The following is a 72089-nucleotide window of genomic DNA, read 5'->3' as shown; positions in this document are numbered from 1 at the left end:
TGATGGGGAATGTACCAAGCAGGGTTTTTGTCTGTTTCTTCAGCTGGAACCTTCTCAGCATCTCCTCGAGCAATTGTCTCATTCATAAAGTCTACATAGTTTCTATAGTATTTCTCGTCTCTTTTAAGCCTTTTTTTCTAAGCTTTTGAGGCGATGAATAGCACATCCTTTATTATTGGGCAAATTTGGTCTGTCTTCTTTGAAAGGCAAAGACATTCAATAATGACCATCTTCTTTGTGTCTGATGCCTGCTTCCATTTTTGACAGAAAACGTAGATCTTCTTGAGAAATACATCTATCCTCTGCTGCTTTCTCATTGAAGTCAGACTCAAGAGCTTTGATGACATTTGGTGGAGTGATTACTTCCTTGATCTGTGTTCTACATATGTACTGAACTTCACTTGTAAGATTGAGAGAAGACTGTAGACTTGGCAGCACTTGTTTCACTATAATGCGATGACTCACTCCAATGGGATCCCCGTAGTCTACAAAGGAATTGCCACAGCCAACAATGCTCCAGCCCAGATCCGTTCTTTGAGCAAATGGCTGATTTTCTTTACCAGACACAATTTCTCTAGGAAGAAGAGCATGAGGGCAGTTGTAGCCAATCAGAAGGCCAATATCACAAACTTGTTTAGGAGCAATCTTCTCAGCTACTGTATATGCATTAGATGAGGCCACACTCTTGCAGTTTTGGGTGTAGTAATGTGAGTTCTGTTTGCAGGAATGAACTCCTTTAAACCAATTATCTTCTGGCATGGAACAACTGTACTCTTGGATACTATAGTTGAGAGCTTCAGTTGCACAGATTCCTTCTTTGTGTCAAGAGCTTGAGCCATCTCTTCCAGGATGAAGGTAGTATTAATTAATTCCAGTAATTCAACTCAAATTGTGAAACTCGTGTATTAAATAAATTCAATGGACACAGACTGCAGTAGTTTGTCTTTGGTTTTTTTAATTGTGATGCTTTTGGCTCACATGTAACAAACCCACCAATTCACTATCTCAGTACTTTGGGTGTCAAGAAGTGCATATACCAGAACTTCATAAGTTGGTTCATTGGTAGCTGATACCCATCCCGGAACAATTGTAGAGGTGTGAGTATTATTTACATCCTGTATTACTCTGTTAGATGTTGCTTAACTTGCTGTATCTTTATTCTGTACAAACTCTGGGTTTCTTTCCTTCAACTTCTCCTTTGACTAGCCTGACTACTGTGGAGTCCTCTTTGCTTCCTTGATACGATCCTCATGTAAACATGATGGGTTCTTCTTCTGACATTTCTCACAGACACTCCTGTCTTCACAGTTCTTTGAATGATGACCAGGATTCAAACATCCAAAGCATAACTTATTCATTTGGACAAATTTGACTCGCTCTGCAACATTCTTCTCCATAAACTTACGACATTTGTGAATACCATGTCCTAGTCTCTCACAGAAGGTACATTTTACAGCATCTACTTTTTCTCTGGACTGTACCGTTAACACTTTTGCTCGAGGGTCCTGATTTCTTGAGATCTTTCCCTTTCCGATCTCATTCGACTTCAGTGCATGAAGCGATGTCACTGGATTACAAGCTATTTTAGCTTCTTGCATTATAATCTTTACAAACCGACTGAAGGTAGGAAATGTCTTAGTTTCTTCTTCAATTTCTATGACCTGACGATTCCATGCTGACATAGCTGCTTCACAGCCTCTGAGGAAGTCAGTAAATTCTCTCAGCTCAACACTGTCCTTGAAACCAATCTTTGGCCATGAATTAAGTGTGTCTCGAAAGGCTTTAGCAATGACGAATGGGTTTCCATACCTTTCTTCTAGTACGCCCCATGCTGCTTAATATGTGGACTCCGTGGCTAGGAGGAAGTAACTTTCAATGGCCTTCTTAGCTGGTCCTTCCACATACTTGCATAAGTAGTAAAGCTTCTCATTCACTGGTATGTTTTTCTGTCGACCAAAATTTCAAACAAGATTTTCCAATCACTAAATCTGAGAGAGTCTCCATAGAATGTTGCTGATATATTTTGCTAACACCTTAACAAGGTCTGCAGTGCTGGCTTCTTGACATGATTTTGTTGCACCTTCCTGTAGAGGCATGCTCTGTAACACTGAGCTGCTTAACTTTGGTACATGCTTCTTTCTTACAGATGCACAGTCATGAAGTAGCTCTTTTGTTTCTTCCTTTGAGTCTTCATTCCGCTCGTAGACTTGCATTCGTGCCCTTGCAGCATTTAACTTTTTTTGTGTCTCCAGGCGCTCAAGCTTTCTGCGCTTGTCTTATGCCTTCTGTCTAGCAGCATTTTCAGCGTCAATCTTAACACGTAACCTAGCTTCTTCTTCTCTTTCTAGTTGTCGCTTCAATTCTTCAGCTTCTTGTTCTAATATTCTCCTTTTGTCTTCAGCCTCAAGTCTTTGTAGTTCTTCCAGTTCATGCTCTTGTTGCTGTAATATTTCTAATGTTGCTTCAGTTGCAGGCAATTTCTGCAGCAGCCTCTTGCTTCTTAGCGGAGGAAAAACTTGAACCTCTGGAGCTCAAAATTGAATTTTTCATAGACTGAGAAGACCTGGAATGTCCATAACTTGATTTGGAGGATATGGATGAGAACACCGAACCTGTATCAATACAGCATGCTTCTGGTCTAAGAGGATCTTGACTCTCAACTCCCTCAACTAGACGACTCCATGCAGACTCAACTATCATTTTTGTGACTGCTCCACAAGTGTCTACTCTACGGCGATTATCACCGTCTGGATTCACATTTTGTCGCAACTCTTCATAAACAACATTTACATCCTTTGAAGAATCACTGATTGCATCTATGAGGCTGTTCAACATGTCACTGGAGAGATACCCCATTAGTCTTTGTCTACCATCTCTAGCAAGAGACTTCCATTTCTCATAAGAGCGATGAAAGCTATTTTTTAAGTTTAGTCAGCCTTTCATCATGCAACTCTTTACCTTTCTCTGTACATTTCGTGGTTCTTGCTCTGTTGTGTCATCAACAGCTACTAATGCTTGTGTGTCTACACATTCTTGGGATTCTAGCTGCTGTGGTGATTGCACAGTATCTGTTATATTTTCTTTGCCACACTTAGCAGACTGACCACCTTCTGCCATTTTTTTGTATCTCTTATTTACACTGACTACTCTAATTTAATAATTATACATGTAATGTGAACTGTACTGAACTTAGGTAAAAATATGTTTCTCTCTTAGATTATTAACTCTGCTTAAAGTAGTATTTTAACAGTTCAATCACCTGTAAAATTAAACTTGTAATCGAAATTCAGTTATTTTTAGGCATTGCACTTTGCTATTCTCCACAATTATTATCTTACTTGCAGCTTTAAACCTGATCAGAAAATGACTTAAACTTGAAAAGGTAAGTACATAACACCAACACTTCTTCAAATACTGTACTGAACAGTTAAAGAGTCATTTTTTTAGCAAATGGCAAGAATAAGTCCACTTCAAGCACCTTAACTTGAACTTATTTGTGCTTATCTTCTTGTCGACCTTAACTTGAGGATGCCTTTAAACTCTGTGCATATGCGTGTCACTAGCTTCTTGGTTACCAGTGTATACAATCAATGCTTGTAGAATCCAGAATGATGGAACTTAGAGTTAACTTGATGCTCACTTAACTGCTGTTTGGAAACGTTCCTTCTCCTACCCGTGAAGAGCAGATGAATTCTCACTGTAGCTCCCCCCCAGTAATTTCACGAGCACAAGGATTGTCTGATGACAGGCGATTTATTGACTGGTTCACCATGAGGATAACCATCCAACTCAAGATGCCGTGAGAACTAAATATTCAAAAATAAAGTTACAATAAATAATATAAAAAGACATAAATCAAATAAATAAATATTTTCTTTGTAAACTTTCCAAACAGAGTTAAATTCACTTTAACATCAAACTGCAGTCTTTGTATATCACTTTTCACACACAGCAACACAATTCACATTAATCACATACAATATAAATTACAAACTTACTTCATTGGCTGCTTATTACCAAAGGAGAACTTACGTTCTCCAAAGGAGATCTTACATCTGGTAATATCTTCTGTAACTTCAGTTGAGTAAATGAACTTAAATGCACTTTAGAAATGTGTAATACAGCTTCAACTTGCCATGCGGTGTAGACAACAACTTCCTGAGTTACACGGTGCCTTTCAAAATAAAGGTCTCCATTCAAGCAGCTCTAATTAAAAGCAGTTTCAAATTAAAGGTCTTTAACAAAATAATAAAATAAACATAAAATATTAACTGACTTCTCTGTCAGTTACAGTGCTTATATCTCCACTTTGAAAATGCCAACTTTTCATCGGATTGAATCTCTGTTTAGCTGTTGCGTGTGTGTGTGTGTGTGTGTGTGTGTGTGTGTGGCGCCGCTGACGCGTATGCTGGCATGTGTGTAAAAACACTGGCTCTGATTGGCTACCATGAAACAAATGACTCTGCCTTAGCCAATCATAATCGCTTATCTCGTTATTAACCCACCTCCTCACTTGCTGTGTGAGCCAGGGGTGCGTTCGGATAACATAGTTTATTAAATCAATGCATAGTAACGTACCGCATTTAACGTCCAGTAATGTTAACTGCGTTGTAACGACGGGAAAAGTAGTCAGATTACCCTGTTACTGAAAAAATAACGTTGTTACCTAAAGCCGTTCTTTTAAACTGCATTATTCCGAACACTGTGTAGGGCCATAGAATATACAGTTTGTACAGTATAAAAACCATTACGCCTATGGGATATCCCCACTTTTCACAAAAACAAAAGTGTGTGTGTGTGTGTGTGTGTGTGTGTGTGTGTGTGTGTGTGTGTGTGTGTGTGTAACAAATTGTCACCAGTCTCTGAACGCCACCAATAAAATACTGAACATTTCCTTAGCCCCTTCGAAAATGTACCATGGTTTTGCTACAAAAACTAAAGATATCTATGGTGTTTTTATGGTTACAACACATGGAAATTAATATGCCAACAAATATTTTTACTAAAATAAATCCATGGTTACTTTTTTCAAGGAAGGAACTGTACAGGTTCTAAAGAACTTTTCTGTAATTTGTTATCTGAACTGCACTACTGAAAACCTCATTAATCCTGAATTTATGTAGTTACTCGCTTCTATATAAAAAACATAATACACTTAATCACCCCTTTAAACACTTTCTAAAATCATTGGTAATTGAAATATTATACAGAATTTTCACAACTAAATTAAGAATACATTAATTAGATTGACTTTATGCCTGCTTTAAGCAATACATAGCAAATGATGTTACCATAAAATGAGAAACCTTAAAGAACGATAGACTGATGTAAATAACTGAAACCTGTTGTCATGCACATGTTTGCCATAGCTTTTTTATCCAAACACTATACACTGCAAAGTTTAACTTTAAATGACATCAATTAATACATCAAAACCAGTTGATCTCAGTTCATTCTCTCTTTCCCTTCTATGAACTTAACACACAATGTGTTACCTGACAAAAAAAAAAAAAAAAAAAACAGTCCTTGGAACAATATACTATCCAAACACCGGAGGAAAAGCCCCGTTCACCCCGCCGACCTCTTCCCTGTACCCTGGTGGGTTGGACTTGAAAGGGGCTGTCAAGTCACCTTTATTTATATAGCGCTTTAAACAAAATACATTGCGTCAAAGCAACTGAACAACATTCATTAGGAAAACAGTGTGTCAATAATGCAAAATGACAGTTAAAGGTAGTTCATCATTGAATTCAGTGATGTCATCTCTGTTCAGTTTAAATAGTGTCTGTGCATTTATTTGCAATCAAGTCAACGATATCACTGTAGACGAAGTAACCCCAACTAAGCAAGCCAGAGGCAACAGCGGCAAGGAACCGAAACTTTATTGGTGACAGAATGGAGAAAAAAACCTTGGGAGAAACCAGGCTCAGTTGGGGGGGCAGTTCTCCTCTGACCAGATGAAACCAGCAGTCCAGGCTGCAGCAAAGTCAGATTGTGCAGAAGAATCATCTGTTTCCTGTGGTCTTGTAAAGGTCTTTACAGGGGATCTGTATATGGGGCTCTAGTTGTCCTGGTCTCCACTGTCTTTCAGGGATGTAGAGGTCCTTTCTAGGTGCAGATGCACCATCTGGTCTGGATACGTACTGGATCCGGGTGACTGCAGTGACCCTCTGATCTGGATACAGACTGGATCTGGTGGCTACAGTGACCTCGGAATGAGAGAGAAACAGACTAATATTAGCGTAGATGCCATTCTTCTAATGATGTAGCAAGTACATTGGGTGTTATGGGAAGTGTTCCCGGTTCCGGTTTACCTAATTAATGTTGCCTAAAAATCCTTTAACAGATTTGGATATTAAAAGCATATTAGCGAGGTAAAAGAGATGGGTCTTTAATCTAGATTTAAACTGCAAGAGTGTGTCTGCCTCCCGAACAATGTTAGGTAAGTTATTCCAGAGTTTAGGCGCCAAATAGGAAAAGGATCTGCCGCCCGCAGTTGAAATTGCCTGAGTTTTTAGAACGTAGCGGACGTAGAGGATTATAATGTAAAAGGAGCTCACTCAAATACTGAGGTGCTAAACCATTCAGGGCTTTATAGGTAATAAGCAATATTTTAAAATCTATACGATGCTTGATAGGGAGCCAGTGCAGTGTTGACAGGACCGGGCTAATATGGTCATACTTCCTGGTTCTAGTAAGAACTCTTGCTGCTGCATTATGGAGTAGCTGTATTTTGTTTACAAATCGTGCAGAACAACCACCCAATAAAGCATTACAATAATCTAACCATGAGGTCATAAATGCATGGATTAACATTTCTGCATTTGACATTGAGAGCATAGGCCGTAATTTAGATATATTTTTGAGATGGAAAAATGCAGTTTTACAAATGCTAGAAACATGGCTTTCTAAGGAAAGATTGCGATCAAATAGCACACCTAGGTTCCTAACTGATGACGAAGAATTGACAGAGCAGCCATCAAGTCTTAGACAGTGTTCTAGGTTATTACATGCAGAGTTTTTAGGTCCTATAATTAACACTGTTTTTTCTGAATGTACCAGTAAGAAATTACTCGTCATCCAGTTTTTTATATCGACTATGCATTCCATTAGTTTTTCAAATTGGTGTGTTTTACCTGGCCGCGAAGAAATATAGAGCTGAGTATCATCAGCATAACAGTGAAAGCTAACACCATGTTTCCTGATGATATCTCCCAAGGGTAACATATAGATTGTGAAGAGTAGCAGCCCTAGTACTGAGCCTTGAGGTACTCCATACTGCACTTGTGATCAATATGATACCTCTTCATTCACTGCTACGAATTGATGGCGGTCACATAAGTACGATTTAAACCATGCTAATGCACTTCCATTAATGCCAACAAAGTGTTCAAGTCTATGCAAAAGAATGTTTTTAAACAAAAAAGTTTAACAGCCTTGTACTACAAAATTCAATTGGAGAATGTGCATTAAACAGGGGAAACAATTTCTACTGTCTAGCCAGACAAAGTGTGCCGCTTTCCGAAAAACTTCTTGAGTGACCACATCTCTAAACCATCTGCATACCAGAGAAAGTGTCAAATATGCCAGTCACCTGTTGACAAAATAACTTCACTGAGGATTTCCAGGGGAAGCTGTTGAAACAAAAACACACATAGGTTTATTTATACATGTATATATAAAATATATTAAACATTATATAAACACTGACTACAGACATCCTTGCTTTAGACAACTTTATAGATTGTTGTCACAACTGCATACTCATTCTTTTATAATACTACTAATAAAATATTAATATATACAGTACTGTGCAGATGTATTAGGCATGTTAGTATTTTCACATTGAAAAAAAAATGTTTTAAGTTTATGTTTATTTAAATATATTTATATAAATATATATTTATATTTATTTATATATTTATATTATTTATATATTTTGCTGTAGTGTGTCAGTAGGATATATCAGTTTACATTTCCACACATTAATTTTGCCATTAGGCCTACTTGTAATAATCAAGTGAAATATTTGTATATATTTGTATTCATGATCCACATGGAGATCTTTTACATTGAATATAAATATCTCTGTCTTATATGGTGAACAAAATCCACACTAGATCGCAAACAGAAGTTATTTCAAACACTTGCTGCTGTCTGAAAGTGATTTAAGCTGAACTGTTTTTAAATGTCTTTGATGCTGATGTTAACACACACTACCATTCTAGCCTGGAAGAGTATTTTTAAGTTAATTTGGGGAGTGCATGTACAGTTCTCTCTCCACCTTCAATACCACGACTTAGGTGCCCTTGAGCAAGGCATCGAACCCCCAACTGCTCCCCGGGCGCCGCAGCATAAATGGCTGCCCACTGCTCCGGGTGTGTGTTCACAGTGTGTGTGTGTGTTCACTGCTCTGTGTGTGTGCACTTCGGATGGGTTACATGCAGAGCACAAATTCTGAGTATGGGTCACCATACTTGGCTGAATGTCACTTCACTTATCACTCAACACTTCATTTTTTTTATTGAATCTGTGCAATATATCTAAAATATATTAACAAAATATAAAAACTCATCTCCTGACACTGACAACTTTCCCTAATTATTCATTTTTAAGCAAAAAATAATTTAGATATTTATTCATAATTCAGCAGCAAAATATACTCTAGAAAAGAATTTGTGTGTACAGTATCGGATTTGGATCGATCTCGTCCCGATCCACAGAAAATGGCAGGATCATTGCCGATACCGATCCAGAGTATTGCATCGATGCATCTCTAAGCAAAATGTCTGTCTTTGTCATTTATTGTTCTTATTTATATGTAACTTAGTGTACTATTCAGCAACAATTTCCATACCATGTGGACCAGCTCGACTGGAGATTGTTGGTGATGGCTCAGGCTCTCTCCTTTTGCCTTTCACTGTCTGAGCCCTGCACATTATCTTGTCTCTCGCTTTCTCCCTCCTCAACTTGCTGATGCTCTCCCTCCATATCTTCACAGCTATGGTGTTCTCCCATCTCCTCCTGTCCCTGGTCGCCTTGGCCTTGTATTCTATTTGTGTCACGTTTCTGTTGCGCTTTTCTCTCCACCTCATCTTTGTCTTCTCTCTCTCCTTCCCCCTCTTTTCTTTCTCCTTTCATCTCATCTTCTCCATCTACCTTGCTCATTTGTTCATTTTCTATTTCTCTCGCCATTCTCTTTGGTGAGAAAAAACTACATATACTACCTTTCCTCTTCATTTCTGTAAGATTCAAAATAACTTTACAATGTTTTCTTGACAAACGTTGAATCAAAATAAGGTTTAGGAGCCTACTTTACACAGAACAAACGTCAGACCTAACTAACATTATAGGCTATACAGTGGTGTAGTCTAGTTTTTTGTAGTGAGTATACGGTGATCCCCCCACCTCATTCTCACCTGTCCCAGAGCATTACCCCGGAAGCACATCCACACTAAAGCATACAGTATGCATCGGTTCACAAAGCGCTCCGGTTCTGCAGCGAGCCGTGCTAGACCGGCCCCACAAAGCTCTCAGTCACGCCCACCGCCTCCAGCTGCTTCATCGCGACAGCGTCAGCAACGCAGCTTGGGACCCCGTTCTCGCTCTTCCAGCCGTCGCCCCGCGCCGCGGGAGTCACGGCAGAGGATTACGGTGAAGCCGGAAGCCCCGAAGTCATCCTAGCACTGCTAGGAAAGCGCCGGTGTACGAGTTCCGCTGTGGCCGAGCTCTCACCCAAGCGTGCCGCTGTTGCAGTTCCAAGAAATGTGAAATGTGAAATGTGTCTCAGTGTTTTCTGCAATGCGCAAGCCTGCACGAGTGCCCACTTGCCTGCACACAAAAGCCGTTATCACGGCTACCCAGATATTTCCCGAAAAGAGTGTTATTTCTGGTGTTCCGGCCACAGCCGATGGTGCTATAAATGTAGTGACGATGCCCACTCCTCAGTGCCCATCTCCACATGTAAGCACAGCCCTGCACACAGGGCTCGCGCCCATAAGATCGACTCAGGTCGATCGCGCGCGCTACATAATAAACGTGCCCACTCCTCAGTGCCCACAAACACTATGTCACACACGGCGCGTGGTTTCTGTAAAAACGAAACCCGTGCACGTACGCTCTGCCCAGGCAGTCAGCGAGTCGAAAGCGGTAAATGTGCATCCTTGCAGCCCACAGTTACTCGCAGACATCACGAGTCCCACGGGACCCGCTCAACCCTCCCTCAATCGGTTAAGCACCAGAACGGGGTCGAGGAGGATCGATCTGCCCGCTGTGATCAGCGCGCTCCCTGCCTCAAATGCCATAGGCGTAACGCCCATGGTGCAGCGCACCGAAGCTCCGCCGTTGCCCGGGCAACAGAGCGCGCTTCACATCCAGCCCTTAGCCATTCATGCAGATGCACGGTCAGCGCTTCCAGGGGTTTCGGATTGGGTGCTAGGCATTATAAAGAGAGGCTACTCGCTACAGTTTTTTCGACGCCCTCCGCGCTTTTTAGCGCGCGTCGAAACTGCGGTCAAAACAGAAGTAGCACACATACTTCGGGCCGAAATATCAAAACTGTTGAGCAAAGGGGCTGTAGAGCATGTGTCTCAAGCTCAAAGCGAGGGGGGGCTGTACAGCAGATACTTTCTAGTGCCCAAGAAAGACGGGGTCTCAGGCCCATACTGGATCTAAGACAGCTGAACAAGGCATTGGTGAAACACAGTTTCAGAATGCTTACGACCAGAAAACTCCTCGCGCATATTCGCAGAGGAGACTGGTTCATGTCAATAGATCTGAAGGACGCGTATTTTCAAATACAGATAGCGTCAAGTCACAGGCGATATTTGAGATACACAGGCGATATTTGAAACGGGGCCATTTTACTCGATCAAGAATGGGAAAAGCTCCAACATATCAACTGTCTGGAAATGCTGGCAGTGGAGAACGCGCTGACGCGCTTTTGTCCCCGAATCAAGGGCCACCACGTCTTAGTCCGTTCGGACAACATGTCTGTGGTGTCCTACATAAATCGCCAGGGCGGTCTCGGGTCCCGAAACCTGTTCAGGTTGGCGGAACACCTCCTGGTTCGGGCTCAGCACAACTTGCGCTCGCTGAGGGCAGTTCATGTGCCTGGGCTACAGAATCTGGGTCCAGACAGGCTGTCCAGAAACAACATTCCCACGGGCGAATGGTCTCTACACCCGCAAACAGTCCGGCTGTTGTGGGAGAGATTTGGCAGGGCGGAGGTGGACCTCTTCGCGTCCCATGAAAATGCTCACTGCCCCGCGTTCTTTTCCAAGAACGAAAGCGCGCTGTCACGGAGATGGCCGTGCTGCCCGCTTTATGCTTTCCCCCCCGTCTCCCTCCTTCCGCAGGTGATAGAACGGGTGAGAGAAATGAGATGTTCAATACTACTTGTAGCACCATTTTGGAAGAACCAACCATGGTTCCCAGATTTGATGCAGTTAGCAGACACCGCCCCGTGGCCAGTGCCGTTGAGGAGGGACCTCCTCTCGCAGGCCAGGAGCTCGATCTGGCACCCTCAACCGGAGTTGTGGTCCCTCCATGTGTGGGTGCTCAACGGTTACCCGCTGATCTCTCAGTGGGAGTGCTAAATACCATCACTCAGGCTAGAGCCCCGTCGACACGACGGCTGTATGCCTCGAAGTGGTCGGTGTTCTCCAGCTGGTGCACAGCTCAGGGATGTTCACCCCTTAGTTGTGAGGTGACGGAGGTTCTCTCCTTCCTACAGGAGCTGTTGGATGAGGGCAGAGCCCCATCCACGCTCAAAGTTTATGTGGCGGCCATCGCAGCGTTTTCTGAGACAGCGCTCGGTCAGTCAAAAGGAAGGAACGATTTGGTCATCCGCTTCCTTAGAGGAACTAGGAGGCTGAATCCTCCCAGACCCCCGTCAGTCCCTATATGGGACATCGCGACGGTTTTGGAGGCCATGAAGGGTCCCCCTTTTGAGCCTATCCAAACGATTAGCCTCCAGCATCTGTCGTTCAAGACAGTATTCTTGTTGGCTCTCGTTTCAGTGAAGCGTGTGGGTGACCTGCACGCGCTCTCGGTGAGCCAGTCGTGCTTGGAGTTTGGGCCTAATGACTAAAGGGTCATACTCAAACCTAGGCACGGTTATGTGCCGAAATCCCTCAACATGCCGTTTCGGGCTCAGGTTATTGCCCTGTCTGCCCTGTCGGTGTCAGGAGAGGATGGAGACTCGAGTTTTCTTTGCCCTGTTAGGGCTTTAAGAGCTTATGTGTCTCGCTCCGTTGTCTTTAGACAGACTGACCAGCTGTTTGTCTCGTTCAGTGGACGTTCCAAGGGAATGGCTGTTTCGAGACAGACTCTATCCAGATGGATAGTTGACGCCATAGTGTTAGCTTACGCTTCCAGGGGCCTTCAGTGCCCACTGGGCGTCAGAGCACACTCCACAAGGGGCGTCGCCTCGTTGTGGGCGTGGTCTATGGGGATCTCCTTGCAGGATATATGTATGGCGGCAGGTTGGACCTCGCCGTCTACATTTATCAGGTTCTATAACCTGGAGGTTCCCGCCTTGCCAGCAAGGCTGCTGTCGGTATAGTCGAATCAGGGCCCTGATTGGAACTCTGAGATCGCGAGCGTTATGCACTGCCGACTGTTATATGGGCAGTATTGTGTAAGACCCGCATTGCCACATTGGTCAGGCCTTGCCTCGACTGTGTGATGTCATATTGCCGCATCTACGGGTTCTGCTAGATATGGGACGGAGGGCCCCCCCCCCCTCCTGTCCTGGACTCTCTGTGAGTCCCTCGGGTGACTGTGCACTGTAAATCCTGGGCGTTGCTTCCAGGTTTATTGGTGTGTGATCCCTGCGCGCACGGCGCTTTCCATGGGGTTCCTGTATAGCGTCTTAGCTAAGACGCAGTACGAGAGAACTCTCGTAAGAGAACGTACTCGGTTACTAACGTAACCTCGGTTCTCTCTAGAAGAGGGAACGAGTACTGCGTTCTCTGCCGTGTGTACGATTCACTCTGGTTCGCTTCGGCGATGAAATAAATCAGGTGAGTCAGCCTTTTCGAGCTCCTTTTATAGGGTTGGGCCACACCCGTTTCGGCGGGAAGTGGCATGAAGGGCGCGAAGCTAGATAGGCTGTGCAGATAGGCTGTGCAGTTGCCGCAGAGCAGCCAATGAGCATTGACATGTCAATGGAGAACAAAAACGGTGAACACAAGAAGGGTCAGATGTGTTCTGCGAGGTCCTGCAAACATACTGGCAAAATGAGGTAAGAAAATCGCTATCTTTATTATCTTTTGAAAATAGTAAAGTATAACTAGAGTTTACAATTTGGTAGCTTAAAGGACATGTAACCTGCAGATGAATAAATACCCGTGTGTATTTTTGCGTTGCTTTATCACAGATGATCAAGTTAGATGCTCACGTAATGTGTTGCTGCAAGTTATGTGTTAATATCTGTCTTGAGATTTTTCCACATTTTCCTGATATGAATCCCATGCATTAGGTGTGTTATATATGTTTTTTATTCTTATAATAATTTCAAAGTGTTTTCTGAAACATATGTGCAAATATCGGTACAATTTCAATGAATTAATGAAAATGAATAGGATTGTTTAAAGCCATGGTTCTCAAAGTGTCAGGCCCCCTCTAGTTGTTGTGAATCAAATTAAACTAATTAATGTTAATACATTTTAATTTAATCTTTGAGTAAGGTTTTTTTTTGCACATTTAAGTATGTTACAGTTAATGCACAGTACAGTTTTGTAACTTTTGTTACATAATTACATTTAAAATTACATTTTAATTTAAACTTTTTTTTCTTTTACCTGTATGTAAGCACAGTGTAGTGTTAATGTTCAAACTGTATTTACCATGGTAAAGTGTCTGACAACAATTAATATTCTTATTAGAATAAAACTGCCTCATTTTTTAACTGTAGAGCTGTAGCTGAATAGTTTGGCCTACTACGCTGCTGAAATTGAATGTTGGTCATTATGGTGGAACTTTATATTTAATAACACATATTTTCTATAGTGATACTTGGTATAAAAAGTTTGAGAACCAATGGTTTAAAGAAATGGTATAATATGAAATCCTGCTTTTTAAGAACTTTTCAGTAAACCATTTCTTCTTTCCCCTTGTAGAGTCATTAAGGATCCAGCTTATTCTTGAAACATTGGTAAGAAATTGTTCATCTGCTACACTGCACTGTCACTTCTGGTAGAGATTCATTGATCTTTTGTGATAGGTTTTGATTTTGCTTAGTTTAATAAAAATTTACTGAATTAGATTTTACTTATTTTACTACACTGTAATGCTAGTGTTCTGATTAAAGCAGTGTAACTGGGGGCTCTGAAAACACTGCTTGTGAATAATTTGTTAATATTGTACATTTTAATCTGAATACATTAAATAAGTGTTTAATGAATAGTGTTGTCCACTTTGTTTCCAACCTCACTGTTGCTGAACTGTAAAGTGAAAATATTGTGTGATTTATTTTGTATTCAGTTTTCAGTTAAATATTTTTCACAATATCAAAGTTATTGTGAAACATTGTGAACATACCTAAACTCACTGGTTAAATCTTATGTGCCCTCCAGAAGTTTGCGCTCTGCAAGTGAATGACGCCTTGTGGTGCCATCCCAAAGAAATTCAAAATTACTCTCCCTGACCTTTTTTCCTGGACTGTGTCCAGCTGGTGGAATGACCTCCCAATCTCAATTCGTACAGCTTTGAGTCTTTACTCATTTTCAAGAAACATCTAAAGACTCATCTTTTTCACCAGAACTTAACCAACTAATACTAGCACTTTCCTTCTTTTCTTGTCTTTCATATAAAAATAAATAAAAAAAACTGGCTATGCGTTCTGTACTAGACTAACTGAGACTTGTCATGGCACTTGTATACTGTTGTTGTTCTCTTGTTGACCTGACTGCTTCTATTGTTCTCATTTGTAAGTCGCTTGGGATAAAATCGTCTGTTAAATTATTAAATGTAAATGTTCATACAGGATGGTACAGAAAGCACACAAGTGGGAGAGAGTGGAGGGGACGGCGTCAGAAAGGACCTAGCGCTGGGACACTTTCAAGGATCACCCGAAGCACTGCTGGCTGCTGGTTCTAACATTTTAGAGTCCCCTTTGGTAGAAATCTCATTTTGCATTCCCCACGGTAAAGAAGACACAGTCCGGGGGGGTTCCCGTTAGAAATCAACTGGTTGAAGGTTCCCTTCTCGAACTGTGCAACACATTTTCATTGCACAAATGTACACATCTCTTGTAATGAGACACATTACTAAAACATGTTTTTGAGAGAAACTGTAGTTTTCCACCAAAATAAAAGATCCACTGGTTTCAGTCATAAAGGTACAAGGGTTTGTCTTGCAAGTGCTGCAAAAAGTATGCATTTATATGCAAATTATTTTACAAAAACCTTTAAATATTATTGTATTTGGATTGTTCTACTACATGTTTTAGCAATACCTCCATGTATACTGTGCATAATAAAGTTTTGGATTATTTTCATCTGTTTTATACAGTATGTTTCCAAAATTAAACTGCTGTTTTACAATTTTGAGCATGTGTTAGTTTATTGAAGTTGATTGTAAAGCCATTGCTGCCAGTCATTTGATTTTTAGCCTTGCATGTACAGTGTTGATCTAAATGCAAACTAGGATCTAGGTGTATTTATACACGGTGCAAGGTACGACGGGGTAACAACGTCTTGTTATCAACGTTGATTAACTTTTTCAAAATCAACACCTCATTCAGCTTTCATCCCAGGTCTGCAGAACGACCCTAATTCACCCGTAATGCAGGTAAGACGGTGAAACAGCGTCGCGATTTCAACGTTGATCCAATTTGCAAAATCGAAAGGTAATTCAACGTCGGGATTTCAACAGTGAATCAACGTCGTGATTTCAACCGTGCATCAACGTCACGATTTCAACGGTGAATCAACGTCGTGATTTCAATGTTGATCCAATTAGCAAAATCGAAAGGTAATTCAACGTTGACTGAACCCTGGTACCTGACGTTGTTTCAGCGTTGAAATGCTTTCTTTGACCTTCACAGAAGGGATGGATGTTTGTTTCAGGTCATAGGACATGTAAGTGAATTTATATTATCTTGCTGTATGTGTGTCAGTTTCCTTACGTTTTCTAGTCAGAAAACCATTTTAAAGTGGTTAAGCAAATAATAATAATAACAATAGGCTGGGATCCCAATAATAATAAATGTGCCTCCTCTATTTTAAAACACAAGAGCCACCACTGCAAGGGAGTTGGCCTCAGAGTTTAGTAATATTGAGGAGTCTGCTGTGGACACTGATTGTGAGTCGTCAGACTCCGTAAGCTCAGCTTCACAAAAGCGAGCTGTCTGCAGTGCTTACACATTGGACAAAATGTTAAAGTTTCTTCAGACAACGAAAGGCATGAATGGTGTGATTGTAGACAGTGATGCGCGGGTCAATGTATTAATAACCCGCACCCGACCGACGTTTTCAACTAACCCGCCCGCAACTCGGACCGCAAAAAAATAAAAATCAAATATTGTACCCGACTCGCTTCCTGACCCGCATTTTAAAAAAGCAGTAAATGCTCATCGTAGCGTCATTGGGCCATAGGCAAAACTAACTAGGCCAAAAAAATAAATAAATAAATAAACAACAAAAAACTTTCCCAGATGGCAAACTGACATAGAATCAATGTAGAATCGACGTTTCTCGTGGCGTAACTAATTCACTTTTAAAAACTCTTTGGATCTACACAAAACATGCAAATGATTTTTGGATTCAAAATGTCAATTTTTACTTAAAGGTGACAAGTTTGCATCCCCTGAATATTCAGTTGTTAATGTCCCTTTGTTATATTTGCATACAGTACATCTACTGTACAATCGAGACACTTTGTACATTATTATAACAAAATTGAGCACTTGTGACATTGGAATTAGTATTTGTAGAGAATACTTCAATAAATCATCAAGAAAATGTTTTTGGAGTTTCAAGCTTGTATTTTGTTTCTTTCTCTCTCACAAACACAACAAAACTTTCTCAAAATCTAAACTACAGGTGCATGAATCCTATACTACAAAATAACAAATTCACAGGCTCATATACCAGATTTATACAGGGCTGCCTTTCATTTTGCTCATATTTTTGAATATATTTTTTTCCTGAAATGTGTTTATTAGAACTGGACATATTTACAGACTTTATGAGAATAGTAGTATTTGTAGATAAGATCATGGTAGAATGTCCTGCCTTTATTAATTTGAGCAGCTGAGTCTTCAGCCATTTTTCAAAAGCACTTACCGTTTCTATTCAGTTAATTTCCATTCAATTTGCTCTAATTTATAAAAAATAAAATAATAATAATAGTAAATAAATAACTTATGTGTAGTGTGCTAGACTAAAGACCCTTTCACAATGCACGGTGGTCCCAAAAAAAAGGCAGATCAATGTTTGTGACGAAAAAATATGTGCAAACTGTAATGAAGCAGAGATCAGTTAGCTCCTCACTATCCGTTCTGAAGCTGAGATCGTTCGCCAGCTTAAGTGAAACAAAACACGTCACATCGTAATGTCATGTGTCTTTACGGGATCTTTATGGATTGTGTGTACGCACACACAGATACAGTAAAATCACTGGCAGTGTGAATGAACCAAAATCTAACGATCCAGGAACAATTGCCAGGACACATTACCCGTGTATTATCTAGAACCTCAGTGTGAAAGGGGCAAAGTGGGTTCTTTTTTTAAATACTCACCATGCAGGTCCTTAAAAACCCAGAGACGTCCTCACGTAGATACATGGGAAGAGCATGAAGAACAGTGACACGTTTGGTCTGTATGTCATGAAACTCCAATAATGATAAATACAGAACTGTACTGTGATGTAGCACACATGTGCTAATACAAAGAACCACACTCCACATGGTTTTGTAAGATCTTTATTTTGTTTGTTTTACTGTAGTGGCAGTCACATGAAAGGTGCACATTCCATGGTGACTGTCATCAAAGTGGAGCATGCAGGTGAAGTTGTACAAAATCTGTTTGTATATTAATGTTTGTTTCTTTGTCTTACCGGTTCCTGGAAATGCCTAGTAGGAGGGGCCCGCGAACAGGAAACAGATTATATGACATCCTGAAGGGGAGGAGTTGGTCTATTAAGAATATTTAGACCTAAATGTCATGACGGTGTATGTGTTTGAAAGTTTCTAAATATTAATGTAACTTGTTAAACTACATATATTATATAAGTACTGTTTGTAAGATTGTAAGTACACTGTGAAACATTAATTGTACAGCTAGTAACTGATGAAGAGTTATGATTGGTCAGTTTGAAAAGGAAGTAGGTGGTCAAAACTATAAAAGAACAGATGAAATGTTTGGAAGGGAGAGGGAAGGTGTGCTTCGTTGGATTAGTAGCCAACCATGTAACTATTTTTTCCCTTTGTGTTTTTCTTTGTTTTTGTCAAATATTGACTTTGAACAGTTTTGTTTTTGTTTTGTTAATTGTTTTCTGAAGTTAAACTTGGATTTACAGTGGACTTTTTGTTTTGGATTTACAATGGACTTTTTGCTTTGGACTTTGTTGCACCTTTTTGGAATTCGTGGCACCCTGAATTAAAATGAAAACTTTTCCATGGACATTTTTGAAGTTTTGACATTTTTTTTGCTGCCTGTTTAGCCACTGTACTGACCGTCCTACGACAAATGGTGTCAGAAGTGGGATAAATAACGTCTTTGTGGAGTAACTTGCAGTAGAAGGAATCGACAAACCTCAAGATGGCTACTAGAGGACAAGGAGGCCCTCAAAGGATTACCCGAGCTCACCCAAACCTGTTTTCTGAAGGGGAGGAGGACACTGTTGAAGCTCAGGTTGGTGATTTGGATTATGTGGCTGGGGCACCTGAAGAAGCTGTGACGGACTTATATTCTGAAACTGAACCTGTGGTGAGACCCAAGACCAGTAAATTCAGTACACCCCGTGATGAAGCAGAGACTATTGGGGTAGGTCAAGAATTTTTTTTGGAAATGAGGAAGTTTATGCAACAGCAACAAAGGAATGAAAAGATACTATTTGATGAATTGACTGGTTTAAAGGCTGCTGTGTTCCAGAAACCCAAGACAGGGTGGGAATCAATTGAACAGTTAAGCCAACATACTCACTACCCATTACCAACACCCAAAACACTTCCACAGGCAGCAGGAAGAAGATCATTCCTTTCAGAACCTCCTCAAGGCCAACTTGAAGACCATATGCCAGTTATGCCTCTACCACCGGCAGCACCACCGGCAGCACCACAGGCAGCACCTTTTAGACGCTATCATGAACCACGAATTCCTGATTTTGTAGAAGGTGAGGATGTGGAGAGCTTCTTTGTGCGGTTCGAGCGCATTGCTAGAACGTGGGGTTGGCCAGCCGATGAGTGGGCTGCACGAATGGTAACTTTATTAACAGGAAAAGCTTTGGAGGCCTATGCGGGTATGGACGAACTACGCTCCGGTTCCTATGATGACATCAAGGCTGCGGTCCTGGCCAAATACAACGTGTCTGAGGAGACCTATCGCCTGCGTTTCAGGAGCCTTGCGGTACCAATCGGAGAGAGTGTAAGAGAGTCATACCATCGCATCAAGGGTTTGTATAAAAGGTGGATGCGACCCGAAACGAAGAGCAAAGAACAGTTGGGAGAAACTGTCATACGGGAACAGTATTTACGAGTATTGCGTCCCGACGTGAGAGTCTGGGTCAAAGAAAACCAACCACAGACTGGCGAGGAAGCTGCAAGGTTGGCTGAGAGGTACATGGCTGCACATCGAGATCTACCACGAACCATCAAAGGGACTGTGACTGTGGGGAAGGGTAAGGTGGAGGAACCTATTGATAAGACTGTGGGACTGCCTGGGAAAAATTCGAATGCTTCTTTCATTTGTTTCTATTGTCAACAACCAGGACATAAGGCTTCACTTTGTCCCTTAAGAAAACCCAAAGTAACTAACTTGTGTTATGTTCCCAGGAATGAGTGCTTTGGTGAATCGACAAAATCTACAGGGAAACATAGTCACCTCATAACGGTAACCGTTAATGGTCAAACTGCTCAGGCTTTGGTTGATACAGGTAGTACACAAACTCTGGTGAAATCTGACTTGTTGAATGGTGAAATGTTGAACTACGAAGATACCGTATGTTTGGGATGTGTACATGGGGATAAAAAAATCTATCCTACTGCTGATGTCTCGGTAGTGATCGAAGAACAGGCATACCTGTTAAGGGTGGGGGTGGTTGAGAAACTAGCCTATGATGTTGTGATCGGGGAAGATTTTCCTTGTTTAACTGATTGGGTTACTTTAGCATCCAAAATGTGTGCAGTGGTTACACGGTCTCAGACCAAAGGTTTGCAACCCCTTCCTAATGCTGATGATGATTTGTTTTCTAGTGTGGGGAAGGACAAAAAAACTAAAAGACAGAGACGGCAAGAAAAGCATAGGGGGAAGGATAAGATACAAGGGAGTTTACCCCATTTTCCTGACCACCCTGAATCTGAGTTGATTAACTCCCGTTGGCAGATTCCTGATAATTTTAGGGAGTTGCAAAAAGCAGATGTTACTCTACAACCCCTGTTTCAAAAGGTGTGTGAGGTAGATGGCAAGCCTGAGGGGGTACCAAAGTTAGGGGGGGACGACCGGTACATTTTGAAGAACAATCTTTTGTACCTGGCTGACATAGAGAACCCGAGACTAGTAATACCTAAAACACTGCATCAGATGATTTTACATCTGGGGCATTCCATCCCTTGGTCAGGACATTTCGGCCAACAGAAAACATACGAGCGAGTCAGTCAACGATTTTATTGGCCAAAAATGTATCAAGATGTGCAAGAATACTGTAAAACTTGTTCTGAATGTCAAATGGTAGCACCTGTGCGTAAAGCTGATAGAAGTTATCTGCAACCTCTGCCGATTATTGGGATTCCATTTGACCGTATAGGGATGGATATCATAGGTCCATTGGTGAAGAGCAGTATGGGTCACCAATATGCATTGGTGATCTGTGACTATGCTACTAGGTATCCAGAGGTGTACCCATTGCGTTCAATTCAAGTTAAGCACATTGTGAGATGTTTAGTTGATTTGATTGCAAGAGTTGGGGTTCCTTCTGAAATTCTCACTGATCAGGGAACAAATTTTATGGCTAAACTGATGAAGCTACTGTACAAACAGTTAGGCATTAAGGGAATCAGAACTACACCATTTCACCCTCAAACAGATGGCTTAGTAGAACGATTCAACGGTACATTGAAGAACATGCTTAAGAAGTTTGTTGATGAGTCGGGGAGGGATTGGGATAAATGGCTTCCTTTTTTGCTATTTGCCTATAGAGAGGTCCCGCAATGCTCAACTGGTTTCTCCCCCTTTGAGCTTTTGTTTGGCAGGCAAGTTCGTGGCCCCCTGGATGTGCTCAAAGAGGCTTGGACAGCAGAGGAACCAGCCCAGCGCAGTATCGCTTCATATATATTACAGATGAGAGACAAGTTGGAGAACTTTAGGACTATGGCTAGAGAAAATTTGTCTGCTGCTCAACAAAGGCAAAAGGTATGGTACAACACACATGCCAGGGAAAGGGACTTAAAACCAGGACAGAAAGTTCTGGTACTGCTACCATCAGGTACCAGCAAATTGTTGGCCAAGTGGCAGGGTCCATATGTCGTGACACGAAAACTGGGCCCAGTAACCTATGAGATTTTGTGTCCCGAAAGGAAGCAGCCTAAGCAGGTCCTTCATGCTAATCTCCTGAGGGAATTCAAGGAGAGGGTGTCTGATTTCAATGGTCCTACAGATGCTAAAGACCAAGCGATGATGGTGAGGGCTATAGTGGAGGAAGAGGATGAAACCGATATGGAACCAGTCCGATCACCACAGAAGGCTCCTGGATGTTCTGCACATTTGAATAATCATCAACACCAACAACTGAGGTACTTCAAACTTTTCCCTCTCTTTTCCAGGAAAGACCGGGCCGTACCGAGCTCCTCACGCACAATATCATCCTGAAAGACACTACTCCTGTTCGGCAAAAACCCTATCGAGTCCCGGAGAAGATGGTGGAACAGTTAAAGACTGAAGTGGCAGCCATGCTGGAAATGGGGATTATAGAACCTTCTAACAGTGAGTGGTCAAGTCCCATACTACTGGTCCCTAAAAAGGATGGAGGAATTCGGTTCTGCACCGACTTCAGAAAACTGAACAGTGTATCATGTTTTGATTCTTATCCAATGCCTCGTATTGACGAGTTGATTGAGAGACTTGGTAAAGCATCCTATATGACTACTTTAGATTTCTGTAAAGGATATTGGCAAGTGCCCCTTGATCAGTCTTGCAAGCCCTACACTGCTTTTCGATCTCCCACAGGGTTATATCAGTATACGGTCATGCCCTTTGGGTTACATGGAGCACCGGCCACGTTCCAAAGATTGATGGACCGTGTTCTTGCGGGATGTGAGCAGTATGCAGCCGCATATCTTGATGATGTGGTGATATACAGTGGGTCTTGGCAAGAACATCTACGCCATCTGGCTGATATTATGAAGAGGCTTGAGGAAGCTGGGCTCACGATCAACACCACAAAATGTGCATGGGCTCAGACGGAAGTGAGGTATTTGGGGTACTTACTGGGACATGGACAGATCAAGCCACAAGTGGAAAAGCTTAAGGCGATCCAAAACATTACTCGCCCACAAACGAAAAAACAGGTGAGGTCCTTTCTTGGTTTAATCGGTTGGTACCGCCGATTTATTCCCCACTTTGCATCACTGGCTACACCTCTGACAGATCTGACCAAAAAGAGTCCTGCTAAATTTTGTTGGACGAGTGAGTGTGAAGAAGCCTTCAATTCACTTAAAGACTTGTTATGCCATGAACCAGTACTGCAGAGTCCTAATTTCTCTGAAAGATTTATTGTACAGGTTGATGCTTCGGATGTTGGCCTGGGAGCAGTGCTGGCCCAAGGAGAGGCTAATGAGGAGAGGCCGGTGATATTCCTGAGCAGAAAACTCTTTGGAAGAGAGCGGAAATACTCAACCATTGAGAAGGAAGGACTTGCCATTAAATGGGCTGTGGACTCCCTGCGGTATTACTTGCTCGGCCGTGAATTCACCTTAAGAACTGATCATCGTGCACTGAAATGGATGCAAACCATGCAGAACAGTAATTCAAGGATACTGCGCTGGTGTCTGACTCTCCAGCCTTATGTGTTTACAATTGAGCACTGCCCGGGTAAGAAAAATCTTATCGCTGATTATTTATCCCGTTTGTCTAATTTAGACTATCCAGAAGGGGTGAAAGGGAGAAATGTGATGTAGCACACATGTGCTAATACAAAGAACCACACTCCACATGGTTTTGTAAGATCTTTATTTTGTTTGTTTTACTGTAGTGGCAGTCACATGAAAGGTGCACATTCCATGGTGACTGTCATCAAAGTGGAGCATGCAGGTGAAGTTGTACAAAATCTGTTTGTATATTAATGTTTGTTTCTTTGTCTTACCGGTTCCTGGAAATGCCTAGTAGGAGGGGCCCGCGAACAGGAAACAGATTATATGACATCCTGAAGGGGAGGAGTTGGTCTATTAAGAATATTTAGACCTAAATGTCATGACGGTGTATGTGTTTGAAAGTTTCTAAATATTAATGTAACTTGTTAAACTACATATATTATATAAGTACTGTTTGTAAGATTGTAAGTACACTGTGAAACATTAATTGTACAGCTAGTAACTGATGAAGAGTTATGATTGGTCAGTTTGAAAAGGAAGTAGGTGGTCAAAACTATAAAAGAACAGATGAAATGTTTGGAAGGGAGAGGGAAGGTGTGCTTCGTTGGATTAGTAGCCAACCATGTAACTATTTTTTCCCTTTGTGTTTTTCTTTGTTTTTGTCAAATATTGACTTTGAACAGTTTTGTTTTTGTTTTGTTAATTGTTTTCTGAAGTTAAACTTGGATTTACAGTGGACTTTTTGTTTTGGATTTACAATGGACTTTTTGCTTTGGACTTTGTTGCACCTTTTTGGAATTCGTGGCACCCTGAATTAAAATGAAAACTTTTCCATGGACATTTTTGAAGTTTTGACATTTTTTTTGCTGCCTGTTTAGCCACTGTACTGACCGTCCTACGACATGTACATAACTAAACTGTAAATTTTAAACAATACAATCAGATATACAAATACCAAAAAAAAAAAAAAAAGGGCAAGTTGTAGTGTTCAAAGCTCATTTGAATCATCAACATTTTCTAACGTTTTCAAACTTTAATATTTTAATTAAGTTTTAGCCTTTAAAATGTACAACAATATTTTTACCTGGTCATCATGGATTCTTAGGATTTCAGTTAAAGTATCTGATGTCTTCCCGGTTCTGGATGCTTTCTGTCTGAACAGGGTCATCAATCAATCAAGCTCATCGGTCAAGCTCAGAGTAAAATGTGTTGGGCAGCTGCTCCCGACGAGCTGGATGGCGCCTTGAATGGCAGACACCGCAGTCGGTGTGTGAATGAGTGTATGAATGGGTGAATGTGAGGCAAATTGTAAAGCGCTTTGGATGGCCATGTGGTCTGTTGAAAGCGCTATATAAATGCAGTCCATTTACCATTTACCATTTTGGGCAGGTTCTCGTTTGTAATCCGTTGGAACTCTGCATACACCTACATTTTAAAACAAGGACAGACAGAGAACACAGCCATGTTCATTATGTGAACCTGGTTAATCTACTACCCCCTCACAGAAAACATCCCCTGAATGTGGTACATGTTATCAAGAAAGCAATAACAGGACAAACAGTGTTACCCCACATTACCTCAGATTCCATTTTGAGTGCAGGCCAGAGTTCCATTAGCTCTTTTACTGGTGGGCATGTCTTCACTATGGTCTGTCGCCGCAGAGCAAAGGTGGTTTGCATCATCTTTTTTTATAAGTGGTAAGTTCTTCTCAGCTTTCTTCATTTCATCAACAATTTTCTGTCTCAACTGTTCAAGAGTTGAGGGATTTTCTCCTTGGGGAAAGTTGGGCAAAAAAGTTTACTTCTGCTCGTTTGGGTCTTTTAATATTTGAATGTGAAGATTCATTGTCAGGATTCATTGCACTTCTTTTTCCAGCATTTACAGTGATCTCTGGACATCCAGCCCTTCTCATCTTGCTTCTATAGTTCCCCATCTTAAATTTGAGGCTATTTTTTCACCCATTCCAGCCAGTCTGAGATCCTGCTTCTTTCAAGCAAGGATGTTTTACCACAAGAGCCTCAGCTACCATTGCTATCTCCTTATCACTGGGATAAGCCTTGTAGCCATACATCACAGATGCTAGCTTTTCTAAAATGTCATGTTTGATGTCTCTTGTTAACTGAAGGTGCTTGTTGTTCTTCTCAAATTCGGCATTACCTTCCCAAAGTTTCAGTTCAACGTCAAAAGAAAATGTGGGAATTGGAAAAATATGTGAAGGCCATCTTTTCCCACGTTCTGAGGATGATACACTTGAAATTGTTTCTGTTGATGCAACAGAGCTGGAATCTTGCTCAAATGACACATGCACAACAGCTTTCTGTGGCAACTCATCAATGTCAGAGAGGGAAATAAGTTTTCCATCAAAGTCGGGGTCTTCATATTTTAAACTGAAGTCAAGGTATATTTCCAGCTGTTCTTTTATAACAGCAATCAGTGCATCAACAGAGGCTGGTCGTGAACTGAGTTTTAATTTTCTAGCCCGGTCTGGCTCAACAACACGAAGTCTCATGGATTATGGAGATACAGCTGCCATTATGCTGATGGAAATCAAAAGATTGGCATGTATAAATACTTATTAAAATACACAGATTATATACTGCTAGATAACACCGTAATAAAAATAGTAATTGATTCATGAAAAATACTCACCACTGGCTTGTTTTATTTGTATGATTCTCTTGGGTGTCAACAGAAGCGAGCCTTCTACCTCGTATGCAGAGAGAGGGACTGAATCGTTTAAGTCAGATGTTAGGTGGATTGACAGACTTGTCTGTGAAGGTGACAGCTCATAGGATCCAAGATGTTCTAAAAACCAGGACTCACAATCAGAACAAAGGAATGAAATGGTGCTATTGACAAGGTAGATGTGTTCTACTCTGCAAAACCTAGGTAGTCCACCACTCTCTCCGACAGACAAAAACATTCCACAGACATAGTCTGTGCCATTGATGGTAACCTTTGATGTCTGGTAGACTGTGTCACTAGTTGTTAGTATTCTGATGTGTAGCTGAGCTACTTCTGGTAGAGCTGAAACCAGAACAGAGTCAACACTGGACGCTTGTGTTTCAGGGTTGAAAAATGATGGGGCAGCAAAATGGTATGCCATCATGTGTTGGTGTCTGACTGCCATTGTCTTCAAAATATTTTTGAAGTTTTGAGCGTCATGCACCACTCGTTTAAAAAAACGGTGTTTGGCCTCAAATCGCATTGTCCAAACATGCACCAGGGGCCCAAAGCACTTGATCATGGTGGGGTAATGCTCCACGTAGTGATGTTTAGGACGAAGGTTAAACTCTGGGAACGTTTTCAGCAGTACTTGCTTATGATCACTGATTTTGGACTGAAAATAGTCTAAGGTTTCATCAGTAAATGATGGGCATAATGCTAACTGCACTACCTCTTTCAGTTCCATCAAAACTGTCCATGCACCATCACCTTCTGGTACTACACTGCCTACAAGTAATGGAAGCAGTCGGAGCAGAGTTGCATTTTCATGTCCATTCCCTCCTATCGTTCGTCGAGACAAAAATGTTTTGGGAATTGGATGAGGTCTATCCACTTTATCAGTGTGCTGATATGGGAATGATGCAATCTTTTGGTTCAAATACTCTAAAGTGAAGTACTTCATCTGGATCATAGTCTTAATGCAGAGAGAAAGCTCCACAGGAACTATTCCTTCCAGAAGATCATGAAGTACATCTGGAGGAAAGCCTGTGATTGGATGAAAGTAATCCAGGGAGTCACGCAAGACACAACTAGCTTTAACACCAAAGTGGTTGGACCTAGTGTCACTTTCCAGAAGGTTTTGTACATGAAGGTCATGGCTGTCTTTGGTTCTTTGAGAAAACTGCCTGGCTTCAAGTTGCTTTAAACTGTTCTCTTGTGGCCAAGCAGAATCTGCAAACATAGCCTTCTTTAAATGACTCCACAAAGCCACTTAATCCATGGGCGGCTAGATTGTCAGCAAAAACACAAAAGATGGTACCTTTGACATTGCGATCAGCTCTTTCAATAAAGACACCATCCTGTTCAAGAATATGAACATCACGTAATAATGGAGCAAGTACAGCTGCATACCCATGCTTATGGATGTCTGTCACTTTTGCAAGCAATGCTAGCTGTATATTGTGTAAAGTTGATCTGTGTTTTGGTGGCATATTGGCAAATGCCCAGTAAACAGCACAAAGTTTGTGAATTTTACGTGATGTGCCAAGTCGGTTGGCAATTTCAAGATCATCAATATATAGCTGGAGTGGTAAAATGAGATCACCGGTTGAAAATAATTCATTTTCAAGGAAATAAGAGCCATTGCAGCATGATGCATATTGACCAGAATTGGTATTTGGATCAGTAATTATTTTTAAAATGTCTGTGTTCTTAAACAACTCTTGAATCATTCGAAGGATAGGAACATACATTATGGAATGTCCAAGTTGCTCCAGCTGATACTCAACTGGCATTACACATGGCTAACTGTGCTCAAAAAAGACTTTTCTGCACTTCGATGTGGATAACTCTGCACCATTAGAAGTACTAGTAAATATAACATTAGAGTCCATAGCTCCACTTACAACCTCATCCAGTGCAGATTCTGCCAAATTGCAACCATTTCTCTGCAATATATCTTTAATTTCCTCCTTGATCAAAGGCTGAGATAAGAAAGCAGACCTGATTTGAAGTGAAGTGAAGTGAAGTGAAGTGACATTCAGCCAAGTATGGTGACCCATACTCAGAATTCGTGCTCTGCATTTAACCCATCCGAAGTGCACACACACAGAGCAGTGAACACACACACACTGTGAACACACACCCGGAGCAGTGGGCAGCCATTAATGCTGCAGCGCCCGGGGAGCAGTTGGAGGGTTCGGTGCCTTGCTCAAGGGCACCTAAGTCATGGTATTGAAGGTGGAGAGAGAACTGTACATGCACTCCCCCCACCCACAATTCCTGCCGGCCTGAGACTCGAACTCACAACCCTTCGATTGGGAGTCCGACTCTCTAACCATTAGACCACGACTTTAAATGCTCCACTATTTCCTAGGTAGCTGTGTTTGAGACATGGAGGATTGCCTGCATCTTCAGAAATAAGGAAGATAAATTCATTCTGAGATGTTGTTTTAGTTTGTCAGTGTCACACACACCATCATCCCCCATTGGATCCTCATCTATGCCTGAAGGTTCTTCATTCAAATCACCATCAACTGCAGGAATACTGGGTTGAACAACTTCACTGACAATGTCATTTTGAAAGTCTGACGAAACACTTGCTTGGTGTGATCTACTTTTATGAGAATTGAATGTAGAGTACACATTAGTGGTAAAGCTACAATCCTTATATGGGCAAGCCACTGTTTCATGATTTCTTAAATGCCTTCTAAGATGGCAAAAGACAACAGATTCAGAAAAATGCTGCTGAAATGGGCATAAAGGGCATTTAAACAACAGAGACTGCTGACAGTGTTCTGCACTACTGCCAAATTGGTGAGTGTGACATCTTGCCAAATGAGTTCTAAGACTATTAAATGTCTTAAATGTACACATGCAATAATTGTAGATGCATGGAAGGGGGCATACACTGGAAAAGTGGCTATGCTGAAGTCTGTAGTACTTAAATATTTGCAGTCTGTCAGTAAAAGAAGCTGAACACAACTTACACTGCCAAATCATATTGAAGCCAACAACCTGAAAGAAAAACAAAATTAATGTTAGAAAGTGTATAGCTCCAAAAAAAAAAAACAGTTTAATTATCCGAGTACAATTCAACAAACAGATTACATGATCATGACCAGAGAATACAGCTACCACTTGAGCTGCACGATTAATTGTTAAAAGGTCTCGATTGAAACTGCAATCTATATTCTGAAAGATCACAATTTGCATGGAACAATTACGTTGTTACGCCAATAGGTGCCGACAAGTAACCATTAAATATGAATTCTCACTGAATAATTTGTGAGAGATTGGAATTATTTATCCAGTAATGAAACAAATCTGAAAAAAAAGTTATGTTGATGTAACTTAAAGGGGACTACTATATAATAGACAGTTGCAGCTGTTAAATATTAAGCCAGAATGTGATAGTTGTGGACCACAGTGTTTATATGTCAAAACAGATGTCATCAGTAAAAACTTGAACGCGTAACAGGTCTACATCATTTTGCCATATTAGACTTAAAATATATGAAAGTGTTCAGACGGTTTCAAGGCACATTTCTGCAATGGCACGTGCTCTCCAACTCCCCAATTTGCCTATCAGTGGCACGTCAACACATTGGGAAAAGTATATTTTCCAAGTTATATAGTGTTTTTGCACACCAGACAAAATTAGCAACGGATGTTTATTTTTAAATCGCGTGTTATGTGTGGACATAACAATCTAAGCGCCTAATGTCTTTAAATAAAACAAATGGAACGTTAGGCAAAGTTAAATTGTCTCGTAAGTTGTGCAAGCGGAAATATAGACTATGATCCGTTCGAAAATGATAAGTTAGCTCATGTGTAATATGCTTCGCCCATTCGCCGTTCATAGTTTTTTTTTTTTTCAGGCCTATTTCATCAGTTATTCCTTGCAAGACATCCATTCCTTTTGAATGTAAATATACGTAACTGGTGAACGCTATTTAAAGTTTTTTCTAGAATAAACTGCTGCAACTGTTCACTAGATAAGCCCCTGTTTAAAATGCATTTAACACTTACCGTGATAACTGCCGACAGCTTGAAGCTGAGATCCTCCTCACTCACTGCAGTATTTTGTGGCACCAAAGCAAACGTTATCCAAGCGTTGCGCGTTCCCGCAACGTCGCAAAAGTCTCACACTGACCTTGGAGCATGTTAGCCTTGTAAGCCAATAAAATATTGACCCTTACGTCAACGGAAACGTTTTTGGCATTTTTTTTAAGGCCCATTCTATATATAATACTGTATATATAAAATATATATATTATATAATAGAATATTCTATTTTGTGCACACATTAAAACAGCTGTTCTGGTTAGTGTTAACATTAATGTTTGTGTATGTAAAATTTGAATTGAATATTTTTCTTGCAAAATCATTTTTAAAGCTGAATTCATGAAGACCCAAGCTTCATTAGTCGAATGAAGTTTTTTTTTTTTATTTTAACTTATTTATATGTATATAATTTAATTAAAGATGACAAATTGCTTCACCACACACACACACACACACTTTAAAAGTTGACTAAAGTTGATTAAAGTTGACTAATGTCATATGCAGACATCATGTTTAAACAACTAAAAAAAAAAATAAAAAAAAAAAGTTAAATTATACTCCTAAGTGGCACTTACTTAATGAGCAAGTTGTTTCACTTATTCAAAAATAATAATTTTAAATCACTCAAAAACTATAAAAAAAAAGTCACACAAACCCAAACTACTTGAGTTAGTAGAACTTTTTTGGAAAATTAAGTTTATGCTACTCAATCAATTTAATTATTTTGAGCATTTGGGTTTACAGTGTACCTTCACAGAACATAATAGTAGTAGTCAGCTATCCATGCAAAGAAGTCAGTGTGGTGTACTGTAGGTACAGCTGTCCAGGCCAACATCTGATGTGCTGATCTCTTCAATGGTCATCCCAGGAAACCTGCAATAAAAACAAAATCCATCATACATTACCAATATAACAGGTCTGTACAATCCTGTTCCTGGAGATCTACCTACCTGCAGAATTCAGATCTGACCCTGATCCAACACGCGTCTGTAACTGTCAACTGCTTTCACTGATGTGCTGTGAAGTAGATTTGCTGACAAGTTCCTCCCTGAAAGTACATTGATAACACTGTGAAACTGTATTTTCGTAGAGGATCGTTTAATAAAGTCACAATATTACTGTAACGGCATACAAACTTCACAATCTCAGAAAGGGGGAGACGGGAACCGGCGGACAATCAAACAGAGCTTTAATAATGAAATAAAGACAAAACATCGCGCCAGCCCCTCGCAGACGAATGTCACGCACAAACACAAAATAAAGTCCAGGCCTGGTCCTCTCTCATCCTTCACTGTCATCGCTCCTCTTTTGTATCCCTCCGATCTCCTCCGTGGGATGCGAGACCGGTGAGTGGAGCAGGTGTCCCTCATTTCTAGGGTTGTGTATCAGTTGAATTTTATCAATTCCGATTCTGCTTATTGATTCCAATTCTTATCGATTCCTAGTTTAGATTCCAATAAGATAAAAAATCCAATATATAAAATAAAGTCAAACATTTAGATGTCAAACATGTATTCTGTCTTTTTACAAAGCATTCTGTTGCAGCTGAATAACATGAGCAAAAATCAGCAGCCTACAAAAAACTGCAGGAGGAATTTTGCCTGTGCTTAAAAAAAAAAAATACCATAGCAAAAACAACTAGATTAATTTACATTTCAAATATTAAAGTGTTAAAGACAAGTAAACAGTCAGTAATAAGATAGGAACAAACAAATCAATAAGCAATATCATAAATAAATACAACTAAAAAAAAATTCAGGTACAGAAACCGTAATTAAAAGTTTAAAAACACTGCTTTTTTCTTAGTTTTCTTTTTATAAATAAAATAAAGATTAATCAATTAAAGTTATTAAATACATTCAGTCAAGATCAGTGAATGGTTTTCTTTTGTTCTTTGATTAACATTAATGACAGGCAGCGCGATTAGGCTGTTGTCTCTTTAAGCAAAAACACTGTACATGTGTGTTTTCTTTCTCATCTGTTCATGTTCACGTAAGACAAAAACGGCTGTGTTAATGATGATATACTGATGTAGTTTTCTGTATATTGGTCGACAAATATGAAAGAAGTCAGTTTCGACTCTGAACCACCTTTTCTACAGTGGAAATACATGGAACAGTCAAAGAACGGACACAAACCGGGAACCCACAGTGCGACTGCTGCTCTCTGTGCTCCGCTTGCGCTTCATGCACGCTGCACACAAACAGGGCGCAAATTCTTTCCGTTCCTGCACTTAATCTTATTTTAATCAAATTGGAATTCAAACGCTGGAATCGTTAAGCAGAATCGAAATGCACGCGTCTTATCAAATACCCGATTCTAAAATGGAACCGGTTTTCGATACCCATCACTACTCATTTCCCAATCACTCCACTGGCTTCGCTCCGTTCCCACGGCTCTCGGCCTCACCCCACTCGTCACAATTACTTTTTTTATGATCTCAGTAATAACATTGTTAAATAAATTAACATTGCTAACAGACGAGTGCTTATGAGAAAGGCATGCAACAGCTTTTTATGTTCATTTACAGTCATTTACATTTGTATCATAAATACATAGGAGTACAAGCAGAAAATGTAGGAGCACACCTTAAATCAGCCTGCAAACTTACCTTTTACAGGGTTCCTACACAATTTTCATTTCAAAATTCCATACTTTTCCAGACTCAAATTTCCAGACTTCCCTACAGATTTTTCCGACCATATTTGACTTGTTCTGATAAATTGTTTTAAAACTCAACTGCTAACAAGTATGTTATATTCTAAAGATTTAGTATTGGGGTTTTTGCCTTTTATTAGGATAGGAAAGTGGCTAGACAGGAAGTAAGGTGGGAGAGAGAGGGGGGCGGGATTGGAAAAAGTCCATGAGCCAAGACCCGAACTCGGGTCTCCCGAAGCACAACAGCGCTACATGGCGACGCGCTTACCCACAATGCTATTGGTGCCGACAAGTATGTTACACTCTGAGTCAAAACCTCTATCTAGGCTATCATGTTAAATTTGTAAATTTGAAAATTGTAGCTACTGTTGCTTGTACAAGTCAATTTAACACCAAACCCAGTCAAGTTCAAAGCACAGCATTTTATTAAAACTGCAATGCTAAATCAGAGCAATGTTATTCATATTTGTAATTTTGTACATTTAAATATCTGTAACCCCCTACAGAAACAGAAGGGATGTTCATGTACAATTAACCAGAAAATTAGAAAATAGAGCTAAAGTCAATTGACAATGCTTAATTGGCTGTTAGGTACAGCAAACTTGTAAAGACTGTTTAAGCAATAGGCTAATTATAAATAAAATATTTAGAAATCCTATATCAAAATATTGCCTTTTGTGACCTTAACAATTAAAATGCTAAATCAGTCACAATTTTTTTAAAGGGTTATTCATTTAAATGAAATTTCTATCATCATTTACTTACCCTCATGTCATTCTCAACTAATAAGACTTTTGTTAATCTTGGAAATCTTGGACACATTAAGATATTTAAAGGATTAGTTCACCTCAAAATGAAAATGTCCGAATCATTTACTCAACCCAATGCCATCCAAGATGGCAACCAACTCAGTTGGTTGCTCAAAAACTTAATATATTTTTCACTGAAGAAAGAAAGACATGGATATCTTGGCATTGAGGTGAGTAAATGATTAGGACATTTTCATTTTGGGGTGAACTAGTCCTTTAATAAAGGGACTGAAATCTCTCAGATTTAAAAAGATTTATATATTAATTTGTGTTAATATAATAAAGTCTTATGGTTTTGAAAGACATGGGGGTGAATAAATGCCCAATTTTGGGTGTACTATTCCTTTAAGAAATCCACCATTGACTCTGTTTTATCCTCAAACCCAACTAGCTTTCTCAAACTACAAAGTGCTGTGTTAACCACTGTTGAACTGTGAAAAGGAAGGAACACACAGGTCTGACCTTTACTGCCATGGCTAGGCTACAAGTTTTTCATTTCACTGATTTTCATTTCAATGTTTTTGTCATATTTCAGTAGCTCTTGTTCTTTATCCTTTGCAGCTTTCCTAAGGGCATTTGATTTTGCAAGCACAGAGATATTGTCACTGGCTTCTGCTTCAATTGCAAGTTCATCTGCAGATGTCAGAAGTGCATTTATGTTGTTGTGAAGCTATCTTTTCTTCATCTTCATTTGGTCCACCTCATCCTGTAATATTTGCCGTTTTTTTGTTTGTTGTGTGTGCTCCCTCTTTTTTTTCCTCATCAAGGTATGCATGGTATCTCTTTCTTGCACAGCCAGCAGACTGTAGTAGTTCTTTGGTCATCCCTACATTAGCTACCCCACCCACATGGTGCAGGTGGTCTACTATTACCCACTGGGCAATCAAGGTTCTCTCCTTCATGTTTGGAACAGTAATGTTCTTATTAATAGAGAACCCTCTTTCCACAGAAGCCTGACCATGGGAAAGCAGAAGAACCTTTTGGACAATTTCCCACAGATCTTTGAATGCATGATCTTTTGCTAGCTGTGCATGAAAGAATGTGTCTAGTCCGGAGTGTGCACCAGTGGGCCACTCTGAGGCATCTTCACTCATTTTGCAGACCACAGCAAAGTCTCTGAACTGGTTGAGGATTGTGTCACACTTGTTCTCTCTGACTTTCCCAGCACTGGAGATGATTTGCAGGCACAGCCTCAGTTGTTTCTCACAAAGGCCAGACTTCTCTTTTATCTTCTGTGGATCCAGCCATGCCAAGTTTCTAACCAGTGTGTACTTCAGAGGGCATTTCTCTAGCAGCTTTGTCACAGCTGTGACAAGGAACTCCTTGGTCTCTTTTCTAACTGTAAGAACATCTAGCTCAGAAACATTCTTCCTCACCCTCAGCTCTGAAAGTTGTTTGTCTGCAACAAATCCTATGTTGATAAGGGAGGCATCTTTGTGATTTGATCGATCTGTGAAGTCTTCTGAGAAGAGCTTTACTGCAGTCTTCATCCTCTTAAGTACATCGTCTTTGACAAATCTCCGGAGAAAGTGCATAAATGTAGTAAAAAGATCATCTGCCAGGAATGGTAGCATGGGCTTGTCAGTTTGATACTTTATTAGAAAAGGCTGGCATTCTTGCGCAACTGAGAGGAAGATGTTGGCTTTTACCAAAAACATGGGGTCAGTGCATGCCTTCTCAACAGACTCAAAAGACTTGTTTTTTGGATGTGGTATCTTAGAGGCCTTAACATTAGCAATGTATGTCTGGATCTGTGGCCATATTGTAATGGCTCTTTCTAACACTGTGACATTTTCAAGCCATCTATGCTGACAGTACTTAAAAGGGAAAACAGTTGAACCTGTTACTTTGCTGTAATCATCACGCCTGGCTGGGGAGTCCTTAAAAAGCCAATAAAGACAACTCAGAGTGTGCTCAATGTCCCAAGTGGTTTTACTGCTACCAGCTTTAAATTGATAGCTGCAATATGCCATGAATCCCAACAGTGTTGCAGTTGGTGCGTAGTGGTTTGTAGAGGTCATGCATGGCCGAGAAAGTGAGAGTCAAAGAATCTTGTGCTAACATGATCTGCATCCCAAAAGCGAATGTGCACATCTAACTGTTTTGACTGGAGGGGGTGGTTCAAACTCTCATCAAAAAGTAGAACATAGTCACTAGCACATTTCACTTTTGACAAAAGTAGTGATGAGAAATGTGGTGCAATTCCAAATGTTGTCAGGTAAGCTGCTTTGTCCTCCCCACATGTGAACTTAGCAGCAATGTTGCTGTCTGGAAACATAAGATGAAAAAGGTCACCCTTCCCAGAACAGCTGTTGAAGGAACCATGCTTTTCCATGACATCAAGTGCCCAGTACACTTCAGCAGACAGAACTTCTGGCCCACTCACAAAGGTTCTCATTGAACTACCGGATGACGTTGTAGCTGTGACACTACAATAAAAACAGTTTCAGCACATTTAGTAGAGAACAGGGTTGAAACATGATTATTTTGCTACCAGATTTATCCTCTAAAAAAACAGACCCCATGCATGCAACAGTAGTCACACGTAGTAGTCACAGTAGTCACAGTAGTCTCATCTCCATGATTATTGTAGCCTATTCTCTGCTCTGTAAGTAGCTAACTTTTTTTTTCTTTGTTTTATTATCTCTTTTTTCTTCTTCTAGAAAAATAGACTATTTATTTGGTCTAATTATTCGTTACAGAATGGTAAAATCTATGGAATTAAATAAAATTTGGTGTGATGTATTATGTATATTTTGTTTATTCGAATTTAAAAATGTTTGGTCCTCTTTCATAATATTCTCGCTGCAGTTTGAATCTCGGGCATGTGCTTATGCTTTATTTTTTCGATTTTCAATGTACTCCCCCCCCCCCCCCCCCTTTTTTATGTGGTTTGTTTGTTTATGTGTATATAGTCAATGTGTAGTGTTTGTGTATTTGCTCAATTTGTTAATTTTTTCTCCGCTCTTACCTTTTTTCTTTAATTCATTAGTTGACTGGCTGAATTATTGTTTTTATTGGTGCAATTGAATTGGTTAAAGGTTTAAAGGTTATTCACCTTAATATTAGGAGTCTTGTCTCAAAAATTGATCTCTTTAGAGCCTGGGTTTTTCTTTATAAACCTTCTATTATTACTTTATCAGAAACATGGTTACATAGCAATATTTCCGATGATGAGTTTAAAATTGACGATTATGTTTTGTATAGATCTGATAGAGCCTCTAGAGGTGGTGGGGTGGCAACTTATGTTTCTGTAAATTTAGTTTCAGAATGTGTTATTCCGAACATTGATCCTGTTAATTTTGAGTGTCTTTTTGTGAAAGTTACTTTTCATGTTAACAAAAAATTAACTATTGGTAATATTTATAGGCCACCCTCTGCTCCGTCTGAGTCTACGATGTGTATTCTGTCAACTATTAATTCTCTTGAGAAACACAATGAATTGATTATTTTGGGTGACTTTAATAAAAACTGGTTGGACCGTTCCTCTGTTAATGATAGAAATTTGTTTGGTAGTATAAATCTGAGTCAGTTAATTAATGAGCCCACCAGAGTTGATTCTCGTTCTTCATCTTTGCTGGATTGGATACTTGTTACTAATCCTGAAAGGATAATTAAATCTGGTGTACTGTAAGACTGTTTAAGTGATCACTCGATTATATATTGTGTCTGGAAAATTAAAACTCCAAGTTCTCCATCTAAATACATAAGAGAGACAGTGCAAAAATATGAACGTTGATCATTTTATTCAAGACCTAATTGATATAAATTGGGATAGGTTTCAGTTAATTCCATTTGTTGAGGATGCTCTGAATTTTTTTCATTCTGAGGTTACAAATATAATAAATAAACATGCTCCGATGAAAACTGTTAGAGTCAGAGGCAGACATTTACCTTGGATCAGTTCTAATCTTATTAAACTTTTTAAGCAAAGGGATAAAGCATGGGCTAAACACCGGTCATCTAGGGATCCCATCGATTGGGAAAACTATAGATATTTGAGGAATTTATGTAAGTTGGAAACAAGGAATGCAAAAGCCAATTATTATAAAGACCGTTTTTCTCAGGACTTTCATAACCCTAAACAGTTTTGGAATCAGTTGAATAATCTTTTGAATAAATCTGAAAAAAGTTTGATTAAAAACATTACATTTAATAATGAAACTATTTCTGACCCTTCACTTATTTCTCAAGCTTTTAATCAACATTTTTCCTCAATTTGCGACTCTCAGTGTTCTGATTTCTATACTGATGCTTATTTGAATCCAATTACTGCAAACGGTTCATTTTCCTTTAAGAAGATTATGCCTGTTGATGTTTACTATGTTATATGCAATCTAAAAACAAATAGTAGTGCTGGTCCTGATGGTGTAGAAGCTAAATTTATTAAATATCCTGCTCATGTATTAATGTATCCTCTTGCAGATTTATTTAATTTGTCATTGTCTACTTGCTCTGTTCCGTCTATATGGAAATGTGCGAGAGTTACTCCTTTGTTCAAAAGCGGTGACTCATCTGATCTCTCATCTTATCGTCCAATCTCTATTATTTGCTCTATTGCAAAAATTTTTGAGAAACTAATTTTTTATCCATTATCATCATTTATTAATTCATTAAATATTCTATCTCCGGTACAGTCAGGCTTCAGACCTAATTTTTCTACTACAACTGCTCTTTTAAAATTCTCAAATGATGTGTTTTCATCCTTTGACAAAGGCCAAGCAACAGGTGCCTTTTTTATTGATTTTTCTAAGGCTTTTGATATGGTCAATCATTATCTTCTTCTTGACAAATTGTATTCTATTGGTTTAGGTAGAGATGCTCTCCTTTGGTTTAATGCTTATCTTCATAATAGACGTCAATGTGTTGTTTTCCAGGGTTATCAGTCAGATTATGTAATTGTTGAAAAAGGTGTTCCACAAGGTTCCACTCTTGGACCATTGCTTTTCTCTATCTTTACCAATGATTTACCTCAGTTATGCTTAAATTGTTCTGTACATCTTTATGCTGACGACACTGTAATTTATACCACTAACTCTGATCTGTTTCAAATCAAGAACTCTCTGCAATCTGATTTTAATGTGGTTCAAAAATGGTGTCATAACAATATGCTTATGTTAAATAAGAGGAAATCTTGTTGCATGATTTTTGGGACGCGTCGTTGTCATTTCAACACTTTTGATTTGAATATTATTTTTGATGACGGCCTATCTCTTATGAATGTTGATTCATTTAAATATCTTGGCCTCTGGATTGACTCTGAACTTTCTTTTAAGCCCCATATAGATTCTATTGTTAATAGAATACATTATTGCCTACGTTCACTTTATCGTTCAATTAACTGTTTTACATTTCAGGATAGGAAAAGAATTGTTTCTCAGTTAATATTACCTCTTATTGATTATGGTGGTATTGTTTATCAAAATACCCATGATATTCATCTTAAGCCTCTTAATGTTGTTTACAATTCTTTGTGCAGATTTGTGTTAAGGTGTCCATATCGCACTCATCATTGTCATATGTATGATTTGCTTAATTGGTTGCATCTTAAATCTAGAAGACAATTCCATTGGTTTATGTTTATTTTTAAATGTTTTTATTTGGTTTGTCCTTTTTATTTGAGTGAAATTTTGATTCCATATAGATCATCTTACTCACTTAGGCATACACAATATCCTTTTTTTCTTGTTCCTAGAATTTTCAGTGTAGCCGGACGTAGGTCATTTCAGTATAAAGCCCCTTTTGATTGGAATAATCTTCCTGATTCTTTGAAATCTATTACCTCCCTTTATCACTTTAGGTTATCTTTATTTTCTTATGTTAAAATAACTTGTTCATGTTTTTGAATTTTGATATATATTTTTATTTTTTTTATTTATTTATTTATTTATTTATTTTTTTCTTTAGATAAATTTGAAGATTTTCGATTACTATTCGGCTTTATGTTGATGATGTATGATGTTTAGACTGTATCCCAACTGATTTGTTGGTGCGGGAAGCAGGTTGAGCATTTGTTTTGTCTTGTCTTGTTTTTTGTAGTTTTGTTTGTAAAGTTGTTTGGTTTGGTGTTGTATTATTATTATTAGTAGTTGTATTATTATTATTTGTGCTGTATATTTTGCTCATGTTCTTAGGACCCCCTTGAAAATGAGATGTTACATCTCAAGGGACTATCCTTTCAATAAAATTCAGTTATTATTATTACGTAGCTAGCCCTTCAGACTGACGGAGCGCTATTACAGCTTTCAAAGCAGCCAATCAGAGTTTGTTTTGTTCAGCGTCATGTTAAGGGTGTGAAAATGTAAAGTTGATGTCCCTAAAATTACAGACTGCTGTGCATCCATTAAATCCTTCAATCGCCAAGAGTCTATGCCATGAAAGTCACATTATACTTTTGAAAATCCAGCGTATAGTTTATCCTGATAAGCGCTAATTTTTACAAATGTAGCTTTCTTCTTATATGAGGGGTTTTGGCGTCACAGTAGCTTGTTTCCAGCTTCCAGGCAGACCGTTAACAAATGTGACCTGGAAATCAGATGACGAACCGATGATGTCAGATTACATCTTTGAAACTCCCAAAGTGTTTCCGATTCTGTGTGCCTTATGCATCAGACTTTCAACCAATGGTCTGTGGGCGTGAACTTTGAGGCTGAGACTTGTATTTTTTATATTTATAACACAATATAATAAATAAATAATACACATAATAAGCAATATCACACAAACAAGAGTCCTGTTTTGCTCTAGTTTTGCTCAGTAGAACAACTGCATCTACAAGCAATACACAGTGTTTAGTTATTAATTGAATCTGCATTTAACAAATTGGGTCAGTCAATGATTCAATGATCTATTCATAACAACAGTATTCACTTGCTTCATCCATGAATGAATTATGAACGAATCATTTTAATGGAGGTTTCAGTTTCATATTTTAAAGTATTTCCCACCCCACATTTCCTATTTCTGTATTCTAAATATATTATATTTAAACCATTAATCACATAACATTATTTGTGAAATTGTAACTGCAGCGTAACTGTATTCATGCCACCTGAGCTGCAGTATACATCTAAATGTCACTTCAGTTGCAGCTTCTCTGCCACCTCTGCATTTGATTTGTCCTAAATTGCTAATGTAGTTAAAAGATGTCGCTTTTTTTTAAATAATGAAAAGATATGCACTCCAGTATAATAATGTTTGCGACACTATAAAATTATTTTATTAGAAAGCCTTGTAAGACATTGTTGTTGTCCATCAAAGTCCTCCAAGTATTCATTCAACCATATTATATAATTTTTTTTCAGCATTGACGTTAGATTTAATAGTTTACTATTGTACAGTCACCTGTAAATATTTATTCTTTCTACAGATCCACTCACGTTTACAACATGCATTAGTTCTCTCAAACTGACAACATGGTTGAATGATAAGCAAACTTAAACCCTTTATAACCTGAATATATATTCACCTCTGACACATCGGATTTATACTATAATCTTTGAAGTTGAATTTAAATGATCATGTCATGCGCTCCCTTATCTGTTGCTGGTTTGAGTGACGCGGATGCGCGAACTGGTTCATTTAACGAAGGTCAAAATACAACTTATTTTGTGAAAAAGACAAACTTGTGTAATAGGAATAACGCTATACGCCTAACAGTTATTGAATTAATTCCCTAGTCATAATAGATCACTTAACAACAAAACACAATCTAATCTTAATGATTGCGTGCTCCCTCGATATTTTGCTTATTTGATTGTGTGACGCGGATGCGCGTGCTCATTCAACGGCCCAGATTGGATATCCTACTCTAGTAAATATCGACGTTTTGCGAAATGAAAATACACAACTTTAATTTGTTACACTGATACACTAGAAAATATCAAATATAGGCCTAACAGTAACATTAAAGAGAAACAACACTCACGCCGCGTCACGCAATTGCACTTTGTGAACGCACCTGATAATAAATTGACAGATGTGACTACTGCTGCAGCTCCAAATACTCCATATTCCCTCTAGAAATGGCCTTTATCTTCTCACCAACACTATATTCACATAATTATCTTTGTGTGGTAACGTTAATGAATTGATAAGCTGACGTCAGCTTTCTAGACTTCCTGCTAACGTTAAGTAGTAAGTTAATTAAAGGATAACATTAGACTGACTATAGTTCAAATGCTCACCTTGAATCAATCGGTACATTATGGGCTTCGTGACTTGATGTGGTCAGTCTTGGTCCAACCTTGGTCTGGGCCATAAACGTAGACTTTATGTGGTGGATGCTGTGATGCTTTCTTTGTAAATTTTAAGTCTTTGGCTAACCAGGCTTTATATTTAGGATTGGCAAGCCAGCCCTCGGAAAACTTGCATTTTCCCATTTTGTTTGCCGTGAAGTCCACACTCATATGTAAAAATCAAGGACAAGGTTCCAGGTGTTTTTAGTCAAGCAGTTTGAGGTAGGGGCGCTGTGATGGCAACTGCCGCCTAACAACATAACAGCCAATCACTGCAGACCTAGACTCCAGCAAATCAAGTGTAAAAACGATCAGCAGCGCTGGCAGATTGATCCAAATGGCATAAAAATGACAGATTGTATATATTATATATTTATTAAACACATTTAGAAATTCTTAATTTTATATTTATAAAACGAAATAGGGACAATAGTCTGGAAACATAAATATTTTTCCATACTCTTATTTATTTTTTCCATACTTTTCCAGACCTGGAAAATACTCAAAACAAATTCCATACTTTTCCATACTTTTCCAAACCCCGTAGGAACCCTGCTTTTAGGGCAATGATTACAATATAAGGATTATTTAGCAGCTTTGCATGTTTATCTATAGTTCCCATCATCTGAAATCTTTGTGAGGTCTGGCATCTTCTGAAGTCTCCACACGCGAGGCTGGAGAAACAGGAAAACAAAAGGAGAAAGATTAGCATAGCTGTTCATATTTCACACAAAAGATGATTTATTTCATCACATTTAACAGAAATGAAACATTATGAGATGTTTTCTTTGTGAATACATGTTAAAATGTCATTGAACGTTCACAGTGAGCTTGATTGACAAGTGATCTGACCTATCATAACGCCAATACTGCCATCTTGCCTGACAAACAAATTACCATATTTTCCACAATATAAGGTGCATCTAAGAGCCTTTCATTTTCTCAAAAATCATGCGTGCACCTGATAATCCGGTGCGCCTTATGTGTGCACTGAGTTCCAAAATCTGTAAAAATGTTGTTGTGCGACTTTGGTAAGCGCTCTGTTTACCTGACTGTCGGACCATTTCCCGCTGACACAGGGACGTAATACGTACACTGGCAGCGATCAACCATGATGAGAGGGAACCTGGCATGTTTGATGGCGAAACCTGTTCAAAAGCTGTTGCCCAGTTGTTCAATTCAGACACAGAAGATGAGGACATTGATGGATCTGTGGGAGAAGATTGATTAAAAAATAATGTTAGTGTATTGTTAAATAGTAGAATAAAGTTCAACTAAACTCACTGTTTTGAGACTGCACCTTATAATCCGGTGCGCCTTATGGTGCAGAAAATACAGTAGAGGAGACAGGAGAGTAGATTAACTTCGGTGGACTTAAACTTGAAAAATGTTGTATAAAGGCGTGTGACATCTTTTATTTTGTGCTTCAATTAAATATGAATCAATCGGTTCATGTGTGCTGCTTGAAGCGCTACAGCAATCTGTAACACATTAAAACAACACAAAACAGTATTTATTGTTTGAATTTCTCAAAAAAAAAAAAAAAAAGTGGGCCAAATTTGAAAGCTGAAAACTTGTTTCATACCAGAAGTGACCTTCTCTTGTCTTCTTCTGTCAGTGTGTTGTCAGTTTCCTCTTTGGTCCACAATGTATTTTTCACTGTGTGAGAACAAGGTGTGTACTGTGAGAGCAGCATGGCTTGTCAGACATAGCAACAGCATTTAAGGAGGGGGATTTTTTTTAGAAGGGTCAGTTGATTGCTTAGATCAAAGCTGATTTTTCAGCATCATTACTTCAGTGTTTAGCGTCATATGATCCTACAGAAATCATTATAATATACTACTTTTTGCCAAAGAAACACTTCTGATAAATATGAATGTTAAAAAACAGCTCTGTTTTATATTTTTGTGTAAACCGTTTATAACAGCATAGAGTTTATTTATTTATTTTAAAGCTTGATTGTTATATAGACCCCAAACCTCTAAATGGTAATGTACACTACATTTTTAAAAAGAAATTCTTATTTTTATTCAGCAAGGACATATTAAATTAATCAAAAGTTAGGGTCAAGAAGACTCTCTCTCTCTATCTCTCTCTCTCTCTCTCTCTCTCTCTCTATATATATATATATATATACATTCATATATTGAGCAGCACAACTGTTTTCAACATTGTTAATAATCAGAAATGTTTCTGATCAGTAAATCATCATATTAGAATGATTTCTGAAGATCATGTGACACTGAAGACTTGGAGAAATGATGCTGAAAATACAGCTGCACATCACAGAAATAAATTACATTTCACCGAAAACTGCTATTTTAAATTGTAATACTATTTCAGAAATTGGTAAGGATAGCATTAGTGTATGTTTGGGGTAAACCTGCTAGTCATATGGTTCAGTGTGCCTTGGAGATGTTGTTGGACAGGAGGTTTGCTCATCATGGGATACAGAAGGCCATCAAGCACTAGAAGAATCTAGAAATATAACAAGTAATCTGTCTCAGAGCCAACAATATTCAGTATACAATGACAGTTTTATCACAAGAAACCAAGCTACTAGAAATGTAGAAAAGAGAAAGAATATGTATTTAATAAATATCCTGACCAGTTTTTATCCATATTTGTTTATCATTAGACGAGATAAAAATGCGTTTGAACTGTGACGCTGATGTAATGACGTCACTGATTAACGGTAATGTTAGTGTATATTTAGGTTATATAAAAAAGCCTATTTTCAATCATCCATTGAAAAATTACCAGCAAATCTTTTACAGAACTATCAATGCCTCTCATCTACACATAAATGTGTTAATAAAATCCCAAACTCTTCATAAAAGCTCTATGTGCTCTATAAGTGGTCTATGGAGTTAGCATACGTTACCTCCTCTGATAACGGTTAAGATCCTCACGGACTTGTTCGAAAACACTAAACCATTTCTATGAAGTAAATTCAACAGATGTGGGTCAAATACAAGCAAGAGAGATGTCAGGCACAGGGGCATATGATATTTGTGCAATTTTAATTTACTAAACTTACCGGAAACAGTTAAATCAGCAGCAAGAAACAGAGCTGCAGCTTGCCAGAGTTGTCGATCGCCCCGTTTCCATGGCAAGAATTTTATTTTGTCAAGAATTATAAAAAATCGTCAGTAAGCTCATAATTTGTACTAAAATAGTCTAGTCTGGCTATATCTATTTGTATCTATTTTGTTTCTGCAATGTCAGCAGACATTGAGGCTCGGGTTTGTTCTGATCAGAGCTCATGTATGGAGGGATTATTTGGTCAGATTATAAACTAAAAGTCTAAAACTAAAAGTCTTAAACCAAAACTAAAAATCTAAATTTGAAACTTAAATTCCAAGTCGAAAATTAATTTGGCATTTAGGATTGGGCATTTAGTATTTAGTATAGGGTATTTTGTATTTGGGATTGGACATTTTCTATTTAGGGTTGGGCATTTGGTCATTTAGCCATTTAGGATTTAGGATTTAGGATTGGGCATTTGGGGATTTAGGATTGGGAATTTGGTATTTAGGATTGGGCATTTTATCATTTAGCCATTTAGGATTGGGCATTTGAGCGGAGAGCGCATTTCTGAATATCCCGATCCGCTCGCTCATTCCATGGGGTCTCGCTCAACCCAGAATGGCCTGCTGGTTCGAAAATATGCAAGGAGTCATTTAATTGTTTAGTAATAAACTGGTGTTTTCTGTGTCGCTGCAAAGATGAAGCTGACGATGCAGACTCGCCATGAACGCCAGAAAGAAATGCACATTTCATATGGATTTCATCATCAGAGAGTAGCCCATTTATTTTGGTTTGAATATTTTCGTTTAAAAGAAGACATTTCAAGCATTCTGTAATATATATCCTATATTTCTCAAATCTGTGAGGCACACCAGGGGCGTAGTTTATGGGGGGGATGGGGGGGAGGTAACCCCCCCAATATTCAAATCCATCAGTTACAACCCCCCCAATATTTCAACATGAAAATCACAGTAGATCAAATGAAAAATATAATATGAAAAATAGAATTCATTTACTTTGTAAAAATAATTTTGTTCCTAATCAAATATGAGCATGTCATAATAAATCAGACAAAAAATACTCCCCCTCCTTTGAACCGATTGGTAACGCCCAACCAATGAGTCGCACTTTCACCAAAACAAGTGAGTGGTGTTTGAATGGGAGAGCACACGGTTAATGTTAACGCCAAAAATGAAGAAAGCGCTGCACAGCGGACTATATTTAACTGCTGGTCAGAAAGGGATGCAAAAAAAAAAAAAAAAAAATACAGCATGTACTGAGAATGAGGTATGAGAATATTGTGTAATAGTTAGTACACACCACATATATTTTAGCTTGCTAATCCATTGCAATGTATTTAGCTATAACTATCAGTATAACAAGTTACCAAAGCAGCTGTCTGTTTTGCTAGTATATTTTTCAATAGTGTCTGTAATTATCAACGACAAAAGTATTCACATCGGTGTTTGTTTTCTTACTAAATTAATCTGACTTTTGAACGAATTGGATGAATTAACGATTTAAGTGGCTAACTCATTAAAACAGTGAAACACTGCCACCTACTGGCGGTTTCAATACTTAATTTCTTTCTTTTGATAATCTCTACTATGTTAGAATTTTATGAATGATGATTATACACAAATTTCATAACGTTATGAGGTGTATAATCTCTTAACATGTTTTTATAACAGATTCGAGGTAAATATAGCTGCAGGGTAGAAAAGTCAGCAGAGGGAGAGGAGGAGCAGGTGATCAGGTAAAGAAGATGCCATTCAATCAATAAAATAAAATAGGAAACAGTATAGAAAAACAGCAGCTTTGTAAAGTTAGGCTACACATTAATGCCTTTAATGTTTTAAAGATGTGTTTCCCTTTAAAAAAAATTAAAATGCATTAAGGTGGAATGTAAAAATCTTAAAATAAATGTCTAAATGTTGTCTCTTTCATATTTGTATATGTTGAATTTGTAATCAGTTAAAGCATGTTGCCAGATAGATAGATAGATAGATAGATAGATAGATAGATAGATAGATAGATATAAATTATCCAATAACAATACACATAAAAAAATTTTTTTTTGAAAAAAATAACGGCAGCATACAACGTTCAACCCCCCCAATGTTCAAACCAAATCTACGCCCTTGGGCACACGCTGAGTTTAGTTCACATGCAATGCAAGTGATCCTGCCGGCGCCTTATTATTAATATTTGCTTCTTATTTATTAAATACGGGCAACTGATTGATAAAACATTGATCAAAATTAAGATACAATTTATACAAAACGAAAATCTTTTAAAAATATTTTTCTATAAAACAAAACTTAATGAAGTCGTCAAAATCATGTTTTACCAAATACAGCGACGTTGCTCCCCGTGCGAGAAGGGTCTGGCTGCAGACTTACACTCAGACACTTGTGCTTCCGCTAGCGACGTCACTTGCAGTCTTTATTTTTTTATTTTGTTCTATCTATTGATAACTTTTTGTTTGAATCTCTCAACATTTTACAACAGTAGCCAGGTGGTGAAGACAAGAAAAAAGAAACTAAATTACAAATTTTACTTGCAATCGCCACTTGCACTCTCTGCTCCCTGTGACGTCACTTGCAATCAACACAAATCGTGCGTGTTGCCAATGGAGACAAGACGCTGTGGTGGTGATTAAACGATTAAAACTAAATAAGTATGCCTACTACTATAATTTACAGGGTCCTGCAAGAAAAAGACAAGACCGGCAAATCCGTGGCCAGAACAGCAGAATATGAATGCAATGCACAAAGTCTTTCGTTAAGCATTTTCTTCCTGTAGAAACAACAAACACTTAATATGGCATAATGTATTAAGTTACATTAAGTTCAATTAAAAGCCCAAATTCGATATATAGTTATTATTTAATGTACTACAAGGCAAGCAGATGGCTATGAACACAAAGCGCAAACTTTGTCCTCCCATACAGCAAAACGCTTAATGTGGCCTAATAACAGACTAAGATGATAAAGACAATTCAGTAGGTCTAGCCTATATGTCTTGTTCTTGACTCAACGTATATACAGACCAGCAAATATGAACTTGCATTATGAAATGCATTAAGTGATTTTAAAAGGATCAACTACAGGCAAGCAGACGAGTACAGAACGCAGTGCGTTAAATTGTACATTAAACGTTTTCCTACTATAGAAAATCATTATAAATAAAACAAATAATGTATCTTAAATGACATTTAATTTTTTATGTTTTTCTACGGGAGGAAAACGCTTAGCGAGAGACTTTAGGCGAACGTTCATATTCTGGTGTTCTGGCCACGGATTTGCCGGTTCTTGCAGGACCCTGTACGTTATAGTACTAAATTAGGTTTTATCGTTTAATCACCACCACAGCGTCTTGTCACCATTGGCAACACGCCCGATTTGTATCAATTGCAAGTGTCGCAGGTAGCAGAGAGTGCAAGTAGCGATTGCAAGTGACATTGTAATTTAGTTTATTTTTTCTTGTCTTCACCACCTGGCTACTGTTATAAAATGTTGGGAAATTCAAACAAAAAGTGATAAAACAAAATTAAAATAAATAAAAAATAAAGACTGCAAGTGATGTCACTAGCGGAAGTTCAAAGGTGTGTTCGACATCGGCTGCGGCTGGATGCAACCGATCGGCGAGAGTAGCCTCTTGCAGTTGGGGAAGAGCTGCAAACGGAGATATGAAGCCGGACACGTTGTGGCTCCCGTAGTTTGCTGCAGTTACGTCAGTCATGGCAGATCACGTGGCGTTTGCTTACTTGATCGCGTTTAAGATGTGTGTATAAGTGGTGTTTTGGAAGGGTGTCTTCCAAAACAAGATAACATATAGAGTGCCGAAGTTATGACGTCACTTTGTAGGCCAAAACACGGAAGTGAGTTAGCATTTTAGCACTACGGGTTCCCTCGTCCTAAAGTCTATGGGTTTTTTGAATGGGTTTTTACTAAATCGCCTGAAATAAGGTCTGTGGTTAACAAAGCCTCTAAATATTTTCACGTTTTGATCTATGACATAAAACACACCAGTTATAACCTGCTTGTGATTTTTTTAAACTTTATTGTGTCTTAAAAACGGTGGTTGCTAACAAGTTGCTAAATGGGACTACATCCTTTGGCGGGGACTTTAGACGTCATCAAGACAAACATGAAATCTCTCACTAGCCCGCGTTTCATCCTTTACTGTCTATGGTTTCAGCCTCACGTTTAGTTCACCTTTCAGTTAATATACATAACGTTATATATTTAGTCTTTTCAAGTTGTATTTTTTTACAAATATTATTGTACACAGAATTCTGTGATATTAAGATAACCGATTACCAGTTCTTTATTTCTGTGGAGAGACTGTAGTTCAACAATGGTGTTTTGTTTTGTCCCGAGATGCAAGCACAAGTCGTCGACTGAAAGATGCTCGTTTTCCGTCCGATGTTACCCAGTGGAGACTGGGTTCGTGCCGTAAGGTAAGCTCCCACAACGATGATTTCCATGTGAACACCGTATTTACTGCCTTAATGTGGCCACAACGAAACTTTAATGGTGCATATTGCTTAAAACGCTATTGTTACTTTGACGGTCAGATGGAGTTAAAAAGGTAAGCAAGAAAAAACGTTTTTCATAACCAAATCAACAGCTAAAATACCTTTGTCTTTCTCTTAAAATATCTAAATGCTTGTTTACTTTGCCGCTGTTTAATAGATTAGAGCCGCTGCAGTTTTATTAAAGGCTAACGTTATGTTGAGAAATGTGTTTGTTTAAAATATTCAAAATAATACCTGGTTTATTGGCTTATTGTAACTAGTGTGAATATAATTATAGAAAGGGTGGGTCCTGCACCCTGATATTTGTGAACTTGGCTTTTACCCACTTATAATAATATGATTGTATTTGTAAACAGCATTAGTTAAGGCATTAGGTAACAATCATAATAAATTATCTTTGTTATTTTAGTAGTAAATGTATTTAAATGTATTTAGGAGGAACTATATTTAATGCGCTATATAAACGTTGACAGATCAATGAAGAAGATTAATGTAAATGCTGAAAAACTCCATTCTAATATAACACAAATATTTTATTGTGTGATTTTCCCCCACCCTACTTTGTAATTTTAATCTGTAAAGGTGTAACTTCCATAAAACTAGCATTGCTTATTTTGAATTTATCCTTAGATGAGCTGACCGGAAGCCCAGTTTCCATTCTCGCATCTGCAGCTGTCATTTCCCTGCAGGGGAAAAAATGTCCCTGTTTTGTTTTTATCCACAAACGATGTTCCCACTGGACAAATTTTGGAAGATCATTCATACTCCCTGAAATGTTCAACCACCCATTGTAGCAACAATGTCATCTTTCCCTGTAGAGACCTGTTGTGTGAATTATCAGTTTTTGCAATTAGTATATAGTTTGTTTTCAGTTTACTTATTTTATGAAAATATAGATGTTTACTACAGCTCTTGCTGTAAGGTTTCTGTGGCTCAGTTATTAGAGCATTTTATTAACTGTGCAAAAGGTTGCGAGTTCAATTCCCAGAAAATATGCTGATATGTATAGCCTGAATGCATTGTAAGTCGCCTGTCTGACAAATCCCAAAATTTAAATGTTAAACTATTGTATACTACTTGTATACTATTGTAACTACACGCCAGTCAGCTCACAGTAATGTGAATGCGAGATAAAATTTACTACACTGGCTCTCACATTGGGGCTTGTGGATTACCAGGTAAAAATATATAGAAAATGTGCACAAAATGAGTATATATGGTTTATTCAGGGAACATATATGGTTTATTTATATTATATTATAATAAGCATTTGTTGATGCTATTGGACAATTCTCTTTAAATTAAACATATGTAATTATATACAACTATTATATACGGCCATAGCTAACCTTAATGCTTCTGAGATGGTAAAAGCGCGTTTTTTCTTCTTCTGGTGAATTAGCAAATTGTATGCAAACATACAATCAAACATAATACAGTGAAAGATAATCTTTAAAGCTTATTTGGGGGACACTGATAAGGCATAATAATTTTAATCACAAAGAAAATAATAAGGTTTATATAAAATAACAAAATATAACATAAAACATTAACAAAAGATTAAAAAAAATCTCAGAGAGACACACATAAACAAAATTAGTTTTTAACATTAAAAAAAACAAAAAACAAATAGGCGATATTCTCATGGAGAAGTGGATAAGTGTTCATACACAGCGCAGATCATAATGAGCGAGCGTGTTTTTTTTAAATAAAGTTTGAGGATGCTTGATGATGATGTTGATCCGCGACCATGGTGTGCTGTAGTCCGTTTATAGCCTACCGTTAGCATTTTATATCTGATGGCTTTATTTAGGCTTCAAAATGTATAAATTTTGGAGTAATTTGTAAAGATTATCTTGATAGACAAAACGTGTATGTGTCATAACTCTTTGTTGAACACAGATCTTATTTTTTGCGATTTTCCAAAAGTCTATGGGGAAAATGCATGGCTTTTCGATCGAGGGAACCCATGCGCCGCTAACTTCCGGGTTGGCCTACAAACTGACGTCATAACTTCAGCACTCTATTGGATATGTACTTTAGCAGTATGACATGGGTGTTTCTGCTAATACAAAGTGATAAAAGTAACCTATAAAAAAATTCCTTGGTGGGTATGTGTTTTTTAAGAAGGTTTCAGCAACAAGATTTACAGTACCCTCCTGCTGAGCTCTTTTTAACATTTTAAACATAACACCACTGATTTTCATATACAGAAAAGCACAATTCTGTTGGATTTATATTGTGATTTAGACCAACTATTTGAAAGTGAACAGAATGTTGTCAAGTTGTTAAGTTGACGTTACAGCAAGTTGTTAGCAGTTTGCTAACCACATGCAGGTGAAGTATAAACACAGCAAAATAAACTAGACAATATGAAGAAACCAAACAAATGGAGGAACATAATGTATTATATATCATTTGTATAGGAGCATATATTTATGACCACATTAGATTGAATGTTTTAAGATTAACATTTTAGTAAAAATGCTCATTTGAATAGGTTATGCTGCTGAATACTGTAAAAGGTCTGTATAAAAAAGAAAGTCATGCAAAATAAACATACACAAACTTTATATTAACAATAAAGTAAATACAGTAAAACAATATTTAATAAATATGATTTATAAGATGAAGACGACATAAAAACGTATTGAACTGTTTTAAAAGTCCATATGAGAATTTCTGAAACTGAAGTCGACTCGCAATAAACTTGAAAGGCACGTCATCTGTGTCATCAGTGAATCCAGCCAATCGTGGATCAGTTGTGTCGTCATCAGAACCTGTGCAGCCGCTCTTCGGAAGCTGCGCTGGCTGAGTTCTCCGGCTACTCTCGAATCGCTCTCGCGGTACTTTGATGGCACACGTCACAGTCACGTGGCGTCAGCGCTGTATCAAGTCGGACAAAATTTCTAACCGGCATGCACTGCTTCAAGTCAGCCGACGATCGGTCTGCGCAGAGCTGCATGAAGTCGAACAAGCCTCAAGTGTCTGAGAGTGCAAGTCTGATGCTGTGTCCCGAACTCATGGTTGCCAGGGTAGCGGTTTTCCCGCACAATTGGGCTATTTTAGAAAAGGAGTTGCGGGAAAAAATACGGAGTTGCGGGTTGCGTTTTTTTGGGCTACATTTATAATGTACCGCGGCCGCAAAAAAATAAATAAAAATAAAATAAAATAATTGTGGACAAAGATAAAAGGGAACCTTTTATTAGTGGGTGTTGATCCCCGGGAATGAATACTTGGCAACAAACGCTGCTTCTCGCAAGATGCGAGTAGGCGCGCGCCCCACATGTGCTTTGACATCACAAATCAAGCATCATCATCACGTCACTCACATCATGAGAGCGTTGTAGTCAGAAGCGTCGGTTCGGTTGTCTGTGTATTAACAAGCAGGATTCTAAAATGTCAGGTAAATGGGGAAAGAAGTATTGCAAAAGAATGGGAGACAGAGAAAGGATTAAAGGAGTGGATTCGAAGTGTTCCAAATGATGATAGAAAAGCGTTCTGCAAATATTGCAAATGTGAAGTAAGAGCTCACCACGGTGATCTGGTAGCTCATGCTGCGACTGAAAAATATTAAAAAAAATGCGGCTCCTTTCTCAAATGCCAGAACATTATTTGACACAGGCAGTTCCTTTCTGAGAAATAATACACCTGTGAAAGAGGCAGAGTTGAAGCTGGCTGCCCATGTTTCCTGATGATATCTCCCAAGGGTAACATATAAAGCGTGAAGAGTAGCGGCCCTAGTACTGAGCCTTGGGGTACTCTATACTGCACTTGTGATCGATATGATACATCTTCATTCACTGCTACGAACTGATGGCGGTCATATAAGTGTGATTTAAACCATGCTAATGCACTTCCATTAATGCCAACAAAGTGTTCAAGTCTATGCAAAAGAATGTTGTGGTCAATTGTGTCAAACGCAGCACTAAGATCCAATAAAACTAATAGAGAAATACACCCACGATCAGATGATAAGAGTAGATCATTTGTAACTCTAAGGAGAGCAGTCTCTGTACTATGATACGGTGTAAATCCTGACTGGAAATCCTCACATATACCATTTTTCTCTAAGAAGGAATATAATTGTGAGGATACCACCTTTTCTAGTATCTTGGACAGAAAAGGTAGATTCGAGATTGGTCTATAATTAACTAGTTCTTTGGGGTCAAGCTGTGGTTTTTTGATGAGAGGCTTAATAACAGCCAGTTTGAAGGTTTTGGGGACATATCCTAATGACAATGAGGAATTAATAATAGTCAGAAGAGGATCTATGACTTCAGGAAGCACCTCTTTTAGGAGTCGAATATGTATGAATACAAATATGGTCGAAAACGTTAGGCACGTTATACTTTCACTGAAGCAAGCGAACGTTCTCGGCGTCAGCGCGGAAAGTGAGGAAATAACTGATCTCTGCTACATTACAATTTGCACATTTTTTTCGTCGCGAACGTTGATCTTCCTTCAAAACAGCCGGTAAAAGTGCCTCGCGATAACGTGCGTCATCACTTAGACACGGCATTAGATCTGGCTTTTGTTCACACAGTGCTCATCCCGGGACTGAACCCGGCAATGTTACTGGGTTCCCGACCCGGGTTCAATGCCGGAATCATTCCCAGGACGTGTTTGCTTTCACACAGAAGGTGACCCGGCAATGTTCCGGCAATATGCAGGGTCCGACGTGCAGTGTGAGAGGGGCTATAGAGGGAGGCCACCGAAAGACCAGGCTCTTGTCTTCATGACAACAATATAAACTTTTTTACACACCCTACACCTACGCCAACAGTACTGACGGCAAAATAGACTATGTTTGACAGGTGCAATATTTGAAAATCAATAATTATTTATTTATCTGAATTCATGTCAACCTATGGACATTCAAACGTCAAAATGTCATGAATTAATATGTATTTGTGTACAAAACAACATATAAACATATTTTCCTACTATATTTTGCCTGGAAACGGTTCTATTTCTAGCATGCACACGTTTTCCGAGACGTGCGTCTCACGCAGGCAGTCTGCAAGCTCTAACCTGTTAACATGGGAGCCGAATTAAAAATGGACACGCCACGCAGCTGAGACGCTTGCACCACACATCCACTGTGTCGCCGGCTGAGGCCTCGAGCCGCGTGGAAAACGCGTGCATGCTAGAAATAGAACCGACGTCTATTTTTCACGTGTCACGCAAGCGTGTTGGAATCGTTTCCAGGCAAAATAGAATAGGAAAATATCTTTATATGTCATTTTGTACACAAATACATATTAATTCATGACATTTTTTTGTTTGAAAGTCTATAGGTTGACATAAATTCAGATATAAATGTAATTCAAAAAATAAAGAATTATCGATTTTCAAATATTGCACCTGTCAAACATAGTCTATTTTGCCGTCAATACTGTTGATGGTGTCCTTTATCAGTAGACTTTATATTTATGCTTAACATGAAGTTGTAGGTGTGTAAAAAAAAAGTTTAAATTGTTGTCATGAAGACAGGAGCCTGGTCTTTCGGCGGTCTCCCTCTATGTCACCTACAGCAGCAGCTACACGCCAGTGCCACGTCAGGCACGGTTCTGGTGTGTAAAGACACAGAAAACGCGAAGCAGCTGCCATGCAACTGACAAGCAGCAGAAGCGCCACGCTCCAGCCATGCAGCCAGGTGTGTCACCGGCCTGAGCTCGTGCTTCATCTTCATGCCAGTTATTCAGCCAATAAAGTGTAGACTTATGTATTTCAAAAATTTGTCTAGTACTATAAATTACAAAGGTTTAATTGGCATTTTTATTTCAAACGACCCGACCGACCGCGACCCGAATATAATTACAAATATTTTTGGATGACTCGTAACCGCGGGTGACCGCAGGCACCCACTCATTTTGGATCAACCCGCGCATCACTGATTGTAGAGGATTACTTCCCAGATCATGAGTTGTTCATAAATTCAATCAAGGCTTAAATGAAACAAAATGGAGTAGGGATGTCCCGATCAGGTTTTTTTGTCCTCGAGTCCGAGTCCGAGTCATTTGATTTTGAGTATCTGACGATACCGAGTCCCGATCTGATACTTCTATAATACATAAAAAAAGAATAAAGAAGAGCGAAAAAACAGATCCAGGATGTTCAATAAATTACATTTTGAAATATATTCAAATATAAAACAGCTATTTTAAATAGGCTAGTAAAAATATTTCAAAATCTTACTGTTTTGCTGTACTTTGGATCAAATAAATGCAGGCTTGATGAATAGAAGGGACTTCTTATAAAAAATAAAAAATAAAAAAAACCTTAAAAAGCTTACTGTTCAAAAACGTCTGACTGGAAGAATAGGCAACTTTATTTTTTCTCTAATTTCTAGCTTTTAATTGGCTTAGAAATCTATAAATGCTGGACAATAACAAATAATAATGATTTGTTTATATACTACAAACACTGTTTATCACATAATAATGCAGAATAGTTTCTATACTGTAATAAATACTATGTCAATCAGCACTGCATTGTTCATACTTTATTTATCACCTGCTGGAGATGACTTGAAGAACAATTTATTGTCGTGATCGTATATTAACGTCTTCGTGTTTGCATAAGTTTCTGTTTTCCTGTGCGCACCACAGCATAGCTGGACGCTTTTGTCCATATTAGGAATTTCCTGATATCAGCGCGAGAGCGCGCTCCGGCTTCGAGTATGAATGAAACACACACTGTTTCGCGCTCACACTGTTTGAGAGTTTAGCGCTCTGTGATGTTCATCTCGCTGTATCCTGAGTCCGAATGAAATATCAGGTCATGCGCAAACTATCATGTCTCTTTGAGTTTGAATCTATATTTATTCACACCAGCTCTTGAAAACAAAGTGATGTCATGCCGGACGCGTTGCTGTTTCTGTGTGGAGTCAAAAGGGTCTAACTCTGTGCCACCGCATAACAAAAGATGTGTTAAAAATTAATGAGAATATATATATATATATATATATATATATATATATATATATCCGAGTCCTGATCGGGAGGTAACGTCCGATTCCGATCGAGTCTGAAATGCGATCGGGCCCGATTTCCGATCACGTGATCGGATCTGGACATCCCTAAAATGGAGCCTTCACTGAACAAGATTTTAGGCAAATTAAGAAAATTGTCCAAAAGTTACAACTAAATTTACTGAATAATTAATTCAAATCGTGCTAGCTTCTTTTCTATCTCTCTCTCTCTCTCTCTCTCTCTCTCTTTTTGGGGGGGGGGGGGGGGGGGGTGTTTTAAGTTTTGTTTTAAGTGTGCTCAATTTACTGTACCTTTTAATGAGTAGGATAAGGTTGGGCACACTTAATTTAAATTTTGCATGAGACAACAAGGAAAGAGCTTCATGATTTGGCTAAACAAAAGAAAATTGAAGTAACGCTGGTCCAGGAAATTCATAGTGATGTTTTCAATGGGAATGACTGGTTAATGGAATGGGATGGGTTAGATTTTTTTAAGCCCCTGCAAAAAATAAATAAATAAATACAATATTTAACCTGTATCATATGAGGTAGAACATATTGTTGAGGGACATCTAATGAAAATAACAGCAAAGTGTAAAAAAGTTATTTTAGTTTTTATAAATGTTTATGCTCCTGTCCTTGTTGCTGAAAGAGTGTTATATATATATATATATATATATATATATATATAAATATGTATATATATATATATATATATATATATATATATATATATCAGAGGTGTCAAGTAACGAAGTACAAATACTTCGTTACATTACTTAAGTAGAAATTTGGGGTATCTATACTTTACTTGAGTAATTAGTTTTCAGCCGACTTTTTACTTCTACTCCTTACATTTTCACACAAGTATATGTACTTTCTACACTTTACATTTTAAATGTAACATTCGTTACAGCTATTTCATTTCGGCTTGTTTTCATTCCGGCTTGTCATCATTCAAAAAAAAAAAAAACCTATCCAGATAAATCGCGCCATCCGGATGAAGTGAATTGGATTGTGGTTGGATGAGAAGTATCATGTACCATTCCGACACCCTATTGGTTTGTACGCGATCGCACCTGCACATGACACAATTCACACCACAGTCCATTAAGGACATAGACAGTTTTGGGTTCGTTTATCAAAAAATATATTTCTTAAAAGTAGGGTTGGGTATGGAACTGGTATACACCGAACCGAATAAGGACGCAGATTTAGGTGCCTTTTAAATGCCTGAGCGATCGATTGAAATTTGTCCTGGTTCTCCGAAATGTACACAAGAAGCACGGGCGTCGCTAGTTTTTTTAGTGGGGCTGTAGCATTTAGCTCCATACACTGTACACAAATTTGCGATCGCCTGAGAGTCAGTCCCCTTAAATTTCATATGAAACCGGCGTCAGATCTGTCTCCTCTCCGTCTTTCATCGCACTTTTCAATCCGCAGACCGCGGCGGAGGAGCGCGAGTGCACTCAAACACAAACAGAGGACACAAGGTATGTTTATCGACAGATTGTTAAAATATCTGTATCTGTGCAGTTCTTTGTCATAAATACGGTTTACAAAAGGTCACGAGGGAGCAGTTGGTTAGGTTTCTCATCTACTTTAAAGTTTTCGCTTGTCACAGCTGTTTCCTCCAGTGACTATCTAGCCCTTAACACATATGAACGAACACATACTTTAATTACACTTATTTAAATATACTTAATTTAATCATAAGTATTTTATACATACACTAGCTACTGTGCAAAAGTCTTAGGCACAGTGTTTGTATTTTCACTTGAAAATAGAATGGTGTTCGGACAGTTATTTATATATTTTGCTGTAGTGTGTCAGTATAAAATATCAGTTTACATTTCCAAACATTCATTTAGCCTCTTGGGCATTCAAAATCGCACTAGATTATTGTTAAAATGAATGGCAAACTGATATTTCCTACTGACACACTACAGCAAAAGATATAAAATAACTGGCTTAAAACTTTTTTGGGGTGAAAATATTAATGTGCCTAAGACTTTTGCACAGTACTGTATTTTAAAAACTACATTGTTGCTACTTTATAAAGACTGACCATACAGTAATTCACAGAACTGATTAAAGACAGTGACAGACAGCACTCATCTTAACTAAATATCAGAGTGATTGACAGGGATACAGTAGAAACATTATGTGTGGTTTTGTATTAAATAATGAACCAGATTGTGAAATACATTTATTAGCCTTAGATTAAGGGAAGCACAACTTGGGAAATGAGAGCATCCAAGGTGAAAGCTATGGATTTATTTTAAATATTTGTAATGTTCTTTAATGTTATCCATAGTTTTTTTGTGGCTCTTTTTTTTAAGTATCGGTTCAGGCACCGGTAACATTTCAAAAGTATTGAAATGGCACCAGACCCTACTTAAAAGTTATTATTTCTCACTGGCTCATTTACCAAAAGGGTGCTTTCTCTTCTTCCTCCGCGAATTAAGCTACTGTAGGTAGTTCGGTAGCGAGAAGTTTGAATAAATTATCGTTTGCGATTGACAATGTTATGATAACTAGGCTATACCAACTTTGTAACTTGTTACCCCCCCACACTGGACATATCAGACGTATGTGCCGAATACAGGAAGCTATCAATCAAGAAGGTATCAGGATTATGAGGTATTTTTCATTTTTAGTTTTTGATTACTCACTTGGATTAATCATTCATTTTGACAGCATTATAATGTTTATTGTATATAGACAACCACACAAGGGTAATTGTTTCTTAGCTTGCACAAATGTTCTTGTCTATTGCCCTCGCAGATTCCTGCAGCTAAGTTTGGATGTACATTTACATTCCATTAAAGGTTATTGATGACATGGTTCTGAAGTTTGACTTTTTGCACCATAACAATACTTATAGGCAACTAGTCATCATATCTCTAGTCCTTTAATGTATTTGCATTGTACTAAAGTGCGTTCATTTTCAATGGGCATATATGCGGCTGAAACAGGTAGCCTAGTGCATCCCAAATTTTTCAACATGAACAATTTAATATAACATTATAGTCATTATGGCCTATGGCCTTTAGAAAAATGTTTACTTGAGGAGGTGGGGTAGTGCACAATAGGCCTCTGTGGCGCGGCCTAAGCTTTTGTTCTTGATTAAATTTTTTTTCCTTACATTACTTTTACTTTTATACTTTAGTTTTTTAAACTAGTACTTTTACACTTTTACTTGATATGCATATGCACACACACACACACACACACACACACATATATATATATGCATTGGTAATTATTGATTTACAAAGCAATTATGGGTTTCTCCCCATCCTATCTGTTGTTTGCTTCAACAAAAAGTAGTTGGTAACTACTCATTGCATTCCCAGTCTTATTATAATCTTCATGTACCCACAGCTCAAACTAATCTAGGTAAAACTACTTTTGAATATGCTGCACCATCAGACTGGAACTCTCTTCAAATGAAATTGCGGCTAAATCAGTTGGTGCCTTTTAGTAAATTTAAAACACTTTTGCGTGCAGTGGAAAATGATTTAATGATTTGCAAATGCTTCTAGTGCTGTATTTTACTGATATCTTATTGTTGTGATGTATTATTGTTTTTCATATGTGTTTTAATATAACTGGGCCGCCTATCTTGGCCAGGACACTCCTGTAAAAGAGATTCGTCATCTCAGTGAGGTTCTCTCCTGGTTAAATAAAGGCAATATATATATATTAAGCAGTATTCTGTCAAATTGTAAAGAGGAGGAATTCATCTTTATTGGAGGCAATTTTAATTGTACAGCAAATTATACAATCGATAGGAACTACAAATAGTCAAGTCATGTCATCTTTATTTATATAGCGCTTTAAACAAAATACATTGCGTCAAAGCAACTGAACAACATTCATTAGGAAAACAGTGTGTCAATAATGCAAAATGATAGCCACATCTACCTTCTCAGCATGCTATAAGAAAGTTCATAGCAGAACATGACTTTATTCCATGGCTAGATTGGATAGGTTTTACTGTTTTAAATACAATTTTAATGTTATCAAGAAATGTGAGATTTTGCCTGTGTTATGGGTTGGTGAGGTACAAAAGCACGAGGACAAAGGAGATCAAGAAAAAGGTATTTTAATTAGAATATCCAGGAGACAGGCAAATAAATCTACATTATGTAGCGTCTAGACCAATCAGACACACCATTTTTCATTCGATTTAGCAAATCAATTATTCATTAGATCAACAAATGATAACAGACCCCACAGCCAATAAACATATTAGGTGCCAGGATGTCTAAGAATGACTCCAGACCCCTGGTTACCATGGCAACCACAACACCTCAGCAAGAGAAGATGACTTTTACGACCTAAGAGTATGTGGAGAGTTCTCTCTGAAACATGATTGGCATCCTTCTGTCTTCGAGAGACAATGGTTTAGAATCTGCACCCAGGTCAGTCTGTGGTTTGGTTGCAGACTCTGCTATGACTGTAGAGTCCGATACGGGAGCGACAGCACCGCTGGCACTTGCTGCAAGTGTAAGCAGTGGTGTTGTCAGTGGGGGCAGGCTGAACACTTTGCTGCCGGTGGGTCCTCTTCTCCTCCCACTGCATTGCTCTTTTTTCTTCGGCTAGGAGGACACCAGTCTTAAGGGTGGATCGCCAATTTTCGCGGTCCGATGTCACTGCTTCCAAATCAGCTGGGCAGATGCTGCACGCTTTCAAGTCTCGCTTGCAGGCGTCCTTGTAGCGCAAGGTTGGCCGTCCAGTTGGTCGTGTTCCTGTGGCAAGCTCTCCGTACAGAACGTCCTTTGGGATACGACCATCATCCATCCTGCACAGGAGGCCAAGCCAGCGCAGTTGCCTCTGTGTGAGGATGGTGAACATACTTGGCATACCTGCCTGAGCCAGGATGGCTCTGTTTGTGATACGATCCTGCCAGGTGATGCTCAGGAGTCATCTGAGGCAGCGCATATGAAAGGCATTCAGTCTTTGCTCTTGGCGAGAATATAAAGTCCAAGCTTCACTGCCATAGAGTAGGGTGCTCAAGAAGCATGCTTGGTACACCTTCAGTTTTGTTTTGAGTGTCAACAGAGTGTTGTCCCAAGCCCTCTTTGCTAGTCGAGCCATGGCGGTAGCTGCTTTGCCTATCCTTATATTGAGCTCAGTATCCAGGGATAGGTTGCTGCAGATGGTGGAGCCAAGGTAGGTGAAATTCTCCACTACCTCCAGGGTGTGGTCGCCGATAGTGATTGCAGGAGTGGAGTTGACATCTTGAACCCCTAGCACCCGGCTCGACGCCAAATGAGCCACGACTTAACACTGGTAGACTGCTGCTCCCCGTGTTGTTTCTGCACTGAGACAGTGCAGCTGGAGTGACCTCTCCAAGTGCAGGCCTGGACTAATAATATGTAGATCCTGGGTTGCCCAGACGTCAGGACCTCCCTCTCGGCTTTGCTGGCAGGGTCTGACAGAAAGGCGAGCCAATACGGTCAGTGTCAGTGCAGCTGCAGGAGTTGCCGGATGGTGACATATTCCTTCGCCATCCACCTGAGGGGCTCCACTCCTGATTTTCTGTTGGGGTTTACTCCCTTAGCCTTTGCTTTCCCTGGAGCTAACCACAAGGCAGTGGCTCACGAGGGTTTCTGGACAGAGTTTTCCTTCTCTGTTGAGGTATGATGGTATATCCCTTGGGTCGCTCTTTGTCTGGAACCTCCCCCTCGACCTTACCACCATGGGTGACCCTACCAGGAGCTTAAGCTCCAGATGGCATCGCTCTCAGGTTCATCGGAACACGCAAGGCACTCCAACCACGACAAGGTGGCAACCAAAAGGAGAGCATTAAACATACTGCTATAAAAATGTACTCTTCTCTAATTAATTCATAGAAAAAACCTTTCTTTGAATGAACACACATATACTTCAGGTCATTGTGTATGTATGTTGTTACTGTTCTTGTATATTATCTTTTTGTCTTGTATACTGTTATATGCATGCTTGTGATAGAATTACTCATTCATGTAATTTTACCTATATGTAAACTTACCATGTTTAGTATCTATGAATTCGTCATAGTCTGCACCAGGCCTTGTGCCTTGACTTTCCATTCACCAAAGATCTTAGGATCTCAGCTGATGTTTCTCTTAGCTTTTTCCACTGGGAAGAAACTCCCAGTCACCGACTCTATGGTGAGTTCTGCACGCTTAGTAAACAAACTACAGCTAGTCCAAAATGCAGCAGCAAGAGTTCTTACTAGAACCAGGAAGTATGACCATATTTGCCCGCTCCTGTCAACTCTGCACTACCTCCCTATCAAACATCGTATAGATTTTAAAATATTGCTTATTACTTATAAAGCCCTGAATGGTTTTGCACCTCAGTATTTGAATGAGCTCCTTTTAATTCAATTCAATTCAATTCAATTCAATTCAAGTTTATTTGTATAGCGCTTTTTACAATACAAATCGTTACAAAGCAACTTTACAGAAAATTATGTTTCTACAATATTTAGTAGTAGCTAGTAGTTTGTGCACGTTTGACAGGATTTTAGAAAAAATAAAAAATAATAATAATAATAATACAAGACGTAGTCAGCTAGACGATGAACTATCAATATTATTAATTAATAGTAATTAGTTGATGCAGTCACACATGTAGCAATAATTGTTAGTTCTGTTTGTTGATTCAAGGTTAGGATCATCTGGGGTCCTCTGAGGGTCAGCATCATCTCTTCTCAGGTGTTCTGGATCCAGACTGGAGCTTGTGTAAATCCTAGTTACCACGGGATGTAAATCCTGTGGCAAAACATAGAAACAAAATAGAGACATCATTAGCATAGCTGCTGATCCAACAAAGTAAAATTAGTTTAACCCAAGCTAAAGAATAAAAATGCAGATGCAACTACACTCACAATTTAAGAGATACATTATTCGAATGCTTGGCGAAAGAGATGCGTTTTTAATCTAGATTTAAACAGAGAGAGTGTGTCTGAACCCCGAACATTATCAGGAAGGCTATTCCAGAGTTTGGGAGCCAAATGTGAGAAAGCTCTACCTCCTTTAGTGGACTTTGCTATCCTAGGAACTACCAAAAGTCCAGCGTTTTGTGACCTTAGGGTGCGTGATGGGTTGTAGCGTGGTAGAAGGCTAGTTAGGTACGCAGGAGCTAAACCATTTAGGGCCTTATAGGTAAGTAATGATAATTTGTAACTGATACGGAACTTAATAGGTAGCCAGTGCAGAGACTGTAAAATTGGGGTAATATGATCATATTTTCTTGACCTCGTAAGGACTCTAGCTGCTGCATTTTGGACTACCTGTAGCTTGTTTATTGATGAAGCAGGACAACCACCTAGAAGTGCATTACAATGGTCCAGTCTAGAGGTCATAAATGCATGAACTAGCTTTTCTGCATCAGAAACAGATAACATGTTTCGTAGCTTGGCAATGTTTCTAAGATGGAAGAATGCAGTTTTTGTAACATTGGAAATATGATTTTCAAAAGACAATTTGCTGTCCAATATAACACCCAGATTTCTGACTGTAGAGGAAGTAACAGTACATCTGTCTAGCTGCAGATTGTAATCTACAAGATTCTGTGTGGTGTTTTTTGGTCCAATAATTAATATCTCTGTCTTATCCGAATTTAGTTGGAGAAAATTATTTGTCATCCAATCTTTTACATTATAATCCTCTATGTCCGCTACGTTCTCAGAACTTAGGCAATTTGATAATACCTAGAATATCAAAATCAACTGCGGGTGGCAGATCCTTTTCCTATTTGGCGCCTAAACTCTGGAATAACCTACCTAACATTATTTGGGAGGCAGACACACTCTTGCAGTTTAAATCTAGATTAAAGACCCATCTATTTAACCTGGCTTACACATAACATACTAATATGCTTTTAATATCCAAATCCGTTAAAGGATTTTTAGGCTGCATTAATTAGGTACACCGGAACCGGAAACACTTCCCATAACACCCGATGTACTTGCTACATCATTAGAAGAATGGCATCTACGCTAATATTTGTCTGTTTCTCTCTTATTCCGAGGTCACCGTAGCCACCAGATCCAGTCTGTATCCAGATCAGAGGGGCACTGCAGTCACCCGGATCCAGTACGTATCCAGACCAGATGGTGGATCAGCACCTAGAAAGGACCTCTATTGCCCTGAAAGACAGCCGAGACCAGGACAACTAGAGCCCCAGATACAGATCCCCTGTAAAGAACTTGTTTCAGAGGACCACCAGGACAAGACCACAGGAAACAGATGATTCTGCTGCACAATCTGACTTTGCAGCAGCCTGGAATTTAACTACTGGTTTCGTCTGGTCAGAGGAGAACTGGCCCCCCAACTGAGCCTGGTTTCTCCCAAGGTTTTTTTCTCCATTCTGTCACCGATGGAGTTTCGGTTCCTTGCCGCTGTCGCCTCTGGCTTGCTTAGTTGGGGTCACTTCATCTACAGCGATATCGTTGACTTGATTGCAAATAAATGCACAGACACAATTAACTGAACAGAGATGACATCACTGAATTCAATGATGAACTACCTTTAACTATCATTTTGCATTATTGACACACTGTTTTCCTAATGAATGTTGTTCAGTTGCTTTGAAGCAATGTACTTTGTTTAAAGCGCTATATAAATAAAGGTGACTTGACTTGACAATCCGAGAGGCTCAGTCTCCGGGGCAATGATAGGCTTAGTAGCGGTGGTGTGCGCTGGCTCACGTGTCGCAGCAGGCTCAAGCTCTCAATCTGAAGTGGGCTCTGGAAATAGCTCCATGCAGGATGACGGCTGGTGTGGAAGATTTTTATTAGTAAGATTTTAATTAAACAAGTATATAATCAATGTGAATCTAGCCATTTTAGTTGCTAGTTATTACTCCATTATAATCTTATAGGTAATAGAAAGCTACGTGCTGGAATGTACAAAACTGAGGAGAAACATGTGGTCAGACATACATACAGGGCCTTTGTTTAGAATAAATCAAGCAGGGGGCCTCTCCTCTCTAGGGAGGTATTAAAATTGTAATCATAAGGAAAAGTTTGACTATGTGGAACCGCCCCATTTAGTGTATTTAAGGGTGATACCAAATAACATTCGGGAGATCTCCTTGCAAGGACTCTCGGCTTTATTTTCTGTAAAATAAAGTCTTTTCTTCTGAGAGAAAAATCCCTGACTGAGTGTGATTCTTCAGAGAACTGGCACATGACACCACATATTTGGCACCCCAGATGGGACTGGAAAAGAGCAGCAGAGTGGACAACCGCTTTTGAGCTGACCGATAATCAACACAACCGGGTGGCCACCATAAAATAAGGTAAGCATTTTTGCTTATAAAATTCGTTTGTGTTGGTTGACGTCAGTTCTGAGTGGTAAGGACACTTAAAATCTGCTCTTCCAAATTTAGAAAAATATTAGGATATCTAAATTGAAAAAAAGGTTTTACTCCAGAAGAAATAACTGCATGCACATATTTGGTTTATTAATAGGAAAGCCTTGGAAGGTAACCTTGATTTAAAACAAAGATGGTGTAGGGAGAAAGACATTGTATGCAATGGTCTGTGTTTATTGGAGAGCTGGGCCTAGGAAGGACAGTAATAAACGGAGAAGCAGATTAGTTAAGGATTCGTGAGGAAAAGCCCCACGGATACCGCTTTGAGAAAGTATAAAGTGAAAAGTCTCAAAGGTCTGAACGGGTGGGCCCTTAAGGATGCTCTAGGAAGAGCGGTGTTTTGTTGTGTGGATGTAACTGTGTCCGGACGAATGAATGTGTGAACGATGATGAATGTATGAACAAATAAATTCCGTATTGGGTGGGTAAGGGTTGAGCACCGTTCCTGGACCGTCACTTCGGTGTGACTTGGCAGAATTGGGCTCAACCCAGATCCACTTGAGAGGGATGAATGTATGATGAGCCTTGATAATAAAAGGACAATTAATGACTGATTATCCCTTAGATAAAGGGAGAAAGTATGCAAGAATAAGCACTCTGGCTCAATAAAGAGTGTAGAAAGTATGAATGAGTTTAGGAAAATAGTATCAATAAAGTTTGAATCAAGATATATAATAGGTTTTAGCATTTGGATGCTTGTGTGAAAGGGGAGAAAATTCTTTGAGCCCAGTGCAGTGGGAGTGGGAGTAAGGGATGAAGTGTCTACATTAAAGTTGTATTACAGGGGTGGACAAAAAAGGAAAGAGAAGTAAAACATAAAGAATTATGGTTAGAAATTGTTATCTAAAAAGTGATAATAAAATAGAGCAAATAAAATAGACAGTCAAATAATATAAAAAAGTGTAAATGCATGAGACAAAATAAAAAAACTAAATTCAAAGAGGTATGACACACAATAAAGAATAAAAAGTAGGGTCAAATTGGTAAAGGAAAAATAGTTAAATTAAGTGAAAGGGAAAAGAAGAGATTGTAACCAAGTTACTATATAAAACTAAAAAGTTGATTTTTGATGGTAATAATATAAATAAAGATATGGCAGCCACACCAGTGGAAATAATTGGATTAAAATATCCACTGTGTAAAGAGCAAATAAACAAAATCTCAAAAAAATGGCAGAAGAGAACAAAAAATATGATGACAAAATGTCCAAAGGAAGGGACATTTGATGTGGCATTGTGTGAGGAAATGGAAACTCTGATAAAAAACTATAAAACTAAAAGCATCAATATGAAAAGAGAACAAAGAGAAACAGAGGGAAAAAGAGAAAGAAGTAATTGCTCTGTTTAAAAAAGAAGGTGAGGATATGTTGAAGAGTCTAAAACAGGCTAGGGAAATCCTGAAGGGGGCAGAGAAAGATAACATGAGAAAAGAAAAGTTATTTTCAGAGCCTCCCCCCTATTTGCCAGTACAAGGAGAGTTCCCAATACTCAAGGGAACAGTGGAAGTAACAGGAGAACTAGAGTTAGAAGGGCAGATAGAGATGGATGATAGAGAGGAACAAGCTGTAAAAACACAGAGGCAACCCAGAAAGGAAGTTGCAGAAAGTTTGCATCTAGATTGTTACAGACAAGCACATACAGCATTAGAAAAAATGAAAGCTATTCAGGTAGATAAAACCTGGTTTGAGAAGGATTAGAAAAAAAGAGGAGGAAAGATAGCGATATTGTAGCACAAGTACAAGCTATGGAAGAAGAAATGGAAGAGAAAATTAGAGAATCAGGGAAAAAGATACAACAGGTAAATAAGTTGGAGAGAGGTAAGAGTAAGTTGTTCTATGGTAGTGAGGATGAGAATCAGGCAGAGAAGTTATTTGCACAGCTCCCAATTTTAATCAAGGGTGAGCAGGGACAGTATGTCCCCTGGGCTTCACAGGACCTTGAGGGGCTTGTCACTCGCCTTCCTGACATTCATGAGGGCGCGGGCAAATTTATTCGAATGTTTGAGGACGAAACAACAGGAAAGCTATTGTCAGTAGGTGATGTCAAAGCTCTACTGGCTAGAATTATTGGAGGGACAAAGATGGATGAAATTCTCCTTAGAACGACTCTAAACAGAGCAGTGAACTCTCATAATATGGATGGGATTGTTTTTGATGCATTCCGCCCAGCAGTATGGCAGGCATTGCGTGCGGAGTATCTGATCAGACTGAATCCTAAATCACTGAAGGGAGAAGAAATCGGGGATGCAGAGAATCCAACCACATATGTACAGAAACAGTTGAAAAGGTGGAAACAAGAAACTGAGGGGGATCCCGAGGGAGACCCATTAATGGCAACATTGTTTAGGCAAGCTGTGATTGATGCTATGCCGCCAGCAGTAAAAAGCAAGCTGGAGGATGTGGTCGGTTTAACTTCCAAAACACATAAAGAGTTTTGCGACCATGTGTCTCATGCAGTGGAACAACACAGAAAAAATGAACAAAAACTCATGAGTCAAGAGAAAGAGTTACAACGTAAACTAACTCAATTACAGCTTGAAGAATTCACAAAGAAAAATAAGAAAAATATTCAAGCTTCAGTAACCAATGCAGCAGCCGAACAAATGACTATAATGCTTCCAGTAATTGCTCCACAACCAACTCTTCAGTCAAGCCCACTTACAGCAGTCCCTCCAAATAAACACTTGAACTCTGTGCCCATAATAAATGTTTATACTCAACAGCCAGGACAGATGGGATGGAGAAAAAATCCCACACAGCAAGGTCAAAGAGGCAGAGGCAGAGGCAGAAGCATGCCTCCAAGTCTGTGCTGGGGCTGTGGACAGCCCGGGCACAATAAAGCTGACTGTCCAACTCGTCAATGGTCACAGCAACCTCAAGGTGGAAGGGAGGTGAGCTGGCAACAGCCTAATCAGGGTCCAGTGCAGGGTCCAGTAAACCCTTGGGGAGGTCCCACTCCAGGCTATTAGGGGTGCCCAGAGAATCCTAAAGGGGAGAGTCAGCTTCCAATTTTATCAACAAAAGCTGATCAAGAGCCCATTATGCAGATTAAAATAGAGGGAAAAGATACTCCGATGATGATTGATACGGGCGCAAATCTAACTTGCATTAATTTGAAATATGCTTCACATCTCCCCTTGTCTGGAAAATTTGCAAAGACGATAGGATTCTCGGGAAAAATGCAATTGATTCCCATAACAGCTCCAGTGTGTCTACAAACAAAAGATCAAAGTATAACAATGCCCATTCTGGTATCAAATCAAACTCCTATTAATTTGTTAGGAAGAGATGCATTATGTAAATTAGGACTACAAATTTGGTGTTCTCCAAAAGGAATATATATTGATGCAATAGGAACAGAAACACAAATGATGGTTGCAGAGCCAAAAGCAAATGTTTATTGGATAGGACAGATAGAACAAGATGTGAGACAGACAGTCAATAAATGGGGAAAGTTTATTGAAGCACAGATACCTGAAGCACAGCTATCAAAGTCTGAATTTCATTGCACAATGATGTATGATCAAGAAAGGGATGAAAAAATAGAACAGAAATGGCAAAAAGAAACAAAAGGACAGCGGATTGAGATAGTCTCCCAGTACATCATCATAGATAAACAGGGAGCAGCTTTAAACATACCAGAAGGTGAATTTGTCAAAAAATGGTTCAATGTAAATAACTCTGTCCCGCATATTGCAGTACATGTAGGAAAAAGTTGGGAAGCAAAAGATTTAGGACCAATGATGAAAAGGGCCGAACAAAGCAAATGGGAATCAACAGAAAACCCATTAATTTTTCATTCAGCTGACAAAAATTACATCAAAATTTTGTGTGCAACCAGTTTGCTGGGAATTCCACAGGAAGTAGTTATCAGCCAAAAGAAAGAGACACAGATGACTACAGCATCTGAGTTAATAAACACAACTGAGACTGAATTATTTAAGGAAATGGAGTGTCAGGTACCAACTGAACTATGGTCTCAGCATGACACAGATATTGGATTAATAAAATCAGCAAATCCAGTAAGAGTTCAACTTAAACCAAATGCACGTTTAACTAGAAAAGCACAATATCCTTTACGGGCAGATGCTGAAGCAGGAATAAAAGACACAATTGAAGGCTTAGTGAAGGCAGGAGTATTGATAGAAACTACTAGTTACTGTAACACTCCAATTATGCCTGTAATCAAATCAGACAAAAACAGATGGCGACTTGTTCATGATTTACGAACAATAAATGAAATAACGGAAGATATGCCAGCTGAAGTACCAAACCCGCACACTTTACTGACAAATGTCCCTCCTGATGCCAAATACTTTACTGTAATTGATCTTTGCTCTGCCTACTTCAGTGTACCGCTTGCAGAAGAGAGTAGATATTTATTTGCATTTTCATTTGCAAATAAACAATATACATATTCTAGAATTCCTCAGGGATATAAACATTCACCACATATATTCAACAAGATTCTTAAGGCTGATTTAGAAGACCTCGTAATAGACGGTACACTATTACAATACATGGATGATTTAATTATCTGTTCTACCACACTAGAACAATGTCACAAAGATTCAATTAAGGTGTTGACAAAATTAGCACAAGGAGGACACAAGGTGTCTAAAAACAAATTGCAGTATTGCCAGCCTCAAGTGGAATACTTGGGAAGATTAATTACGTTTGGCACACGAGCTATAGCTCCAGCTCAGTTAGAAGGTATAAGTAAAACACCGTTACCTCAGACAGTAGGCCAAATGATGACTTTTTTAGGAATGACTGGCTTTAGTGCAGACTGGATAGAAGACTATGCAGTTAAGACAGGGCCTTTGAGAGAAATGATGAAACAAGCAGGATTACAATATTTAAGCAATCCATTAAAATGGAACACAGATGCCTTGCTAGCATTTGAAGCAATAAAAAAAGAATTACAACAGGCCCCTGCCCTGGGAATGGCAGAATATGATAAAATGTTTCATTTATATGTGGCAAATAGAGTTGATGGTTATGCATCAGCTGTATTGATGCAAGAGACCTTTAGTGGAAAAAAACAGCCTATAGCATACTACAGCACAAAGTTAGACAATGTAGCCCAGGGATATCCACCATGTTACCAACAAGGTTTAGCTGCAGTGTATTATGCTTATGAAAAAGCATCCACAATAACTATGGGGTACCCAGTGACTATATATACCCATCACAAAGTTGTGGAATTAATAGAACAAGGGAAATTTGTTCTGACACAAGCTCGAATTCTAGCCTACTCCTCATTACTCACATATCCAGATGTTACCATTAAAAGATGCCAGACAGTTAATCCAGCTGAATTAATTCCTTTGGCTTTTGAAGGAGAACCTCATGAGTGTGTGAATGAGTCCTTGGCATTTACTAGATTACGACCAGATCTTGAATCAACACCTATTTCTGAAGCAGAAGTTACTTACTTCGTAGATGGTTCTAGCTTTAGGGATCACGAAGGAAATCATACAGGATATTCAGTAGTGAAGAAAAACAAAAAAGAATATGAATCTGGAATATCACAACATTGTGTACAGCCATGCTCTGCTCAATTAGCAGAATTAAAAGCTCTCACAACTGCATGTCAGTTAGCAAAAGGACAAACTGCTAACATTTTTACAGATTCAGCGTATGCTCATGGTGTATGTCATCTATTCGGAGCAGTGTGGAAACAAAGAGGTTTCAAAAAGAGTGATGGGACTCCCATCCAACATAGTGAACAAATAGGGCAATTGATTTCTGCTATGATGCTACCAAAACGACTAGCAATAATCAAATGTCAAGCACACAAGAAGGGAAATGACTATGTCATTAAAGGAAACAATGCAGCAGATTTAGAAGCTAAAAAAGCTTCAGGATGTCAGGTAGCAGTATTAGCACCTGTTGTACTTATCGAACCTCATCCTCCACTGGATGACATTATTCGAATTCAACAACAAGCAGGCCCCTATGAACAATCAATGTGGCATCAAAGGGGAGCTAAAAAAGACTTACAGGACATCTGGCGTACACATGAAGGACACATTGTTGCACCTACTTCACTGTTGAATATTCTTATTACAGATGCACATGGTTTTGACCATTGTGCAAGGGGAGAAGTGGTAAGAAAAATTAAACAGCAAGGATATTGGTCTCCTTATTTATATGCAATGGTGGATGAATTTTTGTCCACATGTGAAGTATGTGCTAAATACAATGTAAGAAAAGGCATAGTGACACCAATAGGTCATATTCCAACACCTGAAGGCCCCTTTAAACATCTTGTATGCGATTATGTGGATATGATAAAGCGTGTACAAGGCAAAAGATACATGCTTGTTATCATAGACAGGTTTAGCAGATGGGTGGAGGCAGTACCATCCGCAGATCTAGGAGCAGGAACGGTAATAAAATTTCTAACAAGAGAGGTAATTCCTAGATTTGGAATTCCATCAGAAATAAGTTCAGATAATGGGTCGGCATTCA

At 38.9% G+C, this 72089-nt stretch overlaps 1 protein-coding gene and 1 long non-coding RNA gene across 3 annotated transcripts; both read right to left on the bottom strand.

Annotated features, from left to right (window-relative positions):
* Positions 1-25119: 25119 nt before the first annotated feature.
* On the bottom strand, positions 25120-30129 carry LOC132140792 (uncharacterized). 2 transcript variants are annotated; one of them, XR_009433831.1, is made up of 4 exons: positions 29948-30129; positions 28906-28933; positions 25901-26056; positions 25120-25788 (listed from the first exon to the last, which is right to left on the bottom strand). XR_009433831.1 is itself a non-coding variant. In XM_059549775.1 (2 exons), the coding sequence occupies exons 1-2, from the start codon at positions 27156-27158 to the stop codon at positions 25784-25786; spliced, it is 1263 nt and encodes a 420-aa protein (XP_059405758.1). In that variant the 5' UTR covers positions 27159-27897; the 3' UTR covers positions 25120-25783. The 2 variants fall into 2 exon arrangements, 1 of the variants encoding a protein (XP_059405758.1); XM_059549775.1 differs by lacking the exons at positions 28906-28933; positions 29948-30129 and having other exon boundaries at positions 25901-27897.
* A 12118-nt stretch (positions 30130-42247) lies between these two features.
* On the bottom strand, positions 42248-44650 carry LOC132140287 (uncharacterized). Its single transcript, XR_009433760.1, has 4 exons — positions 44572-44650; positions 44071-44165; positions 43273-43346; positions 42248-42897 (listed from the first exon to the last, which is right to left on the bottom strand). It is a non-coding gene; the product is annotated as an uncharacterized LOC132140287 (long non-coding RNA).
* Between the last annotated feature and the right edge of the window lie 27439 nt (positions 44651-72089).

This window comes from Carassius carassius, chromosome 5 (genome assembly GCF_963082965.1).
Source record: "Carassius carassius chromosome 5, fCarCar2.1, whole genome shotgun sequence".
Taxonomy (NCBI): domain Eukaryota; kingdom Metazoa; phylum Chordata; class Actinopteri; order Cypriniformes; family Cyprinidae; genus Carassius; species Carassius carassius.
The sequence above is the reverse complement of the archived record's forward strand: the minus strand, read 5'-3'. Positions and strand labels throughout refer to the sequence as shown.

Coding starts and splice junctions, on each gene's coding strand:
- LOC132140792 (XM_059549775.1), bottom strand. CDS start 27,158: ATGTTTGCAGATTCTGCTTGGCCACAAGAGAACAGTTTAAAGCAACTT.